This window comes from Medicago sativa, chromosome 3 (assembly GCF_051527215.1).
Source record: "Medicago sativa cultivar Bolivia chromosome 3, Bolivia_mono, whole genome shotgun sequence".
Taxonomy (NCBI): domain Eukaryota; kingdom Viridiplantae; phylum Streptophyta; class Magnoliopsida; order Fabales; family Fabaceae; genus Medicago; species Medicago sativa.
The window spans coordinates 94895953-94958727 of record NC_140751.1 but is presented as its reverse complement, the minus strand read 5'-3'; the positions used below and the strand labels follow the sequence as shown (position 1 = coordinate 94958727).

At 34.6% G+C, this 62775-nt stretch overlaps 5 protein-coding genes and 1 pseudogene across 5 annotated transcripts; 3 read left to right on the top strand and 3 right to left on the bottom strand.

Moving 5' to 3' along the window:
• Window positions 1–16690: 16690 nt before the first annotated feature.
• On the bottom strand, window positions 16691–21120 carry PM-ANT (Mitochondrial substrate carrier family protein). Its single transcript, XM_085756203.1, has 2 exons — window positions 20541–21120; window positions 16691–17640 (listed from the first exon to the last, which is right to left on the bottom strand). The coding sequence occupies exons 1-2, from the start codon at window positions 20883–20885 to the stop codon at window positions 17005–17007; spliced, it is 981 nt and encodes a 326-aa protein (XP_085612329.1). The 5' UTR covers window positions 20886–21120; the 3' UTR covers window positions 16691–17004.
• Window positions 21121–23462: 2342 nt separating this feature from the next.
• On the bottom strand, window positions 23463–28545 carry LOC146942261 (ATP-dependent zinc metalloprotease FTSH 4, mitochondrial-like). Its single transcript, XM_085756202.1, has 7 exons — window positions 28345–28545; window positions 27748–27835; window positions 27247–27477; window positions 26328–26492; window positions 26091–26215; window positions 24972–25448; window positions 23463–24669 (listed from the first exon to the last, which is right to left on the bottom strand). The coding sequence occupies exons 1-7, from the start codon at window positions 28405–28407 to the stop codon at window positions 23788–23790; spliced, it is 2031 nt and encodes a 676-aa protein (XP_085612328.1). The 5' UTR covers window positions 28408–28545; the 3' UTR covers window positions 23463–23787.
• Window positions 28546–31130: 2585 nt separating this feature from the next.
• LOC146942260 (ATP-dependent zinc metalloprotease FTSH 4, mitochondrial-like) lies at window positions 31131–37385 on the top strand. Its single transcript, XM_085756201.1, has 7 exons — window positions 31131–31384; window positions 31594–31681; window positions 31879–32142; window positions 33101–33340; window positions 33482–33606; window positions 35400–35876; window positions 36226–37385. The coding sequence occupies exons 1-7, from the start codon at window positions 31358–31360 to the stop codon at window positions 37120–37122; spliced, it is 2118 nt and encodes a 705-aa protein (XP_085612327.1). The 5' UTR covers window positions 31131–31357; the 3' UTR covers window positions 37123–37385.
• Window positions 37386–40882: 3497 nt separating this feature from the next.
• On the top strand, window positions 40883–42221 carry LOC146942259 (ATP-dependent zinc metalloprotease FTSH 4, mitochondrial pseudogene; annotated as a pseudogene).
• Window positions 42222–44871: 2650 nt separating this feature from the next.
• Window positions 44872–49469, top strand: LOC146942258 (ATP-dependent zinc metalloprotease FTSH 4, mitochondrial-like). Its single transcript, XM_085756199.1, has 7 exons — window positions 44872–45130; window positions 45516–45603; window positions 45692–45958; window positions 46682–46924; window positions 47051–47175; window positions 47483–47959; window positions 48308–49469. Exons 1-7 carry the CDS (start codon window positions 45104–45106, stop codon window positions 49208–49210), a joined length of 2130 nt encoding a protein of 709 aa, XP_085612325.1. The 5' UTR covers window positions 44872–45103; the 3' UTR covers window positions 49211–49469.
• Window positions 49470–56143: 6674 nt separating this feature from the next.
• On the bottom strand, window positions 56144–57380 carry LOC146942257 (NDR1/HIN1-like protein 6). The gene has a single exon (XM_085756198.1). The coding sequence runs from the start codon at window positions 57244–57246 to the stop codon at window positions 56464–56466; it is 783 nt and encodes a 260-aa protein (XP_085612324.1). The 5' UTR covers window positions 57247–57380; the 3' UTR covers window positions 56144–56463.
• Between the last annotated feature and the right edge of the window lie 5395 nt (window positions 57381–62775).

Genomic DNA, 62775 nt, shown 5'->3' with positions numbered 1-62775 from the left:
TTTGAACCAAAGGGTAAAATGGAATATCCAAACAATAAAATGAAATTCTTATTCTATTCCATTCCGTTCCGTTAGTTTCAGGTTATCCAGACAGAGCTTAAGAATTGAAGGGTTAATTTTTTTTTTTATCTTTTAATAACAAATTTAAAGCTAATAGTATCTTTTCAAACAATACTTTTTTTTAAAAAAAAATAAAGTTTTTTTTTGGGATATAAAGGAAATAAAGTGAATAATGAGTAAAGAGAATCACCGTAGCCGTATATTAATAAATAAGTATCGTTTCCTTGATTTTGTTTGAACTTTGAATAGACAAAAAACATATATTCTTTTGAAGACCGTCACGGAAATTTCAACATATAAATAGATGCAAATCTAGAAAATAAAATAAAATTGGGGTCAATGACAAGCTTACGTAGTTGCGGGCATCACGCCAAGAAATAAACTAGATGAACCGGTGCGTCATGTTATTCGCATTCAAGGCCATGAACGAGCTTGAGTCTAAAGTCTTCATAAATATTGACCGGGTGAAACTTTTATGTATCCCTTGAAACAAATCGTTTGAAAAAAAAAATCTGAATTCGATTCCTAATAAAAATAATTCTTCGTAAAATTTTACTCACCTTCTAATTGAACTTTTGATTACAAGGAGATATTTCTTCTAAAAACAGAAGAGTTAACGGTTAACACCAAAAAAATCAGCTAAATCCCTTAGTTTAACACGATGATAAATAAATAAAAGTATTAAAAACCAAAAAGTAATTTAAAAATACAAGGTACTTTTGGTTGAACCAACCATGTTTCAACCGGTTCAATCCAGTTGAATTCGGTTCAATTAGACTGACTATAGTAAAATCACAAGAGGTTTATGAAATTATCACATTAGATTACTAACAACAAACATATAAGTGTTATTTAAAAAAAACAATTAAGTGATTTTTTAATGTTGTGAAAGTGACTCAAAATTGGAGTTTGGAGGCCAAAATTGATGTTTGCTGAAAGTACAAATCGGTGGCCGATTTGGAAAATCGGTGGCCGATTTTGGCTGCCTTTTGGGAGGCTTTCTGTTCGGGAAAAATCGGTGGCCGATTTGGAAAATCGGTGGCCGATTTCGCGTGCTGTTATTTTTCAGAAACGTATTTTTGGGCCAGATTTGTTACAATTTTATGGGAGTTTCTTTTACTATAAATATAGGCCTTGTATCAGACTATTTTGAGAGAGATAGAGGGGGCTGAAACAAGGGTTTAGAAATCAAACTAGGGTTTGTATAGAGTTTGTCTCTTGGCAACAAACTAGGGTTTGAAGGTTGATTCACCTTGGGAAACACTATTAGGATTGAGTCTCTTGGTTACGGGAAGAGGCTGGGATTTGGGTAGAATTAGGCGGGAGACTTATTCTTGTAACCCATTGAAATCTCTTTTGTAACGTTACTCATCATATAGTGGAACGGAGGGCTGCTCTCTCCCCCAGACTAGGTCAATTTGGACCGAACTGGGTAAACAGATTCTTTTGTGTTCTCTTCTTTTTTTTTCTCTCGCTGTTTTTCTACTTTTGCTTGTTTAATTGCAATTCACTTTGATATTGGTTGCTTAATTATCCCTTGCTCCACACATCAAGTTGTTATTGGTGTGAGTTTTTCATCGAATTCGCAACAATTGGCGCCCACCGTGGGGCAAAGGTCAAAGGATAATCAAGTATCATGGGTTCAAAGTGGGATATTGAGAAGTTTACCGGCGATAACGATTTTGGGTTATGGAAGGTAAAGATGGAAGCGGTGTTAATACAACAGAAGTGTGAGAAAGCTTTGAAGGGTGAAGGTTCGTTACCGGTCACCATGACACGAGCGGAGAAGACCGAGATGGTGGACAAGGCCAGGAGTGCCATTGTCTTGTGCCTCAGTGATAAAGTTTTGAGAGAAGTAGCAAAGGAACCAACCGCGGCATCGATGTGGGCAAAGTTGGAATCTTTGTATATGACAAAGTCTTTGGCTCATCGGCAATTCCTAAAGCAACAACTCTACTCATTCAAGATGGTGGAGTCAAAGGCCATCATGGAGCAATGATGACATCCTGTCATTACGTAATATTAGGGACTTATTGTGACATTTTGATAGAGTTCTGATGCAATTTAAGCTGTTTTGGAGTGCAAAATGATGAAAAACTGGTGTGCTGCCAAGAAGAATCGCGCTGATCCAATTTACAGCCTTGCCGCGATTTTGGTTGAAAAATTCACTATGTTCTGTAAAGGCAAAATCGTGGCGCGGCTAAAAAGTGGCGCGGCGGGATTTTGTGCTGACAGTTTGTTATTTGCCTATAAATACTGCACTCTTTGGTGAGAACAAGGGTTACGATTTTGGAGAGCAAAGTGCGATTTTGAGACATCGGAGACGGCTAGAAGGGCGATTTCTTCATCCTTTTACCAATTCATGTATGTTTTAATTATTTCATTGATTATGCTATTTGTAAACTCGATTATGAGTAGCTAAATCTCTTAGAGATTAGATCCGAGATGAATCTTTGTAACCCTAATTGACACATGTTGCTGTGAAACTCTATTTTGTTTATGAATTCAATTCTAGTTTATTCAATTCAATTGTTCTTAATGCTTTTTATATCTTGATCACATATAACTTGATTTTGTGAGAATGAATGACCACTGACCATGGCTTTCAACTTAGACCTAATTGAATTGTTCTAATAAACAGGGTTAGTCTAGGAATAGATAATCGTTTGTTAGTGATAATAGGTTAACGTTCGGTAAAACCTTCAAGAATTATTAGACCACCTAAGGAATTAGGGGCTGTAGTTTAAGAAGAGGGTCCTAACTCAAGGGATTGATTAGGGCTATTTTGTTAATCATCGTAAATTAGAAAAGGATTCATAACAAATAGGTGCAGTAGACCAATTAGGGGAACTTAGAGGATTCGACGGATCTGATCTCATCTTTCTCTCGTATTATCTTAATCAAATCTATTCTCTTTTATTTGATTTCATAAAATCAAACCAAATCTACTGCCTAGTGGCAAAACAAAATAAACTTTACACATCCTAATTATATAACGAAATTGAATTATTGAAGTTAAAAACAGTCCTCGTGGGATCGATATTTTTACTACTTCGATAGTATTTGGTGCACTTGCCAGAGATCTATCAAGTTTTTGGCGCCGTTGCCGGGGACTGTTGAATTATTTCAACAAGGCAATTACGTTATAATTTAGGGTTTTTGCAATTTACTTTTCTGTTTTTTTTTATTTTTATTTTTCTGTTTTCATATTCACTTGATTATTTTGCGTTGTGCAGTGCTACTAAGGTATTTTGCTGTTTATGCGAGGTAAACAGAGCTCTGACGACCTAGAGTACGATCCGGAAATTGAAAGAACTGCTAGAGCACTTCGGAAAGCTGTCCGGTCGCAAAGGTTAGCTCAGTCCGTTCCACCGGGTGTTCGAGAACAAATACCGGAACAACTCTCAAGTGAATCTGAAACAGTCTCTTCTCCTAAATCTGCAACTATGGAAGGAGAAGGAGTTGTACCACCGAGACCTAAGCTAGGAGACTACGGGTTAGCCACTCATCGCGGTCAACTGACCCACACTTTTCAACCAGCTAACCCCGTAGCCTTCGACATCAAGACAACTGTCCTCAACGGTTTGAGGGACAAGCAATTCGATGGGACTGAAGCTATGAGTCCTCATGAACACTTGAGCCGCTTTGCTGAAACCTGCGAGTTTTGTGTGCAACCTGCCACCGTGACTGAAGCACAAAAGAAGCTAAGGCTATTTCCTTTCACCTTGACGGGAAGAGCAAAAGATTGGTTGCTAACAATACCAAACGGGACTGTCCAAACATGGGAAGAGTTAGAGCTGAAGTTTTTGGAGAAATATTTTCATGCAAAACAAAATCGCAATCGCGCCTTGTTATATGGCGCCTTGTTTGATGGGAGAGCTGACAGGATGTCACAATAAGTCCCTATCAAGTTTTTGATCAAAATCGCGCCGCGCCTTGTTATATGGCGTGCCGCGATTTTGCCTACCAGTCTATAAAAACCCAGCTTTTCCACCATTTTTCCCATTCCATTCTTCCTACCTTTCTCTACCAAAACTTCCCTAAACTTCCCATTCACGAATTTTTCTCATATTCATCTCCTTATTCACTTACTAAACATCATCAAATCACAATCCTATCACAAATTCATCAATCCAAACCACCATCAAACCACAATCATTCCCAACTTTCCCAAACTTCACAAAACTCCCCTTTCACCATCTTCCTAAACCACAAATGGCCTCTAACCAACGAAACACCCGCTCAAAGAAAGCCACCAACCCCAAGCCATCCACAAGCAAAGCCAAACGCCCTCGTACCGCATCCGAACCACCGGAAAACGCCATTCATTTTATCAATGACCAAGCCCAAGAGTTCCACAAAGCCATGAAAAGTTTTGAAATTGTGGGGGAGAGGAAGTTTGAATATTCACAAAGCTTGTGAATTATCCGTTCTTTGAGGCTGAGTTACGAAGGAGAGGGTGGACGAAGTTGAATGAGATGATCGATGAAGCGAATAACAAAACCGTGATCGTCGAATTCTTTGCAAATGCACGGGTTTCCGATACACCCTTTCAATCTTTTGTTCGAGGAAAGTACATTGATTTCAGCCCGGATGCTCTCAACGCATGGCTGAATGTTCAAGCACCGGAGGAGTGTTGGGTTGAAAAATTGAGGAGGGAGAGATTTGCTATTACGGAGGATACCTTTGATGAGATCATCACCACCATGTGTAGGCCTGGGTCGACTTGGAAAAAGTCCCGGATGCTTACTTATGCGGAGATGCTGCCGGTACCCAAGGCATGGGTGTCTTATGTGGTCCAGACTCTTGAGAGTGCATCTTGCACTTCTGAAATTCCTCTCAAGAGGGTGCTTGCTGCCTATGCCATCATCAAGGAGCACCCTATAGATATTGGCCGCCTCTTGGCCAATAGTCTTCATGATCTAGCAACCGGAAACACCACACAATTGGGGCATGGGAGTCTAATTAATTGGTTGTGTGAGCAAGAGTTGGTGCCGGCTTATGATAGTGATCTCAACACAAGCAATATGAAGCCAATCACCGACTCGGTAATGGATGGATTTATGAAGAAATATGAGGGCTATATGAAGGAGAGAGAGAGAGGGAGGCAGCGAGGCAACAACAAATGGAGCAAGGAGGGAGTAGTAGCCAAGGGGGTTATGCTCCCCTTCACCCAAAGCTTGAGGAATTCATGCATGTGCAAGCTAATTGGATGAATGAGACTTCGGACCAGCTGTGGGTGAACCGTCCTAGGTTCTCAGCTGCGTTTGCTGCGGAGGCTCAATTGCATATGGGTCCGATTAGTGGGTCTTATGAGAGGTTTGGAGGCTCCCGTGAGCGCATGGAGCAATATTTTACACATCAAGAAGAGTATGGGCTGCGCATGAGGAGGGAAATCACTGATGATTTCAATACCACCGAGCAAGATCAAGGGGATGGCATCTTTGAAGGATTGAGGACACCGGGGGCTGGACACTCGGATGATGATCAGAACATGGGCTGATCTACTGATGGATTAGCATTTTCTGCTTTGTATTTTATTTTCAGTCATTTTTCTTTTGATGTATTTTCTTTATTTTCTTTTTAATGTCGAAGTCCATTGAACTTATTTCCCTATTGTAATTGCTCCTGCACTTGTTTATTATTAATGAATTTGTTTTGTTTCATGTGACCTATTCCAGTTTAGTAACAGTTGTTTGATGAAACGGTATTCCAAAAGTTCTAAAGGAGGGGTGACTTGATTCAAAGGCGAAGTGTACGGCGTTGCTAGGTAGTCACATACTCCCAGAAATCTCAGCCATAAGGTTCATTGCCAAATTTGTTTTTCAATTTACTTATATTTAGATTAGTTTTCCATGCAACTACATTTCTAGAACTTGCATTGTTTCTCTATTATTGATTGGTCTTTGTCGATTACACACTGAGGCAAAAGTGCTTGGTCCTGTGAGCCTTTTTGAAGCCTACCCTGTTTTAATTTGTTGAATTTATCCTTTCTTAACCAATTGTGAGCCGGTAGGATTAGAACTTTTTGTTCGGTGACAAACTACATTACAAGCCTAGAGACTTTTAGGACTTGTCCCTTAATGTATTTTCTGAGTTAAGGCATTGTAGAATGTTGCTAAAGATTAAGTTTGGGGTTGCTATTGGAATTTTCAACCAACTAAGTTTGGGGTGGGGGTACTAGAGAATTAGAGAAGAAATATGAAATTGACATGAAAAATACACACAAAAATGGTGTATCAAAAAAAAAAAGAAGAAATTGAATGATGAAAAAGGGACAAAACAGCTAAAATCCGAGTAACTTCAAACTCGAGTGTCCCTAAATGTTAAAAATGTTCTCTAGTACCTTTGCATTGATTGTATTTCCACAAGGTGAATGAAGGAAGGAATGAATTTTGTGCTTTAACTTCCGTAGGAATGCCTAACTCAAATTTTTTGTAGCCTACTTATCCAAATATATCCCACCTTTCACCTAAGCCCCGTTATAACCCTAAGACCTCAAAAGTGTGTAATGATATTGACTTTGATTGATATTTAGAAACTTTTCAAGCGTATGGTAATATGTAGACCTGCATGTCGACTGGTAGAACCCTGTTTCAATTTAATGCGTGGAGTTGTGAATTGGTGGATGCGAACAAGTCAAACTAGCTCATCTTTAGCTAGAAGGAGAATGAACTTTTGGGTACTATCGTTTTGTCAGGTAACTGTTATTTTACTGTCATTTGTCACTGTTGCAAGCAAATTCCTTGAGGACAAGGAATGGTTTAAGTTTGGGGTTGTGATGACATCCTGTCATTACGTAATATTAGGGACTTATTGTGACATTTTGATAGAGTTCTGATGCAATTTAAGCTGTTTTGGAGTGCAAAATGATGAAAAACTGGTGTGCTGCCAAGAAGAATCGCGCTGATCCAATTTACAGCCTTGCCGCGATTTTGGTTGAAAAATTCACTATGTTCTGTAAAGGCAAAATCGTGGCGCGGCTAAAAAGTGGCGCGGCGCGATTTTGTGCTGACAGTTTGTTATTTGCCTATAAATACTGCACTCTTTGGTGAGAACAAGGGTTACGATTTTGGAGAGCAAAGTGCGATTTTGAGACATCGGAGACGGCTAGAAGGGCGATTTCTTCATCCTTTTACCAATTCATGTATGTTTTAATTATTTCATTGATTATGCTATTTGTAAACTCGATTATGAGTAGCTAAATCTCTTAGAGATTAGATCCGAGATGAATCTTTGTAACCCTAATTGACACATGTTGCTGTGAAACTCTATTTTGTTTATGAATTCAATTCTAGTTTATTCAATTCAATTGTTCTTAATGCTTTTTATATCTTGATCACATATAACTTGATTTTGTGAGAATGAATGACCACTGACCATGGCTTTCAACTTAGACCTAATTGAATTGTTCTAATAAACAGGGTTAGTCTAGGAATAGATAATCGTTTGTTAGTGATAATAGGTTAACGTTCGGTAAAACCTTCAAGAATTATTAGACCACCTAAGGAATTAGGGGCTGTAGTTTAAGAAGAGGGTCCTAACTCAAGGGATTGATTAGGGCTATTTTGTTAATCATCGTAAATTAGAAAAGGATTCATAACAAATAGGTGCAGTAGACCAATTAGGGGAACTTAGAGGATTCGACGGATCTGATCTCATCTTTCTCTCGTATTATCTTAATCAAATCTATTCTCTTTTATTTGATTTCATAAAATCAAACCAAATCTACTGCCTAGTGGCAAAACAAAATAAACTTTACACATCCTAATTATATAACGAAATTGAATTATTGAAGTTAAAAACAGTCCTCGTGGGATCGATATTTTTACTACTTCGATAGTATTTGGTGCACTTGCCAGAGATCTATCAAGCAACTTACGGAGTTCAACAAAATCCTTGATGACTTGGAGAATATTGAGGTGAATCTTGAGGATGAAGATAAAGCTATACTCTTGTTGTGTGCTCTACCTAGATCTTTTGAATCGTTTAAAGATACCATGCTCTATGGAAAAGAAGGCACTGTTACCTTGGAAGAAGTTCAAGCGGCTTTGAGAACCAAGGAGTTGACTAAGTCGAAGGACTTGAGAGTTGATGAAAACGGGGAAGGCCTAAGTGTTTCAAGAGGGAATGGTGGAGGTAGAGGTAACCGGGGAAAGAGTAGTAACAAGACAAAGTTTAAATGCTTTAAGTGTAACAAGATGGGTCACTTCAAGAAGGATTGTCCGGAGATTGGTAATTCCGTACAAATTGTCTCTGAGGGTTATGAGGATGCAGGTGCTTTGATGGTGTGCTGTTTAGAGGATGAAGGTGATGTTTCTCACCTTGGGGGTGATGCCTGGTAGAGCGGTGGTCGTCTGGAGAGACGTTAAACACTCAACATCAGCCTGGAGAGGCGGTGGTAAGAATACTCATGATCTACCGGTTGAGGTGGAGGTTCAAGGAAGACATAGTGGGATGTACTCATTTGCTAGTTGAGAGGTTGGAAGCTCAGCTTTAGGTGGAGTTGAACACACCGGGAGTGGTACGACTATGGAGGACCTTGGGTGCTATGCTCTAGTGGTGAGCAAGGGTTTTCTTCATGAAGACGGAAGGCATTCCGGAGGTTGAAGAATGTATAGCACGGCTTGTGGAATTACCCTAAAAGTCCAAGGGTGATTGGATGCAAGGTGATCTTCAAGGAAGCGGGAGATGTCTCGTATTGAAGAGGTATGGTGTAGTCTTGTAGAACTACCTGAAATCCCTAGTGTAGTTTGGATACAAGGATCTTCGAGAAGGCGGAAGACATTCCGATGGCTGAAGAGGTTAAGGTGTGTACTTGTGGAACTACCTAAAATTCCTTGAGTAGTTTGGACACAAGGATCTTCAAAGGGGCGGAAGGCATTCCGATGATTGAAGAGATTAAGGTGTAAACTTGTGGAGCTACTTGGTGTAGTGGGAAGCAAGGGAAAGAGCAGCAAGGTGTTGATGTTAAATGGGCATCATCACTAATTTGGAGTCAAGGTGGAGATTGTTGTGAAAGTGACTCAAAATTGGAGTTTGGAGGCCAAAATTGATGTTTGCTGAAAGTACAAATCGGTGGCCGATTTGGAAAATCGGTGGCCGATTTTGGCTGCCTTTTGGGAGGCTTTCTGTTCGGGAAAAATCGGTGGCCGATTTGGAAAATCGGTGGCCGATTTCGCGTGCTGTTATTTTTCAGAAACGTATTTTTGGGCCAGATTTGTTACAATTTTATGGGAGTTTCTTTTACTATAAATATAGGCCTTGTATCAGACTATTTTGAGAGAGATAGAGGGGGCTGAAACAAGGGTTTAGAAATCAAACTAGGGTTTGTATAGAGTTTGTCTCTTGGCAACAAACTAGGGTTTGAAGGTTGATTCACCTTGGGAAACACTATTAGGATTGAGTCTCTTGGTTACGGGAAGAGGCTGGGATTTGGGTAGAATTAGGCGGGAGACTTATTCTTGTAACCCATTGAAATCTCTTTTGTAACGTTACTCATCATATAGTGGAACGGAGGGCTGCTCTCTCCCCCAGACTAGGTCAATTTGGACCGAACTGGGTAAACAGATTCTTTTGTGTTCTCTTCTTTTTTTTTCTCTCGCTGTTTTTCTACTTTTGCTTGTTTAATTGCAATTCACTTTGATATTGGTTGCTTAATTATCCCTTGCTCCACACATCAAGTTGTTATTGGTGTGAGTTTTTCATCGAATTCGCAACATTTAAGATCAACTTTTCTATTCACGGGAGACTTTTACTCACATTTGAAATACCAACAGGTCTGAATTTCATTGGCAAATTAGCTTGAATGATCATCTTTGCACTAAACCAAATCAACTACAAACCGCAGGTCAAAGATAAACCAAAAACAGAAAAAGGTAAGCACTTGCATTGTGCTTTCTTCCTTTTTACACATTTCATAAACAGATAGCAATATGTTGATGCTTGCATTGATGCATGAGCATCTATGAACACGAGGGTGGGGTACTAAGATCATAATCTAGGGTATGAGTCTTAAAACTTAACCCCCACTTCCTTCACAGTACAGTTTGTGAGTTGTGACCCAATGCTTCTCCTTTGAGTTGGGAAAAGACAGAAGGTAATGACATCAACCACTAATACTACTACAATTACAGCGACAATTAATCCCAAAGTCAGTGAGTGCGTGTTTCACTTTCTACATTTTCTACTTTCTTTAATGCGTATTCAGAGGTGGCAACCATGCCATGGTTTCATTTTTAACATTGGTGTATCTATTAGAATCTTACATTCTCACGTAAGCTTGATGATTCTATTTCCACACAAGTATGCTTTTAAGGTTTAAAATGTACTAATAATCTATATACAATCAACAATTTTGAAATGATATAACAAGACATTTTTAGTCTATTTTTATTTTATTTTATAATATCTATAAGAATATGGATGGAGCTTAACTTAACCCCAAAATACCTGTTTGTAAGGTGATGACCGCCTCATTTATAAACCTATGTTTCATCCTTATCAAATTAAGGACAATTGGGATATCATTCATGCCGAAGACAAGACATCTTGAGTGTCCTAACTGATCATGATAGCGATGATTTAGTAGATATTGTCTAATGAATTTTGGATATACCCTTATACCATATTATGATGGGTTTACATAACTCAACTCTTACAAACCGATTTGTAAAGTGAGAATTACTCTATTTTTAAAGTTATGTTTAAGTTTTATTTCTTAATAATTCTATTTGTTATTGATTAAAAGTTTATATGAATCCCGCAAAATTTATAAAATTCTCATTTTTTTTTGAAGAAGTTAAAATGGAATATATTACCGAAAGCTTGAAGATTTCAGCACAAGGAGTGCCAAAACCCCAGTTGAAAGAGTATCAATTACATGAAAAAAAAATAAACGGAAAAACAAACAAGGAAGTATGATTAACGAGGAAGTATGCTCAAAAGTGTGTTACATAAAGCTATTAATCATAGTACAATGAATAAATAAACAAAGATTTTAATTATTATACACTGACAGTAAAACTATTTTACATACACTTTTACTTACGTATTTGTTGGAACTTGTGTTGGGGGTCTGCTGCAATAACTTGACCAAGAAGATGATGAAGATGAATACGATGAAGTGTGCACATAAATTCCAAAGATTGTTGTATATCTAGATTGTTGGGAAGATGCCGCTGCACTTGAAACCTGAAAAGTTTAATGGTTATGCATGTAAACTCAAAGCGTATGGGGTTGCCATACTAACCTTTAGGTTCGATTCGCCCCCACCAATAACTGTATATTGGATGCAATAAGGAATGACCGACGAATCCCCTTCAGGATACTATGAGTTCCTTGACGTGTATTGCACAACCACACCAAGCGTATCTCCTACCAGTATTTTACAGATTTATGGTTCCAGCAATTCACTCATGCATTAGAGAATTGATGGATGATTTAGAGTAAGAGAATGATGAAGAATTATGTTGTTAATGTAACAAAATTCTGTCCAAAATTGTGTGTTGTTGTGTTCTCTTGTGTATCCAACTAATGCCCAAATGCCAAGCATTTATAGTGCATTATATGACTCTTCATATGAGAGAAAACACCCTTTTGACTTGAATCAATGTTATGATTCATTAAGCACCCCTTTGCCAAAGGTTATGATCATATACACTTGAATCAATGTTATGGTTCATTAAGCACCCTTTTGCCAAATGTTATAACCATATACACTTGAATCAATGTCATGGTTCATTATCTATCAATAAATAATAATAATATTCCAATGTATATGAATGATTCTCATAAAGAGTTACAACTTTTGGTTCTAAAGTGATTCCATTATTTTGGAAATCACCAACAATCCCCCACCATTTTCAAAATACTAAATCACATAAATCTGGAAATTCCATGCCTTCAGATAATGGTATCTCGCGATTTGAACCATTACTTAGTAAGTTAAGTTTTCGCTCATTCCCAAATAGTATGGTAGGCAAGCTTTAAACCAACTATCCATTAGAACAAGTGTGCATAACTTACACATAGAATCTCGGTACCATTGATAAAGAGACTTGTAAGATGACACATTAAGAAGGTCTTGTGTCATATATCCCTTTTCATGAGAATTTAAGAGTCAAACCCTTGAACTCCGTGATGCGGCCAAACTTTATTCTCACATAGGTAGACTATATCGAAAATGCCCCATAAGTATGCATTCCAGCAAATATATGTTATATGTCCATTAAGAGGAAAACCTCATCCTACCCTTTTTCTTCTTATGGTCCAAGTACTTTTGCCCCTTGGGATGTATCTATTGTCAAGTACTTCAATTACTCTAATAGTGTACTTTCACCATTGAACCCAAGACTTGATGCTACTCAAGTGTGGGTTGAGTTTCCACTATTGGTAATCAATTAGATTTGGGTTTGTACCACATCCCTAATAATGTCTTCAATGTATTCAACATCATTTCCAAAGACATCATTCCTTGTCAATCATTTCGTCAAATAATTGCAAAATTTTCTTTTAACTTTTGTAAACTTTGAATATTCAATTCTTCACATAGATTTTGTATTCTCATAGCTATGTCTATGGATCAACTTATATACTCTTGATAATATTCACCAACTATCATCAAACCATGACACACTTTTGTCAATTGAGTATATTGTAATAATGCACAAACTTTTATGTCATTACACCTTTGCTATAACAATATTTAACATGCATTTCAATTTGAACTTCAACTTTTCTTTTATATCTAGCCAAGATATATCATACATTGAATGCATTAAACATACATAGCAAAATAAAAATTGATCATAAAAGAATGTCATAACCAAACTTCATAAGATGGGATTAAACATGTAAGTCATATACTCCACATAAAATTAAATATAACACAATCATTTTGATTTTAGTTATCATATAACTAATACATATATCAAAAATTCATTGTGTTAAATTCAAGTTTATGTTTAAATATGTTCAATACTAAATTTCAATAAACAATGACATAGAAGAATAAACAATGAACCAAAATCATTAATATTTTCTATGACTTTCTTCCATGAACATATATCAACTTACAATAATTCAAAACATACCGAAATTATTTTAATATCATGATAAACAAAAAATTAACCATTACTTTTCATATTATCATGTAAATATAATATCAACACAATATTAATGATAATAATTTCTTACACAAAGTAAATAATATCATTAAATCAACCACTTGATATTTTGACAATTTATCTACACTACTTTCATAAATAAAATAGTGTTTAAACATTCTTAACATATAACTATACTCATCAAAATTCATATACTTGAACAATTTCTAAATCATGTATATATATGTCACCACATGTTAAATCTAACATATTCATATTTACTTAGATACTATACACATGCATTTAGAACACCAAATATTTCATAATAGGTAATCACTTATATGCACATTATCTCATGTTCAAATTAACATCAAACAGATTTCAAACGATAAATTTCATACATATCAAAATTTATCATGCATATATTATCTACAACCACATGTAAATTTAACAAAACACATCACATATGTAATATTTATCCATAAATTTCAACAATATATGTTCATAAAAGGAATTTGTTTACCGTTCACCGTAGTCATGGATGAAAATATAAGCTTTCATCTCTCCCAAAATTGCAGCCATTAATCACAAATAAATCATAAATCGAACCTAAAGATTATTGGAACTTGTGTTGGGGGTCTGCTGCAATAACTTGACCAAGAAGATGATGAAGATGAATACGATGAAGTGTGCACATAAATTCCAAAGATTGTTGTATATCTAGATTGTTGGGAAGATGCCGCTGCACTTGAAACCTGAAAAGTTTAATGGTTATGCATGTAAACTCAAAGCTTATGGGGTTGCCATACTAACCTTTAGGTTCGATTCGCCCCCACCAATAACTGTATATTGGATGCAATAAGGAATGACCGGCGAATCCCCTTCAGGATACTATGAGTTCCTTGACGTGTATTGCACAACCACACCAAGCGTATCTCCTAACAGTATTTTACAGATTTATGGTTCCAGCAATTCACTCATGCATTAGAGAATTGATGGATGATTTAGAGTAAGAGAATGATGAAGAATTATGTTGTTAATGTAACAAAATTCTGTCCAAAATTGTGTGTTGTTGTGTTCTCTTGTGTATCCAACTAATGCCCAAATGCCAAGCATTTATAGTGCATTATATGACTCTTCATATGAGAGAAAACACCCCTTTGACTTGAATCAATGTTATGATTCATTAAGCACCCCTTTGCCAAAGGTTATGATCATATACACTTGAATCAATGTTATGGTTCATTAAGCACCCTTTTGCCAAATGTTATAATCATATACACTTGAATCAATGTCATGGTTCATTATCTATCAATAAATAATAATAATGTTCCAATGTATATGAATGATTCTCATAAAGAGTTACAACTTTTGGTTCTAAAGTGATTCCATTATTTTGGAAATCACTAACAGTATTGTCACATCAATTAATGAATATGACTACTCGGACATTTTCATATTCATTAATTGACAATACATAATTTGATAAAGGGAAAATTACAATCACCTCCCCTGAAGTCTCTTTAAATGACACAAACATCCCCTCTAATTTTACAATAGACACTAACCTCCCTTGAGTTTTATAAAAATAGATAAAAAAACTCCCTTACAAACTTAACACCGTTTATTAAACTGTTAAAACACACTTTTATATTTTTCTTTCTAAGATTCATTCTCTCTGCTTGGCAGCATCTTTCAGTCCAACTTTCCACACAAACACTTTCTCTTCTAGGTATTCATTCTTCGTACTTTCCCTCTCATATTTTGCAAATTCTTTCTCGTAACTCTCTGATTACAAGAACATCTATCTCCTTGAAGCGCAAGTATAACTCTGACCATAGTTCCCTGTTATTATAGCATGAAACGTGGATTCAATTCCTTTTCCTATAGATTAATTTCTACAACTAATAGGAGATATAGTCTTCAACGATCAGTGAAACAAAATTCCTATACGATAGGAACATATTAGTACATCTAATTAGAATTTGAATTTGGATTTGAATCAGAACTTCCTCATAATCTATTAGAAAGAACCAAAACAAAATTGTATATGCATATAATGAAAGCAATCACGGTAAGACAAAAGTGGAACATATATTAGAAATACTTTGATTGATTCAATATCGATGAATCTCTAAAAAAGAAGTGATGCTTGGAACGGGTGTATACCAATAATTCTAGGCATTTCTTTGGGGTTCTTGATTGGTGTTTAGGTAACTATAGCGCAAAGTCGTATAAAAGAAAACAAAGTAAACAAAAACGATGAGGAGAAGCAGAAAACGACTGCGAAACCAAAGCAACGGCGAGTAGTAAACAACTTTACTGAAAAAGCAATGAGAATGAAAGCAACGGTGATGAACAATACCCAATATAGCAATATTTCGTGTTGTTAAATGCTTTTTCCATGGCTATAATGTAAGCGACCCAAAGATGAAAGATGCCCAACGATGGAGAGAGAGGTGCGTGTGTTATTTTCTTGAAGGGAACTGTCCTATGAATTCTTAGAATCAGTGTTTAAACTTTAACAGGGAAGAAAGAAAAGGCCTGAATGAACAATGAAGGAAATGAAATAATAGGTTGTCTTTGACGGCAATGTAACGGTTCTAACAGCAAGGGAGGTTTGTGTCATTTAGGAAAATAGAGGGGGTGTGAGATACATATTGATAGAGTTGAGGGGAGGTGAGTGTATTTTTCCCTTTGATAAATGTATACAGTAATTCTACACTAACAATTTATCTAATTAAATTCGCAAAAATGGCAAAATAGATATTGGACTTTGGCTTTGGGCGGCCGATGTCAAAATCAAGTGCTCCATAATGCTCGGGTAAACTTTAGGTAATGCACTCTCATATCTCAAAACGTAGTCCAACTCCAACATGAAAAAAGCATCTTACTAATTAGTTTATGGTTGTGAACATAACACCAGTACATATAAACAGTAACAATAAAAAACAACTAAGTAAATTAAGGGGGTGTGAGCATCCCTTGTAACTTTATTTATAATATACACTCTTTATGGAGTTCCCACCACCCCTCTTCCACTTTTTCCTCTCATGTTGTCTATTTATTTAGGTATACAGTCATAACATGGTGAATTTTCTTTTTAAGTTTTATATACATCCCTTTTTCCTTTTTTCCTTTAAGGTGACGTTACTCTCTATATACAAATAAAAAGAGTGACGTTAGTCTCTTTTTTAAAGAAATAAAAGTAAGTATATATACAAAATCGTATACAAAAAGGAGAATGAGGATTGAGGTGGTTAAATAATAGTACACATATTACTTTTTTGTTTAAAACAATATTATTCTTATTTCTTTCTAGGCTTGTATGTACTTTTGCTTCCGTAACAAGTTTTAGCTGCTTATTCGTATTTTAAATTTTGATTCAAAGGCTACACTTGGGGAGATGCGATGCTGTGTAATGCAACCATAAAGGTATTATTTCTAAGTTCAGTTGTAACTTGACAAACATTTGTTAGTTGCTGATCTATTATAGTTATTCAAAAAATTATCAAATACAATAGTTTACAAGGAATGATGACAATTGTCAAATTTTTATATTCCAATCATAATCTTATTATTACACCCTCATCAATCATTGGCTTCTAATCTAGTCCCTCGGCCATGACAATATTTGCTTAATTAACCTTTTTAAATTGGTGACTATACTGCCTTTGAGTTGAAATGCCATTCAAGATGCATTTTCAAATGAACTATAATGGAGCTCACTTGTACTTTACAAAATTATCCTAAACCTCAATGTAATGTATAACAGGTTGTAATGAAAGTAACCGGTATCAAAATGAACTCAGTTAACTACGTTGGTTTGGTGCTTCTGTTACAATCTTCCCCAGTTCATAAATTTCTTGACCTCATCATACAAGACTAAGATAGCTGCAGCTCCAGTGCTCCTAAACACATTCGAAACTGCTCCGCGGTAAAACGAAATCAATCCCTCTGTTCGATAGATTTTCCTCCAGCAGTCGAGGGTGCTATTGTACACCGGATGTTCCATGCCAGACTGCATCATCATTCTCCGACGAACTGTGTCTAGCGGATACGATACCAGACCGGCTGAGGTTGTAACTGCTTGAGCTACCATCCATCGCTTCCACAACGCCAACTCAGGTTTAGATTCTTCAGACAACATCTCTTTTATGGTGTCAAACCCTCCGAAGTAAAGACCTCTGTGTATCACCATACCATGTAGTGATGCAGGAAGACCCCTGTAAATCCCCCGTACCCCGTCTTTCTGGAATATAGTGGCTAAGAAATGGTGAATGCCTCGGAATTGACGCACTTCCGTCCTTCCAATGTCAGCAGCAAGGCGGGTGTGTGCAATATCAAGGGGGTACACCAAGATGAGTGATGTACAACCTGCTGCAGCTCCAGCAACAAAATTAGCTGATGCTCCAGAGAAAATATTATCAGGATTAGAGTTTCCTCCACCCCTTAATATGCTTTTGTAAAGATCCTGTTGAAAAAACACGAGATAGTTCATCATTACTTTGCATTAAGTGCAACAATATAGATTTAGCTTCACTTATAATCAATTTACATCAATTATATCAGTGAGTAACAAGCAGAACAACATCAAGAAATAGGCATTGACATAGATCAGTTGCGGAAATGAAACTTCATAATTCATACATTATTTATAAAGCCCAAAGTTTTAGCCTATGTTGATATTCCATCATCTTCTGGACATAAAAATGCTACTAAAATGTGGTTTTGGCCACATTTCACAAACTTCCGTGCAGAAATTTGTTTTCCATCTGTCACAATATTACTAATGCATGGCCTTATGAGAATGATGCCAACATCCATATCTTGCTTTTTGTAGTAAAAAAATGTTGACATCAACTTCAACAGCAGCAGCAACTTTAAAGTGCAATTAGTCAGAAAACGTTCAGAAATTTTCTCAAATTCCGTTAGCCAGAAAAAATTCTGAAATTTTAACAAAGCCCACCTGACTGAAAAGTGCCCTGTTTCCTTTTACGTAAGCAAATTTCAAGTCCAAGATGCCTAGCCCACGATGCATCAGTTCCTTTTTCTCCCATTAAAAGGTGTAGATTAAGTTATAGTTTGACGCTCTTTTAATTTAAAAGAAGGTTCATTTCATTATAACATGGATGGATTAAATCAATTTGAGTGTTAAACTAAGGACTTATAACAAGTTATGCTGAAACATTCCATTTATTTTGTGATAGAAACTGGTACCAAAATTGGAATTAATACAAATAACTGACTTTTATTGATGATAGAATAGGATTACACCAAAAACAGTATGGTAAACTAACCAGAGAATGAGAAAAAGGAAAATGCATTTTTAAATGAAATAGGTTCCCAAGAAATTAGAGTCTTGGGTCTCTCCCTTCCAAAAATTAGAGAGCTTGGTCTCTCCCAATCAATAGTCAATCCTAAAATAAATGCCTAATGACTTTTCTTAATGAAGGAATTGCTCCATGATAGTTGCGACGACTGGTTCCCAAAATTGAGTTATGCCCTTATTACATCTTTGAGTTCATTCATAAAAATTCCCTAGTAAGAAGTTGATGTACATTTGAGAGGACCAGCACACAATTCAAATTGCCCCCAGTATTCTTCCTCCCTGCCCGTTTGTTTCAGGCTAAAAGGACTTTGCATCATGGAAGGTTGAAATCTTCTTATGACAGCAGCCTTGAAATCACTCCAAGTGGGATTATTTGCACAAAATTCGCACCATTATTACTTTTCCTATACTTCTTACTCTTCTGTTTACAGGGCAAAGGTCAGATTTCGGTATAGGGATGGAGAAGGATATACTAGCAAGTAGACACAGTCAGCATTGCAATTCTAACAGCAGGAAAATAGAAAAATGACTTACAAGTTACAAGAACATAACCAAAGAAAAGGAAGTCCCCCTATCAGTGAAAGGGCTAAAGGTGTACATGCTGGTGCTTTTCAGAGTCACTATAATAATAGTTATTGATTAAAATCCATCTTGTAAAATAAAATAAAAAAACTGCAGCCTGGATAATACTTGCAAATTACGATCTGAAAATTTGACTTTTTTCTTCTCGGACATAGGTACCAGGTAGAAGTAATAAGGGATGGAACACTACTAGGCAAGGACAGCGACAGAGATAACTAAAAAAAAAAAAACTATTAAGAGCTCGGAATGGTGAACTTGATGGATGAGAAAAATCTGTTTAGATAGAGAGAGAAAAGATAATCAGGAATTATAATGCGGTGAAGGACAAATAAAAGGCTCCCTTGAGTGAATTTAACAGCAAGTGAAATTTTGTATTGGAAGTAAAAATACTATGCTTATTAACTAATCCAAAATAATCCGATCAAAACACGGGTCAGGGCTTTAGTTCCCTCACTTCATGGCATCACAAGTATGGGATGGGCTAGACTGAGGATGAATCGCTAATAGGCCCCATAAGGTTCTTCTAGAATATTCGCTCAAGAAATCCCTCCATTATAATCCTCTGGATTCAGTTTCAGAGTATCTTCCCCGGTGATTGTCACACAATCACGGCCACGGCCACACATAAAGGCAAGAAGATAGACCACCATCCACAACCCTTTTAGATTCTGGGGGATGCATCCAGAAGAGTAATGAAGAACAAGTTCAATCAAACATATTCAGCCTATGCAATACTCCCTAAGGGCTTGATATATAAGGAGGGAGCTCACACTAAAGTTGCACGTGCACTGTTTATCTTTACTCACATATTATTCACCCTAATTGACTTGAGCGTCGGAGTACCTTTCCAAGTATCCACCTACTGTTTCTACCTTCTACGGTGCATTTTCCTATCGAGGAAGAGGAACCCTAAAGAAAATGGATGGGTAAACTGGTGCTGACCGTGGCGTATGCAAACAATATATAATCGTACCATGAGGATCTATTATGATAATAACACATCTTCCACATCCGTTGAAGGGTTCTTTCTGAGTAGCAAACAACTTTCTATTACTTCAAGACTATTTGAAATAAATTTGATTTGATCATATCGTTAAATGACTAACTGCCTAGTTGACAGCATACACAACCAGTTTTCAACATTGCCTGCATCCCAGTTTTCATGAGAATGAGATGACAAAACCAAATGTCTCCAAATAATGGTGCTTGTTACAGAATTTATAGCTCCAACTCTCGTCATCCCTCTTCTCAAGCCATGCTAGTTTCTTACAAATACGTAAACAATAAACAAACACTAAATGGCATTCTTAATTCAAGATATCAAGCCAGTCAAAAATGGATCAGCAATGTTGAAACTAGCATGCAAAACCATACAAAACCATCATAAAAGGGTGGGAAGAAAAAACATCATTGAACACAGGTTCCAAATGTTTTCATAATAAAGATTAAAGAAAACGAACCTTAAGAGAGAAATTGAGTGCAACAGAAGGATAATAACGAAGAACACTACTCCCATTACCACGCCACAAAGAGATAACACCTTCTTCCCTAACAGTACGAATAATACAATCAAACATCCCTTTGAATTTTCTTCTACCACTAGCAACAATAGCCAAATTACTTTCTTGTGTCTGCAACAATAACTTAGCCCTCTCAATTGGTGCCACAATTGTATGAACCGCACCACCCATCACCGCACCAGCCATAAGATCGCGTTGAAAATTGTTGAAACGTGAAGAAGAAAAAGAATTTCGCTTCAAATTCAAAGCTTTTTTTTCTTCTGGGTCTTCATCCTCTCCACTCATCCTTAAATTCGCCGCAAAATCTTTTCTTTTAAAACAATTCACAAACTTTGCTCAAAAGGGTACACGCTAATCATCTTTTTAATTTTGAAGAAGATGAATCAATAACCTAATCATGTGTGATTAAGCAAGCTTAATTCAAAAGGAATTGATAACATTGAAATGCGTGTTCTGTATGGTGGTGGCCGCGGACAAGGTAGGAATTGAAATTCGTTGTTATCTTATTCCATTTGACTTTGTTTTTCTTCCATTGACAAAGATAGTTTTGATAACTCTCAATTTTTATTTCTTCATTATATATCATCTTTATCTCGATTCACCCACGTGTTACATTAATCACCTGCAATTGAAATAAAAAATAAAATAAAACATCATATTATTTCCACCAATAATTTTTAGAAAGAAAAAAAATACAGTTGTATTTCTTTATAAGTTTTTTTTTTGAAAGGTTGTTAATTTAATACTATATTTTCTTAACAAAAAAAATACAAGAATTTTATACCATAAAGTTTTTGTGGTTATAACAATTTTTGAAAAAAAATCATGAATTTAAAAATACCATAAGTAGTTCTATTAAGAACGATCAAAGACTTGTACAACAATGATGAGAGTGGTGGTGTTGTCTCTTGTTGGAAAAAAAAAACAGTTATGTAGAGTAATATGTAATATTCAATTTACCTTTTCGTTTGTTAACGACGAATTAGAAATTGACATTTACACCACATATGAGAATGTAGCTCTTTATTTTAGCTAAAACAAATTGTTTTACTCTTAAGTGTGAGATTCTATCTGCAAAGTTCTTAGTTTCTTATTGATATTAAAATGGGCTCACGAGCTTAACTTAGATGCATTGGATTTCGAACTTGATTCAAAGTTGCTTGTGTATAGCTTTTGCTATGATAGGATTACTGATGTGACAAAATTTAATGATATTGCTCATAGCTGACAAACCAACGATCATATTTTGAGTTACAAATATCTTTTTAAATAAGAAACAAATTAACTAAGTATTAATTATATATTTTAAAGTTAAGTATTTTGCATTTTTGTTGAAATGGTCTAGCGTAGGGTCGACCATTTTGAAAGCGAGTGGTCTTGGGTTCAAATTCTAGTTTTTACTTGATAATTTTTTCAAAGCACTAATATAAATAATATAAGTTGAGGAATGTAGGAGTCAAACATGTGTGAAGGACTAATTGATTTACTAGAGTTATATTAAATGGAGAGACCTACATGAGACTTGTGTATTCAAAAGAGTTTGATATAGTATTTTGTATAGGAGTCTATTTTTAATATTTAAACGGAGATTTTAAATTGTATTGACCAATCTTAACTATTTAGTTACATTCAACATTTAGAAATATCACCCTTAAGAAACTCTCCTTAATTTTACTATAATGTTTGAATAGAGTCTTCAAATTGTATGAACCAACCCTAACTACTTAGTTACGTTTAACATTTAGAAATATCACATTTAAGAAATTCTCCTTAATTTTACGATTGAAGTTCCACATTAAAAAATATATTCTCTTACACTCCATAAGCAGGACTATGTGGTTCGATAGTTCAATTTTGTTTTACCGAATGTACATATTTGATTATGCATTTCTTTATTTATTTCCTTATATGACATCTTTGAAAGACGACATTCATGATTAAAACAGATTAGTTGGAACTTAACATATGCTGGAAAAAACTAATAAATAAGTAGCTTTCGTGCAGTGCCAGTATGGGCACAAACTGTGTTCAACATGTAAAACAAACACTACTCTCTTGTGTTCAAATTGCAGATAAGAGCTTGGAGATATTAGGTGTCTAGCACCAGAAATGGTTGTTGAATCGCTCCATTCCATGCAAATACTACTCTCTTGGTTCTCTTGAAATCTTTCCATACGCAGCAAGCTGAAGCATGAGACAGTATAAAATTTAAGAAAACTCTCCTCAATTGTATATTTCAAAAATCCAATGTCGTAAAGACGTTAATATCGGAATAAAACCTTCAAAAATTAAATCTCTCAAACTACGTAGCTCTAAAATCATGATTCATAAAATATCTAAACTTATGTCAAAATACATACAATCAAATCTCAATATGGGACTTCTGTAATAAGTTTCATTAATCTTTCTTTATGTTTATCTCTTTTGTAAATGGATGACAGATGAAAGGTAAATAAATGGAACTAATCCGGGTGTTGTTTGTTAGTAAAACCTCAGCCATGTCATTTAAGAGTCAAGGTCCTTCCCATTTTTTATCCCTCTTTGTTCCATTATCAAAGTTTTAGTGTGTTGTAACCAAAAAAAAAAAGTTTTAGTGTGTAAATGTTCATTTAATGTCTTCAATTGTGAAAATATGTGCATTTACCTTGTAGGAAATGCATTTACCATAGTAGTGGACCTTTCCATTTTATTTAGGAAATGGAGAGGACTCTGACCCGTCATGTAATGGTTGGCGAGAAGCTTTGGATGTGAAAAATAATTATGCTGATCGATGGATCTCAAATGAAGGGAATGGGGATATATAAAGTCATATGGACTATGGAGTATGGAGAATTTGAATACAAAACGCATATGAAATCAAAATTGAAAAGGGAACATATGTTTATTTTAAGTTACTCTGATAAATTATGTAGAATTTGGTTCCCGTGATTTTAGTTTTTTCTGTGATTTCAAGAAAAAAAGAAAAATGATTTAGACAAGTGATTTCAAGTAAAAAATTATCTTGAATCACTTATCTTTATTGGATGAATACACGAAAGAGAAGAAACTAGGCTTGTAAAAAAAGGGGTGATGGCTCAAGAGAGTATCGATGTGAACACGCCCAATTCCCTCGTGATTAACATAGAAACTATATGAACACACCCAAAATCATATGCAAGTGTTCCTCTACAAATTGTAGTCTTCCACGTTAAGATCCTACTTGGGCAACTCCTTGAGCCTTAGCAGCAGCAGCGGCTGCGGAGACCGCAGCAACTGCTGGTATGGACTGTGAACTTCCTTGATCTTCGACTACACATGACTGCGGCTGTTGCTGCTGGGATTTGACCTTTGCAAGTAATTCCTTTATCTGACTTCCTGTAAGTGTCTCATGCTCCAGAAGAGCATTCGTAATCGCATGAAGCTCCTTTTCATGGGTGGTTAGAATAGTTTTTGCATTCTTATAAGCTCTGTCAAGCAATTTCTTCACTTCTTTCTCAATAAGAAGCCTAGTTTCTGAGCTCATACTCCTCCCATCATCATAGTAATTGTGAGTGACGCGTCCAACTTCAGTACTCATACCATATTTAGTAACCATTTGCCTGGCCAGCTTAGTGGCCTGCGAAAGATCTGAGGATGAACCAGAAGTAAGTTCATTTTCTCCGAAAATTAGCTCTTCAGCAACCAGACCTCCCATACAAACATCAAGATTGGCAAGCATCTGTTTGCGGGAGTTGCTGGTCATATCCTTATCAGGCAGTTGAGTAACCATGCCAAGAGTATTCCCACGAGGAACTATAGTTGCCTTGTAAACAGGAAGCGCACCATCAGTATGAATTGCCACTAAGGCATGGCCACCCTCATGGAAAGCAGTATTCTTTCTTGACTCCTCAGATATAACCGCTGATCTGCGTTCACTTCCCATTATAATCTTGTCCCGCGCAAAGTCAAAATCATGCATGCTCACGGCTTTAGCACCATCCATTGTTGCCCTCAGGACAGCAGTGTTAACCAAGTTTGCAAGCTCAGCACCGGAGAACCCAGGTGTACGCCGAGCAATGATTTCTACATCAACATCATCTGCCTTCAGAACCTGAATCGTATTTCCAAAGAAACACACACAAACACACAGATTACAAATTTACTTCTAAGTTCTAGTAAGCCATACTCTACAACATTAATATATCTCACAATTGAGCACATTCACAATTAAATTACAAAACTCGGAATAAAAGTTGACATAATAAAAAAAGTATCATGGCATGGAAATTATACTACAGAATGCTTTGCAGCAATATAGTAGTGCACGCACTACACGTGCCTCAAAAAATTCTTAAGCCATCCAACCTCAGGATACAAGATAAAATACATTCTTCGAGAATAGTAAAAGAATACCTTTGACATGTGAGATTCCAAAATCTGTCGCCATCCTTCTAAATCTGGATTGGGAACAACAACATGGCGATCAAATCGCCCTGGTCTTAACAAAGCATTATCTAGTAACTCGGGATGATTAGTAGCACCGATCACAATTATGCCATCATTTTGTTTGAATCCATCAAGCTCAGAGAGCATTTGATTTAAAGTCTGCCTCATGTGCATTTTATCCTCATTACCTCGTTTTCCACCAACAGAATCAATCTCATCAATAAAGATTATACAAGGTGACTTCTTTTTTGCAGCGGCAAAAAGATCTCTCACCCTTCGTGCACCAACACCCACTATCATCTCTTCAAATTCACTTCCACTGATTTGGAAGAAAGGAACATCAGCCTCTCCAGCAATAGCTCTTGCTAACATTGTTTTGCCAGTGCCAGGCGGGCCAGAAAGCAAAACACCTTTAGGGAGTTTGCCACCAAGACGACTAAAGTACTGTGACAAGGGAAAAGAGTTATCTAAAGTTAGTACAGACTACAGAGTAATACATGCCAGAGTGTGGTAATGGAAAAAGTATATATAATATAGGAGGAGTGCTAGCAACACCCTCTTTCACAGGGAAGTTTAGTGAACATGGAACGTTTTTCCATTTACAACTACAATATGCATATCTTCAAGGGTCTGCACAATTCCCAACCAAAGGCCCCCTTAATTCTCTAAGACAGTAAATGGCATTGCGACTCAGACGAAAGCATGTAGATAGAATAAATAAATGTACCCAAGTAACCAATTGGATACACACACCCTCCCACGCACAGACATACATACCCACGCGCGCGCGCACACACAATTGGTTTAGAAATTATCATCTAGAGTAATAGAACTGACTACTCAACAACTTATACTATTTTATGCTTGTATTAAAAAGGCATTTTTATCAATAGAAGAATAATCACTATTTGATAACTTTGGTTCAACATCTCCACGCCCAAAGAGTAACAAACTTCCTGTAGCATCATACAAGTAATCAACGAGATTGGAATAGCACAGTACACATGTCAATCAAATAACTATTTCATGCTCGAGTGCGAGAAATGCATGTAAGAGAGACCATAGATTTATGCCAGAAAAGTCAACCTCGGGATCTTTTAGGAAATGAACAATTTCTTCAAGTTCGGCCTTTGCCTCATCCACACCTTTCACATCGCTAAATTTAACATTTGTCTCCACAGTGGGCTGAATTTTTTTAGACATACCAAGTCCTAATATAGGTGAAAAAAGGGTGAAAAACAAAACAGAGAATGTGTCCATCAAATTCAGATTGAATATTGAATTAAACTCAGCGATCTGTAAGTAAAGATGACACAATAATACCTTCATGCATAAATAAATACAAAAAGAGGATGAGTGCTCCAACAGACAGAATTATATCCCACATTCGCTCTATGAAATTTCTACCAAAAATTTTAGTGGCCATACTAATAGGAGCCCTTTCAGTTCCAAGGCTATCATCTTCCTCTCTCGCTGAGTTAGAAATACCTGAAAAGCAAGGGAAGAAATGTTTAAAGAGCTGATTGAAAAAGAAGAATAATAACAAATTTCGGCAAGTTCACTATTGCTATTCCAAGTTTTGAATTCTGCAGACTCCAACATAGATATATATAAGATCTTGGATTTCGTACATCCACCATTTATTTATCCCATCCACGAAATGCAAGTTTTATGAAATTATACTTGTTCATATCCCTAAACAAAAGGTCAAAAGAGGTATCGAAATTGTGATTGAAAGCATGCAACATTACAACAAAGATAAAAGTATGCCTCTCTTGTTCAAAATGATTAAAAGTTTAAGATATTAATCAAACTACATAATCCCCAACAAACCATTATGATCAAACTTCATACACCAATTTGTTTACCATTTTAAAAAAAAAAAAACATTGATGTCATCATTTTATCCAAATTATTGTGCTAAAATGACTCTGTTTAAATATAAATCTTTAAAAAGTTAGCAGTAAATGAGAGAAGATAACAAAATATTAATATTCAAATCATTAAAATGAAGACAATATCAAGTGCATTTTGTAGCAATGTTTAACCCCAAATTATAACATTAAGCAAATTAAGATTCTAAATGCAATGCAAATAGATCTGTGCCTTCAACTTTCTAATCAAATTATAAACACTTCAAGTATATATCTAGTTTCCTAGTCAAACAATAATGGTCAAACCGAGCAAACAACAATCACATGCACAATCAAGAGAAAATGAGCAATTATGGCCAAATAGTCACCTCTTAGAAAAGTCTTCAGAAATTTGCTTTCATCCAGCCTATCAACTTTTACTAGTGCTTTAACATATTCAGAAAATGCGAAAGAATCTGTATGGAGAGATGGCTGACTTTCAAATGCTCTAATCACGGCTTCAGGATCATAAGAGGCCTCCTCGGCAGCTTCAGATGAATCACATTGTGGTCTGGCCAGATTTCCTTTATATCTAGACTGGGAGAAGAAAAGCCTATTCCCTGCATAAATTTGAAAGTAAGTGCAGCAAGGAATTCTAAAGCCAATAATAGTTTCCTAAGTACTTCAAACACAAATGTAGAAAACAGGCTTACTTAATTCAATAAAAAGTATATCTTTATAGAATTCCACATTGAAATGCAGTTTGAGGTTAAACAGCAAAGTGAAACAATTCAGAAACAAATTGTTTGCAAACAAGAGAAACAAAAACAAAAATTTATATTTGAAACATAACATGAACTAAATGTGGTAAGGGGACAAAATATCTGTACTTGTACAGCCTTCAAACTTATTACGAGATGAATAGTTTGTAGTCAATAAATCTTTGACCTTTCCAAATTCGGATTGACGACTTTCAATCTGCAAAATTAACTTACAAATCATAGGGCAAATAAAAGTAATACAAGATACAACGCAGAGATGGAAATTGGCTATATAATATAACAGATAATTTGGCATTCCGATTATAATAAATAGAACCAACAAATTTAGCACTCTTTCAAATGAAAACATATTCTATAAATAATTTTACTTGTTAACATGGAAATAGTGAACAATTGTGCGTATTTTTACATCTCTAGTTCCATGACAAATACATTTATTTCAAGAGTCTCACAAATTCTTACCAACAAGTTAAAACGAATAAACATTTTAGTAAATGACAATAGAAAATATGCCAATGTTGCATTGCATCCATTAGTATGTCTCTAATTAATCATGTGATACACGGACAGACACCAGACAGACACGACACTGACAAGTGGACATGGTTAATAATTTGAGAAAATGATGCAAGTGAATGTGATGATCAAATGTAATGTGTAAGTGAAAATTGTATAAAGGAAATGAATAATATAATAATAACTAACCTGCCATGGAGGTTGATGGGTTGAATAACGGAGGTGCGTTATGAATCGCCTCCAACAAGCCATGCTACTAGTAAAACAAGATGCAAATAACCAATTTCTAACTAGAGTGAGTGAGTACTGAACAAGCTTAGTCTTCAATTTCAATTCAATGAGAGAATACGTATCTATTCTACCAACTTCTCTCCATCAACTAACTAACTACTCTCCCTCTCGCTCTGCCACCTCAAAATAAAAAGGTTTGTCATTATTTTATTTATTGATGATTTAAAAATTAGGCATCGTATTCTTGTGACTCCTTTAATTCATTGGTGATTGTTAGAAGATGATTTTATTATTATTTTATAATATAATTTAGGGTCTTGCTAACTAGTGCTTTTAAGATATTGATTAAAAAATCCAATAAATAGAAATTTTGTTTGTAAATATGAAATGTTATTTTTTATCAAGTAATGATTTTACCACTTTTTCTATGAAAAATTGTGTTTTGAATGCTTAACCTTCTCCTATAATTTATACTAAGCAATTGATCTCGATCTCAGGTGATTAAAAAGCTCCACATATTAGGAAGTGCAATAACAATATTATCCACTTTAACTGCTAAGCCATAATCACTAGTATATCTAGCAATTTCCACATGTGGTCGCATGGGCTTCTGATAATTTTCTTGGTGAACTTCCTTATTTCGCCATTTCCAAAAGGAATGATATGCAGTAGCCCAAAATGCCTGCGAGTTAGAAATACCAATCCCTTCAATCTTTCCTCTTAGGTTCAACATGTCAATCCATTGTTGCAATTTCGAGTTAAAAAATAACTCCCTCAACTGGTATCTAACAACACGCAACCACAAGGCCATGCATTAAGAGCAATCCTGCAATACACATAGCTTCGTCTAGAATACATCACTACATAAAGGACAACAGGGAAGGCCAAGGTCCATTATGCTTTTACGATAATTCGTCATGATCGCCTTTTGTGTCTAAGCAGTGGCACAAAGTACCTCACGCGCTCTGGAGTATTGAGACGCCAAATCTTGTTCCACTAACTATCATCATCTATATATGAATAATTACACATCATGTTATACGTCAATGTCACAAAGAAAAGGTCATGTTTACCAATAGGCCACATTCTAGTGTCCTCATCATCCCCACCATCAGGAGTGGTAATGGCTAACATCTTTTGCAACAAAACATTAAAAAGTCAACCCTCCATCATATCTGCCAATTCCAACTTCCTTCATCATCCAACAAATCTACCACTCTAGCATTAACTAATGAACTTGGAATATTAATATCCATGTCTACTACTTTAAGGCCTGGCTCAATCCAACACATATTCCATGCATTAATATTATGCCCGTTATCAATTGCCCAAAATGAGTGCTTATCAAGAAGAGGCCATAAACTGACCGAGAAATGATATTTTGACAACCACTTTTTAACAACTGTTGGACAACTTTCTCTCTCATACTCACATGATGTTGTTATCCTCTCTCTTCCTTTTTTTCTCTCCATTGTTTTTGACCAATAAGAAGTGAGAAAAACAAGGTTGTCAATAAAGTTGTCATCAAATGGATGTCAAAATATCATTACTCAAACTGACCAACACTTTCCACAGGCTCGAGTCAGCTGACTTAGTAGTAGTAGTAGTAGTATTTATCGAATTCAAAACTCCACGGCCATGTTTCCCTCTCAAAACTAAACACCACAAATTTGTTCCATCATTTTGCAACTCCCACCCCAACTTCATTAAATAAGCTTCGTTCATGATATCCAAACAATGTTGACCAAGACCTCCCATATGCTTTGGTTGAGTAACAACATCCCAACTAAAACCTCTCTACAACCTCGGAATCTCTTGAATGATTGATTTAGGTATGAATGTGGTCATCATAGGATAAATGGGAATAGATTAAATCACACTTTTCGTCAAAGTTACCCTTCATTCAAAGCAGAGATTCTTGGCTTTTCAGGTTGTAAACTTATTATGAAGCTGTGTAATACTACCTCCGTCCCTAATTATAAGACTCTTTTGAGATTTTTTTTTGTCCCTTTTTATAAGACCTCTTTGCTATTTCCAACTACATTAATTATTTTTTTACTTACATATCCCTATTTATTAGTACTTTTTTTTTCTTCAATAAAAAATAAACAATATGTTGAAAACATAAACTAACTCTCTTAAAGGATAAAATTGTAAAAACAATACTGATTACAAACATTTTTTTTTGTGATGTCCGGGATTCGAACCGCATAGTGGTGTCCGGGATTCGAACCGCATACCTTGCATATAAGCTAAGCTCACGGAGACAATTACAAACAACTTTAATATGAATATCAACTTTCTTAATTCTCGCAAAAATATCTTATAAGGACGGAGATAAATAATATATATTGAAAATCCAATTTCTTACGAGCTCTCCCAAGAAGTGGAACTCCCCAGATTTTACCCAAAGAGTTGGTCGATCTATACCCTGATATATTTCCCCAAATAAATTAAACTTAGCAGGACTATACTTTCATGCTAAAAATTTCTATGGGAACGCAATATACCAAATATTTTGAGGATTAAAAACAAAATTATATTATATATTTATAAAAATAAAAAATTTATTTAACCTCATATGTTATCACACTCTTTTATTTTACCGAACGACATTCCCATACTTCAATTCCGTAGCTTGACGATGACTACACCAGTGCGAAAAGAGAGAAGAAACGTTTGGGATACAGAAAGAGAATTAATGGGTTCAATAAAAGAAAGTGTAATAATAAGTCCCTTTTTTTGTGTTTTGCTTTTGCTTATGTGGCAGAGGATTTGAAGTCTGTTTCTAACTGATTCACCGGTTATACCGGGAAATGAGTAGTAGAATCATCACTTCAATTCCTCAACAAAAAAAAAAAAACTCCCTCTCCCTTTCCACTCTTTGCATTTTGCATATAGTCTCTTTTATTTATGCAAAACCATCACATTAATCACATCTGTTTTGTTCTATTATTATTACCGCGTCGACATGGCTTGGAGGCATTTGATTACAAAGGTCACTTATTCAATCCATTTATTTTCATTTCATACAATCTATTGGGGAGACATAATATTGGATGCAATATAATATAAGATTGTTTAGGATCGATAATTGCATTGTTCGTTTTGAATTGAAAGAGTGATAAACTTGTTGGCTTTGTTTATGAACCTCTGTCATAATTCGACTTTTTAGTGTCTTGTGATTTTATAGTTTATTTTTTGCAGGTTGAAAGCCGTCAATTAGAATTCGGAAAGGTCAAAGATTTATTGAGTGGAAACCATTTCTCTCCTAATAAGTTTCAAGGCTTTAAAAGTACGAAACCCTTTTTTTCTTTTTTACCACATTTAGTTCATGCTATGTTTTGTTTGCAAACGTTTTTGTTTTTCTGAATTATTTCACTTTGTACTTTAACTTCAAATGTGCAATGATATAGATGTGCTTTTTATTGAATTAATTATGTCTGTTCTTTTACATTTGTGTTTAAAGTATTCACTTTCGAATTTATGTAGGGAACAGGCTTTTCTTCTCCCAAGGGAGATCCCAGTCCAGCTATCTAGAAAATTTGTCCCAACGACTACGTGATTCATCTGAAGCTGCGGAAGTCTCTTATCTCAAAGAACTTAACCTTCAAAATGATCCTGAAGCCGTGATTAGGGCATTTGAGAATCATCCATCCCTGCATACAAATTCTTCGGCACTTTCTCAATATGTTAAAGCATTAGTAAAAGTTGATAAGCTGGATGAAAGTGAATTACTAGAGACTTTGCACAGAGGTGACTATTTGGCTGGAATTTTACTCCTTTTCTCTTGACTGTATTTACATGCGATCGTGCTTTGCTATGTTTGACCAATAATTTGTGGACCTTCTAACCTTGTTGAAGGAATTAAGATTTCCCCTATTGAAATGGAAACTATACATATGCTCGAAGTGTTTACAATTTGACTAGAGAGCTGAGTGTGGCTATTACTCGGTCTTATCATGGTTGTGCCCTAAGTAAAAAGACTAAAGGCACGATTTTATTTGCATTGCATTTAGAATCTTAACTTGCTGAGTGTTATGATTTGAGCTTAAACATCGCTACATAATTCACTTGATGTAGTCGTCTTCTTTTTAATGACTTGAATATTAATACTTCGCTATCTTCACTTGTTTACAGCCAACTTTTTGATGATTTATTTTTTGCAGGAGTCATTTTAGCACATTTTTTGGATAAAATTATGACATCAATATTTTCTTTAAATAGTAAAGTAATTGGTATATATTTTGGTCCTGGATCTTGCTTTCCAAAAACCACTTCAACTCTCTTTGTATATGGTAAATTATGTCATTTGTTTATTGCCAAATGGCAACAGTGCATTTATATGGTAGCAGTGATCATAATCTTTGTTGGGGATTATGAAGTTTGATTAATATCTAATCATTGTGAACAAGAGAGTCACACTTTTATCTTTGTTCTAATGCTGCAGGCCTTCAATCACAATTGTAATACTTCATTTGACCTTTCATTTGGTGATAGGAACAAGTCAAATTTCATAAAACCTACATTTCATGGATGGTATAAATAAATGATGGATGGACGAAATTCAAAATCTTATATTGTCTTAAAATCTTATATAGATCTATGCTGGAGTCTGCAGAATTCAAGGCATTGCAATCGCACACTTGTCGAGATTTGCTATTCTTCGTCTTTACAGACCATAAGTTATGACTTGAGGCATCTGAATTTTCAGGTATTTCTAATTCAGCGAGAAAGGAAGAAAATATTATGGGTGGCCTCGCCTCTCTTAGAAGTGCAGGAAAACCTACAAAAGATGGAATTCTTGGAACTGAAAAAACTCCTATTCATATGGTCGCTGCATCATGTGGAAATTTCAAAGAGCAGCTATGGCGAACAATTAGGTGTCTTGCAGTGGGCTTCATCTTGATTTCTGGTGTCGGTGCTCTTATTGAGGATAAAGGAATTAGTAAAGGTATTGCTGTGTCATCGTAACTTATAAACTTCTCAGTTTAATTCATTGTTCAATCTAAATTTGATGGGCACATTCACATTCTCTGTTTTGCTTTTCACTTTTTTTTTTCTTCTTCCTATAATATTATTCAGCTTTTTTTAGGACTTGGTATGAATGAAGAAGTGCGGCCCGTTTTGGAGACAAATACTAAACTTAGCGATGTGAAAGGTGTGGATGAGGCCAAAGCTGATCTTGAAGAAATTGTTCATTACCTAAGAGATCCTAAGGTAGACTTTTCTGGCATAAATCAATGCTTTCTCTTGCACACATTTCTCGCACTCGAGCATGAAAGAGTTTTTTGATTGACATCATGTGTCCTAAGAAGTTCCAATATTTTTTATTACTTATATGATTCCACGGGAAGTTTTGTTATTCTTTGTGCATGGAGATGTTGGTACAAAGTAATGAAATTATTACTGATCTATTGTTGACGAGAAACATGTCATTTTAATACAAGCTGAGAAATCAGTTCTATTTCTCTGGAATCTGGACAAAAATTTCTGAACAAATCACACACACACACACACACAAATTCACAGAACATGGTATTAGCCTTAAACTTTCAAATATGCGTGCTTGTCATTCCTCATTAGTAACTAGGTTTGTATCTTTCAATATGCTAACTCAATATCCAAATATGCCTGGCTTGTTCAAAAAAAAAAAAAATCCAAATATGCCTAATATAGTCAGATAGCTGTATATTGATAACTGCTAGATTAGTTGGGCTGAGTTAGCAACCAGTTATAAGTTTGTTGCCAATAAATGTGAGAAAAAAAGAGAAAGGGGTTGAGTTATGCTTCCTGAACCAAAAACCCAGGCCCAGTGGTTAAAACTCAAAACCCCAAACAAATTCTGCCAGATTCTCATTTATGTTTCTCAGTTCTGTTTCTTAAAACATATGTTGTTGCTAAATATATTTCTTTCTCCTTTGTCAAAAAAAAAAAATAATAAATTCTTTCTCCTTATTTTTTTCTGCTCTTTTTTCTCTTAATTCTTTTGTTTATATCTTTATTTCACATTTTTTCTCTCTGTTCTCTGTTATTTTCTTTCTCTACTGCTAATTCTGTTTGCTAAGCACCTTCAAAATCCATTTTGTTTTATCCTCTTTCATTCTTATGTTTTACTTAGTTTTCATTTTTCTCTACCTATTCCAGCACGTTCCTTAGCTTTTTTTTTTTTTATTGCATTTTTTTGTCTAGACTTTTGGGTACATATATTTATTAGTTCTATCTACACTTTTTGCCATGGGTCGCGATTCCATTTACCTTGTTTATAATCATAATCTTCTATTTGCTATAAGTAGCACCCGTTGTTAGAGAATTGGGGCCTTTGACAGGGAGGTGTGCAGAGCCTTGAAGATCTGCATATTTTTAGTTGTAAATGGAGAATTCTTTCCTGCTTTCTCCAACACTATAATGTGAATAGTAACTATGTGACAGTCTCCCTATTTATTGTACTTACCAGTTGCGTTTTTAATCAAGGGAAATGCTAACTTGTGCCCTTAAGGCACAAGTTAAAAAGCCAAATGTAGAAACTTAATTTTGGAAATTGCGCATTCAACGTCTTGAAAGATTAAAAACTTATATTTTCAATACAAAACTTATGTTTTAATTCTTTTTTTTAGATCCTTAACTTGTGCCCTTAGAGCACAAGTTAGCATGACCCTTTAAACAACTACTTAGCACAGTTTGTGCCGGAACAAACCGGAACAGTATTTTGAGATTTACTTCAGCATGAAACTTATTGTTACATAATGTTTCTCATAAGGCTCAGTTACTATTTCCATTGGTGGCCAATATTTTTCTTATTAGAATCTGACAGTTTATGTGACATGTTGATTAACATCAATGCTTGAAATGGTCAGCGCTCTATGTAGAACCTAAATTTTGTGTGACTCTATTGATGTGACCTCCAATTTTCTTATCTTTTAAGTTGTGTGTATGTAGATATATATTCATGATCACATTCTTGCCTGTATTATTCTGCACTATTTCTAGATAACTCTTTTCCCTTGTCACAGCGCTTTACTCGTCTTGGTGGCAAACTCCCAAAAGGTGTTTTGCTTGTTGGCCCGCCTGGCACTGGTAAAACAATGCTGGCAAGAGCTATTGCTGGAGAGGCTGGGGTTCCTTTCTTCTCATGCAGTGGAAGTGAATTTGAAGAGATGTTTGTTGGTGTTGGTGCACGGAGGGTGAGAGATCTTTTTGCTGCTGCAAAAAAGCGGTCTCCTTGTATAATATTTATTGATGAGATTGATGCTATTGGTGGAAAACGAAACGCAAAAGACCAAATGTACATGAAGATGACTTTAAATCAAATGCTTGTTGAGTTAGATGGATTCAAACAAAATGAAGGCATAATTGTGCTTGCTGCTACTAACTTTCCTCAGTCACTAGATAAAGCTTTGGTGAGACCTGGGCGATTTGATCGCCATGTTGTTGTTCCCAATCCAGATGTAGAAGGACGGCGACAAATTTTGGAATCTCACATGTCCAAGGTATGCTTTTACTCTTCTCGAAGAATGTATTTTAACTTATATCTTGGGTTATGTGGCTTAAGATTTTTTTTTTTAAGATTGTGTGCAGTGCTTTCACTTTATTGGTGCAAAGCATTGGGTGAATGATTTCTGTAAGCTATGATTGGGTGTTTGCTGGATACTTCGCATTAGCTAACAGCCTAACACCTGTGATTACCCGTGTTACTTTTAGGATTATGTCTATTTTATTCGAGTTTTTAATTTAATTGTCAATGGGCACAATTGTGAGATATAGTAAGGTTGTGGAATACAGAATTGTTAGAACTTAGAAAGTAACTTTTAACATGTGTGAATGTTCCTTAATATTCAGGTTCTGAAGGCGGATGATGTTGATCTGATGATCATTGCTCGGGGTACACCTGGTTTCTCCGGTGCTGACCTTGCAAACTTGGTTAATGTTGCTGCCCTGAGGGCTGCAATGGATGGTGCCAAAGCCGTAAATATGCATGATTTAGAGTTTGCACGAGACAAGATTATGATGGGAAGTGAACGCAAGTCGGCTGTTATATCTGAGGAATCAAGAAAGATTGCTGCTTTCCATGAGGGCGGCCATGCCTTAGTGGCAATTCATACTGATGGTGCATTTCCTGTTCACAAGGCAACTATTGTTCCTCGTGGGATGGCTCTTGGCATGGTTTCTTATCTGCCTGACATGGATCAGAACACTCATTCCCGTAAACAGATGCTTGCCGAGCTTGATGTATGCATGGGAGGTCGGGTTGCTGAAGAGTTAATTTTTGGAGAAAGTGAAGTTACTTCAGGTGCATACTCAGATCTTTCAAAGGCTACTTCTTTGGCTAGGGAAATGGTTGCTGAATACGGTATGAGTACTGAAGTTGGACCCGTCACTCACAATTACTACGATGATGGGAGAAGTATGAGCTCAGAAACTAGACTGCTTATTGAGAAAGAAGTGAAGAACTTGCTTGAGAGTGCATACAACAATGCAAAATTTATTCTAACCACCCATGAAAAGGAGCTTCATGCACTTGCAAATGCTCTTCTGGAGCATGAGACACTTACAGGAAGTCAGATAAAGGATTTACTTGCAAAGGTCAAATCCCAGCAGCAACAGCCGCAGTCACATGTAGTCGAAGCTCAGGGAAGTTCACGCTCCAACCCTGCATCTTCTGCGGCTGCCGTGGCCGCTGCAGCTGCCGCTTCTGCTGCTACAAAGGCTCAAGGAGTTTCCCCAGTAGGATCTTAATTAGCGCAGAAGACTGGCGACACATGCTGCCAATTAATCACTACCAATTAGTATGTGAAAAGAGTAATTTATTCGGTGTTTTTGTAGTTCCAATTCAATCCATGGAACTTAACTCGTGTATTGAAGGTCAAGTTGACTCCGTATTTTAGTGAGTTGAAATATCTTGTAGGAGTTTCCATTGATTTGTTTTAATAACTATCTTGTTACTATTATATAGGATTTTCATTCGTCAAAACTGTAATCCATATATTATCTTCAAATTATTCCCTTACCTTCTTTATCCTTATTTTTTTTCGTGTTTGAGAAATGAGGAGGCGGTGGATGAGCTGATGGTGAAGGAAACTAGCAAGGAGTTCGATGAGTCTAGACTTGTCCGTGTGTGCGTGATTCCTCTTTATCTTCACTGCTGCTATGTGTTTTTTCTTCTTTTGAATATTATAATTTATAATAGACTTGTTATAGTTACTGTGTTTCGTTTCATGTATGCTTAATTAACTGTTGTTATTGATTAAACTTGCAAGTGCAACAACAATTGCATGTTGGAAGAAGATGAAGAATGTGATGATTTGTTATTGGAATTTCACCAGATCCCTTGACATATACTTTATTCTTCAAGCTCCATATTTACTCCATAGACTTGTTGGTGCAAACAAACTGTAACAGCTAAAGTGGTTGGTACATGTGTAAGACTACTAATATGAATAAAACTGTTGCAGAAAACTCCTCCGATCACAGTCTTCTTTTCGTTGAATTTTTATTTGGATTTGATGTCAGCTTTATTACAAAATTTCCGTGCCATGTTCTATTGATCCTAATTTCACTGCTTGTGCTAAGCTTTATTCACTGCACCTTACCAATAATCATTTTAATGGACCCCTTTCTTAATACTTATGCTATTGCCATGAATTAACAACCTCTTTTATTTGTGTCCTTGTCTCTACAAGGATCCAAAATTACAAATCTGGGTACTACTTTAATAAATTGTGTAGAACCAAAGAAAAAGCAATAGTCATCAGCCTTCAACATCAGCAGCTACCTCGATCTTCTGTCACAAAAAATACAAGCTGCAGTTCCATATTTGAGTGTTTCTACTTTCTTCTATCTTAGCTGCCTCTAACTTGCAACTAAGTGAGCCAGCATCCAACAAAAAATCACTAGACCATGTTACAAAAGTATACAGTTATAGCCAAGCATAGTTGTGAAATTGAAGTCAATTGTACCTCAATATCTTCCCTCTACTCAAACTTTAATAAATACAATTTATAAATATTCTATCTACATTACATTTTCAATATAAAATTTTCCCGATATCTATTTTTCATTATAAATATATCATGCATAGTGCATATGATCGATATTTTATATAAACATTTTTTCACAGACTATATTACTGTTAGAAATCAAATGTGAGTGATTGTGTCACACATCAACTATAAATGGAGGAAACGTTTGATATATAAGAGAGGAGACCCATAAACTCATTGCCTTAAAGTTTTGGGTAAAAGTGTGGTGTCTCTCTCTTAGAGGGTCCTAGACGTTTAGCCCATTGTCGCTCTCATCGCTCTCTGGACTCCCCAACAAACTGGTATCAGAGCCTTGATTAGGCGAGTCACACTTGAGGGGGAGATTGTTGGATGTGAGGGATTATGTCTCACGTCGACTACACATGTGCATCTTTTAACAAAATTAATAATGAGAAATATTTGGAGGACCATTTTTTAAGAGTTGTGTTATTTGAACATCCATTTATTTGACAACCTAATGGACAACCTTATTTTTACAAAGAAATGTATGTATTGACACGAAAATCAAAGCAATTGAGAGAGAGAAAGTAAAAATATGATGTGAGTATGAGAGAGAAAGTTGTCACAAAAATTGTTATAAAATGGATGTACAAATATCATTTCTCATTCTTTTAAAGGACTAAAAATTAGCAAAACAATATATTTATACAGGGAACAAAAACTTTTTTATTCTTATACCTAAAAATCTATATACTTTCTAGCCTCAAATTCTATTTTTACGAGCATAAATTATAGGCTTAAATGTTCAATTGGTCCCTTAACTTGATTTCAAGTATCAGTTTGGTCCTGTAAGTAATAAAAGATCTGTTTAGGTTCCTTAACTTTATTTAAAGTATTGGTTTGGTCCTTTCTATTAATTTAATTCAAAAAAAATGTTAAGTTTAGGGACCAAACTAATACTAATTAAATAAGTTAAGGGACCAAAACTAAGGAACCAAAATTGAACGTTTTTTTGAATTAAATTAACAGACCAAACCATTATTTTCAATAAAGTTAAGGTATCCAAACGGACATTTTATTACCAAATCCTTAAGGAACCAAAAGAGCATTTAATTAGTACTGGTACATCAGGCTTGATGTTTACATGGGAGGTCTGGCTGCTGAAACTCTAATTTTTGGAGAAAATGAATTATTTACTACTGGTACATCCCCAGATTTTGATTTTTCACAGGCATTTGCTCTGGCCATGGAAATATTTGGATATAGTACTGAAGTTGGATCTGTTGGTCACAATAAATGGATAAATATGGGCTCAGAAACTATGCAGCTTATTGCGAAAGAAGCAACGGACTTATTGATTAGTGCTTTAAAAAATGCTTGTACTATTCTAACCACCCATGAAAAGGAGCTTCATGCGCTTGCAAATGCTCTTCTGGAGCATGAGACACTTACAGGAAGTCAGATAAAGGATTTACTTGCAAATGACAAATCCCAGCAGCAGCAGCAGCCGCAGTCAGGTGCAGTCGAAGTTTAGGGAAGTTCGCGGTCCAATCCATATGGGAGCCAGCATATCCTACAAAAAATTGCTAGACCATGTTACAAATGTATACAGTTATAGCAAAGCATAGTTGTGAAATTGAAGTCAATGGTACCTAAAGTGCCATAAAGTACATATATCCAAGCTCTTTCCTAAATCTTCATATTTAGTCTTTTAGTGAAAGAAAAGAAGGACTACATTTTTCGATATACATTAGATTATATAACATAGCCAATGTTTGTACAATCAACACGCAAGTAGTCCCCATATCAAAATCTTATGTCCATTTTTTTCCAACAGGACAATCAACACAAAACATACTTTTCTTTTTCTTTTTTGACCAAAGAACATAACGGTTTTTAACTTCTTTCAATTGTACGTGTTTCAATAATCATCGAATGGTTATTAACAAAATTAGCCACAATTTTTATCATGTTTATTAGATGTAAATATGTTAATTATACTATTTAGTTAAGAGCTATGATATACATAGCGAAACAATGTCTCACGAAATCTCACCAGCGCTTGTTACACTTCTTTAATTTTCATTGCTTTCTAAATGGAAAATGTTAGATGTCGCGATAAATACTTTCACGACATTTTCACGAAATGAGCTGGCACTTGGTTGTTCGTTGATTATTACACATGTCAACCATGATGTCCCTTGGTCAAAAGGTAAAGCAATTTTTGGAACAAACTCTCACTCTCGTCTTCATCTCTCTCACTCACACACATCAAACCATTCTCTGTTCCACCTTCTATCAATTTTCATCTTCTTCAAACTTACTTTTTTTCTTACTTTCCCCTAAATTTGTAAAAAGGTATATTTCACTAAAAAGCTCACACTTTTCTCATCTGGGCAACTCTCAATCTCCATCACTTCAATTTGAAAACTTAATGGTCACAAAAGGAAATGTTTTTTCTTCAAAGGAGAAATATAAATCCACTTTAGAGTTGCAGATCCAAAGAGTTTGAAAGATTTGTATACTTTTATCAAATCAAAAGGTTTATCTAATTTTTCACTTCTTTTATTAGAAGTTTTGAACATCGTTAATGGTTATCTGAGATGTTTATGGCTTTGTTGGTCTGCGTTGGTAAGAGTAATGTTGGCAAGAGTTATTTCCGGAGAGGCTGGGGTTCCTTTGTTCTCATGCAGTGGAAGTGAATTTGAGGAGATGATCGATGGTGTTGGTGCACAAAGGGTGAGAGATCTTTATGCTGCTGCAAGAAAGCATTCGCCTTGTATAATCTTTATTGATGAGATTGATGTTATTGGTGGAAAAACGAAATCCAAATGACCAAATGTACATGAAGATGAAGTTGACTTTACATCAAATGCTTGTTGAGTTAGATAAATTCGAACAAAACGAAGGCATTATTGTAATTGCTGCTACTAACTCTCCTGAGTCACTAAATAAGGCTTTATTTACACCAGGGCGATTTGATCACCATGTTGTTATTCGCAATCTAAATGTTATTCGCAATCTAAATGTAAAAGTTGGTTAATGTTGCTGCCCTGAGGGCTGCAAAGGACTGTGCCAAAGTCGTGAGCATGCATGATTTAGAGTTTGCACTGGACAAAATTTTGATGGGAAGTGAACGCAAGTCAACTGTTATATCTAAGGAATCAAGAAAGATTACTGCTTTCCATGAGAGTGGCCATGCCTTAGTGGCAATCCATACTGATGGTGCGCTACTTGTTCACAAGGCAACTATAGTTCCTCGTGGGACGGCTCTTGGCTTTGTTTCACAACTGCCTGACAAGGATCAGACCAGTCATTCCCGTAAACAGATGCTTGCCGAGCTTGATGTTTGCATGGGAGGTCGGGTTGCTGAAGAGCTAATTTTCGGAGAAAATGGAGTTACTTCTGGTGCGTCCTCAGATATATCTAGGGCAACTATTCTGGCCAGGGAAATGGTTGCTAAATATGGTATGAGTACTGAAGTTGGACCCGTCACTCATCATTACTATGATCAATGGAGAGGTATGAGCTCAGAAACTAGGCTTCTTATTGAGAAAGAAGTGATGAACATGCTTGATTCCGACCAAGGTTATATCCCAGCAGCAACAGCCGCAGCCACATGTAGTCGAAGCTTGGAGAAGTTCACGGTCCGACCCAACAGTTGATTCCGCTACTGCGGCCACTGCAGCTGCAAAGGCTCAAGGAGTTGACCCGGTAGAATCTTAGCGCGGAAGACTAGAGCACATGCTGCAAATTAATCGGTACTGGATTAATATGTTCTGATAGTAATCTATTTGGTGTTTTTGTGGTTCCACTTCTGTCCGTTGAACTCAACTCGTGTCTTCAGGGTGAAGTTGACTCCATACTGTGTTCAAATATCCTTTATGAGTTCCCATTATTTGTTTTTAAGAATTATTTTGTTCCCATTATATAGGATTTTCATTTGTCAAAAGTAATCATATATTATCTTCAAATTTTTCGCTACTTTCTTTCTCCTTATTTATTATCCTGATTGAGATCAAAGGTGAATGCTAGGTTGTCGTCGGAAGCAATGCGCTATATAGCTCGAGTATAGCGTCAAATTAGCTTAGTGTCAAATTTGCAATGACTGCTACATTGCCCATACATTCGAAAATAAGCAAAGTTTTGCACATTTTTGTGAATGGGAGTGGGTGAAGAAGTTAATTTACGAGAGGATGATTCGTTTTGGAACATGGAACATAGGCACTTTTACAGGAAAATGTATGGAAATAGTGGACACTATGGTAGAATGATCAATTTTATGCACCTACAAGAATCTAAGTTGGTGAAGAGGCAAAATAATTAAACAGATTAGGATTTTAGCAGATTGGTAAAGTTATATCGAGAAATAGGGTAGATGTTATTGTTTACAAGGAGTGAAAAAAAGAAGGGTAAAATATGTTTTTCGTCCCTGTAATTATAGGTCATTTGAATTTTCGTCCCTGAGCTTACTAATCCTCCCATTTCGTCCCTGTAAAAGTTAATCACTTGAAATTTCGTCCCTCGCCCCTTTTAATCACTGCCACGTCAGCAAATTACCAAAATGGCATGAGAAATGACGAAAATACCCCTGACTTATTTTTTTTTCCTTAAAAAAAATTTCAAAATTTTGAAAATTCTTTTTTTAAATTAAAAAAAATCTGAAAAAATAATTAAAATTCATAAAAAAGTTTCGGAAAAAAAATGTTAAAATTAAAACTGAAAAAACTGAAATTTTTCGGAGAAAAAATCGTAAAAAAAAATTCGGGAAAAAACTGGGAAATTTTTTTTTGTGAAAATTATTTTTTTAAATTAAAATATCTGAAAAGATAATTAAAAAACATAAAAAATTTCGGAAAAAAAATGTTAAAATTAAAACTGAAAAAACTGAAATTTTTCGGAGAAAAAATCGTAAAAAAAAATTCGGGAAAAAGCTGGGAAAAAAAATTTTGAAGGAAAAAAAAACAAAAAAAAAAATAAGCCAGGGGTATTTTCGTCATTTCCCATGCCATTTTGGTAATTTGCTGACGTGGCAGTGATTAAAAGGGGCGAGGGACGAAATTTCAAGTGATTAACTTTTACAGGGACGAAATGGGAGGATTAGTAAGCTCAGGGACGAAAATTCAAATGGCCTATAATTACAGGGACGAAAATCATATTTTACCCAAAAAAGAATATTGTAGATATAAAAATGGAAATGTTAACAAGTGCTCTTAAGACGCTAGTTTAGAACTTTAAAATAGAAATTTTATGTTGGAAATTGTGCATTCAAGACATTGAAACAACAAAAAGTAACTTTTTCTATATAAAATTTATCAATTATTTTTATTATTATTTTTTTTTTTTGGTACAACAATTATTTTTTTTTTTAAATCTTTAACAAGTGCCCTAGCATAACCCATATAAAAATGAAAGGAGATCGGACCGTGATCCTAAAATATGTAGTAGAACAAGTTCAAAAATTTAATTATGATAAATGTAAGAGCAAGACCAAAAAGTAGGTATATAGTCTATAGCTTGTAAATTCACATGATTAAAAACTGTGTTTGGTAACTAACATTTTATCTTGAGCTTCTATAAATATATAAAAAAAAATAAAAAATTATCACAAGCTTATATATTATTTTATAGCTTATTTTTAAATAAAACTCGTTTTTACTTTATATATTAGGTTTAATTAAGTAAATGGTCCCTATAAATATTCAAAATTTTGTTTTTAGTCCCTACAAAATAAAATCACATTTTTTAGTCTCTATGACATTTTCCTTTAGCATTTTAGAGACCAAAAATATTGACGGAAAATTTTACAGGAACTAAAAAGTACGATTTTAAATAGATTCAAAAATATTGACGGAAAATTTACAGGAACTAAATATTGAAGGTCCAAAATCAAAGAATCTTCAAATTACAGGGTTGGAATAAAAAAAAATTACAGGGGGTAAAACGGAAATCGCTAATATTACAAGGGTAAACATAAGAAGAACTTGTAAATTACGATAAAATTTTATTTATTTGCATAAACTCAAGATAAAATGTTAGTTACCAAACACGGTTTTTGCATAAACTTTTTGTTTCTAATTAACTGACTGTCATTTTCAAAGTCCAAGACATCATTAAATATTGTTTTACTTATATTACCCTTAGAAATTTATTGCAGAATGAAAAATATATAAGATAACATATTAAATTATTAAGGTTATTATGAGAAAAAGATAAATTATTGTATAAAAGTAGTAAAAGTATTTTATTTTTTTTTTACACAGAAAGTATTTATTGTTTTGGTTTGTGCAACAAATCAAAATGTGATAATTCAAAAAAATAAAAAAATAAACAAATGGAGTATTTTATAAGTTCAAAATAAGTCAAGGAGGTTTTTATTTTTTTTATTTAATTAAAATAAAGAGGTGTGACGTGGCAGGTTGTGAATTGTGAGATTGATCCAACGAAGTAGAATGGTTGAAAACTTGTGCAGCTTAAAACAATCCGTTTCCGTATAGGTCTCTCTGTTTTCACTTCCTTCACAAGCCTAAGGTACGAAAACGAGCGTGTGCAGAAAAGAAGAAGAAGAAGAGAAGCACGCTGCATAAATACATACACAAAGATTGATTAACCAGTAATGTTATAAACGAAGAGACAGAGTTTCTCTGTTGTTTTTTCCTCATCTTTCATCTCCAATACGTTTTTCTCTGCAACTTCACAGATTTAACAGACTCGGTTGTTCTATTGATTACGGTGACATGGCTTGGAGGCGTTTGATTACGCAGGTTAGTTTTTCAATTCATCAATTTTCATTTCATACAATCTATTTCTCTTAATTCTTCTTATCATTTCCCAAACCCTAACCTAATTTTACGGATACCGATGCCATTGTGTTCCTCAGATTTCTTGTTAATTGACATCAAGGCTCTTTTATTTGTGGAGATTCATTTAGGATAGGATTAAATAAGTTGTTGAAACCAGCTTATGAAAATCATAAGTGCTTATGCCATTAGATAAGCTTAATTAAATAAGTCATTCCAAATAGGCCCTATATATATAGAGAGAGAGAGAGAGACACGATTGTTTTGGGTCCAAGATTACATGTTATGTATAATTATCTGGCGATTTGGTTGTTTATTTGTCATATAATTTTATAACTTATTGTTGCAGGTTGAACGGCATCAATCAGAATTTGGAAAAGTCAAAGGTTTATTGACTAGAAACTATTTATCTCCTAATAAGTTTCAAGGCTATACAAGTACGAATCTGTTGTTCCTTTATTGTATTCAGTTTATATTATGTTCTCAACATGTGTGTTTAAAGTACTTACGCTCAAATTTATGTAGGGAATAGGCTTCTCTTCTCCCAGGAGAGATCCCAATCCAGCTATCTAGGAAATCTGGCCCGACGACTACGTGATTCATCTGAAGCTGAGGAGGAAGTCTCTTATCTCAAAGAACTTTACCGTCGAAATGATCCGGAAGCTGTGATTAGAGCATTTGAAAGTCAGCCATCTCTGCATACAAATTCTGCGGCACTTTCTGAATATGTTAAAGCATTAGTGAAAGTTGATAGGCTGGATGAAAGTGAATTACTTCAGACATTGAGAAGAGGTGACTATTTTGCTAGAACTGCTCATTTTCTCTTGACTGTGTTTGCATTTGATCATGCATTGCCTTTTCTCTGTTTGACCAATATTAACCTTTTCAAGGAATTAAGGTTTCCCCCCGGCTAGAAAACCAGACATATGCTTGAAGCTTGAAATGATCATAATTTGATTAGAAAGCCGAGTTAAGCATGATTGTGCCTTAAGTAAAAAGATAAAAGCCATGAATTTATTTGTATTGAATTTAGAATCTAAACTTGCTGAGTGTTATGATTTGAGGTTGAACATTGCTACAAAATTCACTTGACATAGTCTTCTATTTATTTTTTTTGAACAAGGACATAGTCTTTTATTTATTGATTTAAATATTAATACTTAGCTATTTTCTCTTATTCACTGCTAAGTTTTTTATGATTTATATTAGGAGGGAATCATTTTAGCATAATTTTTTGGATAAAATCATTACATCAATATTTTCTTGAAATAGTAAACTTATTGGTGTATATTTTGGTCCTGTATCCATTTTAGTATATATTTACTGCTAACCAGTGAAAGTCTGTCTATATGGTATATAATTTCATTTACTTGAAAATTTGGAATTGCAATTGCAATTGCACACTTGTCGAAATTTGTTATTTTCTTCTTTTCAAACTGCTCTTTGCATTGAACATTCCTTTGTTTTGCACATTTTACAGACCACAATTATAACCCAAAGTATCTGAATTTTCAGGTATTTCTAATTCAGTGAGAGAAGAAGAAAGTGGTATTGGTGGCCTTGCTGTTCTTAGAAATGTGGGAAAATCTACAAAGGATGGAATTCTTGGAACTGCAGGTGCTCCTATTCATATGGTTGCCACATCAGAAGGTGGAAGTTTCAAAGAGCAAATATGGCGTACAATTAGGTCTGTTGCAATTACCTTCCTTGTGATATCTGGTGTAGGAGCTCTCATTGAGGATAAAGGAATTAGTAAAGGTATTACTGTGTTATTGTAACTTGCAAACGACTTAGCTTAATTCAATGTTCAATTTGAATTTGGTGGGCACATTCTCTGTTTTGCTTTTCATTTTTTTCCCTGATAACACTTTCCACCTTTCTTAGGACTTGGTATGAATGAAGAAGTGCAGCCCAGTGTAGAGACCAGTACTAAATTTAGCGATGTGAAAGGTGTAGATGAGGCAAAGGCTGAACTTGAAGAAATTGTTCATTACCTAAGAGATCCTAAGGTAGACATGTGTCATAAGCTATTCGAATTTGGTTAATCACTTACATGTGTCATGGCTCAGTTACTGTTTCCATCGGTGGCCAATATTTTTCTTATTAGAATCTGACAAAAAGTTTGTTTGACATTCTTAACATAAATGCTTATAACGGTCCGTGCTCAGTGCTCTATGATGAACCTAAATTTTGTGTGACTCTCTTGACATCATATCTCATTTTCGTGCTTAAGTTATGTTATGAAAACTTTATCATGACCACGCTCTAGCCTGTATTATTGTGCACTATCTTTAGATAACACTTCCCTTATCACAGCGCTTTACTCGTCTTGGTGGCAAACTCCCAAAAGGTGTTTTGCTTGTTGGCCCGCCTGGCACTGGTAAAACAATGTTGGCAAGAGCTATTGCTGGAGAGGCTGGGGTTCCTTTCTTCTCATGTAGTGGAAGTGAATTTGAAGAGATGTTTGTTGGTGTTGGTGCACGAAGGGTGAGAGATCTTTTTGCTGCTGCAAAAAAGCGGTCGCCTTGTATAATCTTTATTGACGAGATTGATGCTATTGGTGGAAAACGAAATGCGAAGGACCAAATGTACATGAAGATGACTTTGAATCAAATGCTTGTTGAGTTAGATGGTTTCAAACAAAACGATGGCATAATTGTGATTGGTGCTACTAATTTTCCTGAGTCACTAGATAAGGCTCTGGTTAGACCTGGGCGATTTGATCGCCACGTTGTTGTTCCCAATCCAGATGTAGAAGGACGCCGGCAGATTTTGGAATCTCACATGTCAAAGGTGCGTTTTACTCTTCTGGAATAATGTTTTTGTCTTGTATGTTGGGTTGGATGGCTTAAGAATGTTTTGAGGCACAGTGCTTGCACTATATTGGTGCAAAGCATTGTGTAGTATGATTTCCTTAAGCTATGATTGGGTTACTGCTAGATACTTCACATGAGTTAACAGCCTAACACCCATGATGCTTTTTGAATTATGTTTATTTTTGTTCGAGTTTTATAATTTAATTGTTAATGTGCACCAATTGTGTGATATAGTAAAGGTTGTGTGAGAATATGGATTGGTTAGAACTTAGAAGTAAACTGTAACGTCTGCTCTGGTGTGTGTTTCATTGGCAATACAATACAGATTCTGAAGGCGGACGATGTTGACCTGATGATCACTGCTCGGTGTACACCTGGTTTCTCTGGTGCTGACCTTGCAAACTTGGTTAATGTGGCTGCCCTCAAGGCTGCAATGGACGGTTCCAAATCCGTGAGCATGCATGATTTAGAGTTTGCACGGGACAAGATTTTGATGGGAAGTGAACGCAAGTCAGCCGTTATATCCGAGGAAACAAGAAAGATGACTGCTTTCCATGAGGGTGGCCATGCCTTAGTGGCAATTCATTCTGATGGTGCGCTACCTGTTCACAAGGCAACTATAGTTCCTCGTGGGATGGCTCTTGGCATGGTTTCTCAACTGCCTGACAAGGACCAGACCAGTCATTCCCGTAAACAGATGCTTGCCGAGCTTGATGTTTGCATGGGAGGTCGGGTTGCTGAAGAGTTAATTTTTGGAGAAAGTGAAGTTACTTCTGGTGCATCCTCAGATCTTTCAAAGGCAACTAAGCTGGCCAGGCAAATGGTTACTAAATATGGTATGAGTACTGAAGTTGGACCTGTCACTCACAATTACTATGATGATGGGAGAAGTATGAGCTCAGAAACCAGGCTGCTTATTGAGAAAGAAGTGAAGAACTTACTGGATAGAGCTTACAACAATGCTAAAACTATTTTAACCACCCATGAAAAGGAGCTTCATGCGCTTGCAAATGCTCTTCTGGAGCATGAGACACTTACTGGAAGTCAAATAAAGGATTTAGTTGCGAAGGTCAGATCCCAGCAGCCCCAAGCGCAGTCAAGTGTAGTCGAATCTCAGGGAAATTCTCGGCCCAATCCAGCTGCTGCCGCTGCTGCTGCTGCCGCGGCCGCTGCAGCGGCAGCTTCTGCTGCTGCAAAGGCTCAAGGAGTTGCACCGGTAGGATCTTAGCGTGAAATATCAACGACACATTATTCTAAATAATCACTACCGGATTAATATGTGCAGATAGTAATTTATTCGGTGTTTTTGTGGTTCCACTTCAGGCTATGGAACTCAACTCGTGTATTCTGGGTCAAGCTGACTCCATATTTTAGTGAGTTGAAATATCTTGTAGGAGTTCCCATTAATATTTTAATAATTGTCTTGTTACTTTTATATGGGATTTTCATTCGCAAAAACTATAATCATATATTTATTTTATCCATAATTTTCCCTTTCCTTTTTTGTCTTTATCTACCTGTGTGTGAGAGATAATGATTTTCTTTGTTACCATGATATTGGTAATAAGTTTCCACAGCTTTACAATGGCTAATATTCGCTGAGAAACCTACGGGATACACAAGGTGGATTCTTCCTTTCGATCATATTTTTTTCATACGCATGATATAAGGAGTTCAAATCCTGCATAACTTGGATCAATCCATTGTTGGTGGAGAGATATAATCATTTTGGACACAAGATGATATAATCATTTTGGACACAAGATTTTACGGAACTAATTTGCAATCAGTGATACAAAATAAATGATTTAGAGAAGAGAAAATTTTAGAACTAATTATTTTATTGAGTGAAAGCAATTCGAAAAATGAGCAACAAGTTTTAGAAATACTTGCACTCTTCAAAACCAACGAAGATTGTTCAGTTTGTAAGGAGTACCAATTGTTGCCAATGTGATATCTCTTTTGTGAGTGATTCAAAAGTAACTCCGTAAACTTTTTTTGGTCTTGAAGTATGCCATTCATGATAAGTTGTCATTGTTTTTTCTTCAATACTATATTTGTGTCAATACATTTGTGTCAATACATAGGAGTCTCTTGTAAACAAAATTTGTCTTCATATTCAATCATTTACTATTAATTTAGTCTTTATATTCATTCACTTACTATCAATTTAGTCTTTCTTTGCTAACAAATTCGATCCCCATGAGTATAGCCTAACAAAAGACAAGATGTCTTCTGAATCTTAAAGACCTATTTGAGAGTTGGCGACAAAGTCTAGGGCCAATGGTTTACTCCTAATCTTCTTGGATGTGGTAAATTTTCTTTAGTATTTAATGTACGGGATTCAACTCGGTCATATTTCTAAATGGAAAAATAGGACGCAGCCTTGAGAGAAGATATCTTATTATCTACTCATGAAACAAAAACTGGACTAGATATAACAAAATTCTAACTTAATCCATGAGTGGATGGTAGGATTGAACCTCTCTAATTCATCAATCATTTGATGAATACCAAGTTTTCGAAGGAAAAAAAAAGATAAAGAAAAAAAGAAAAAGATAATTATTTCTCTTTTCCATCGTGTGAATTTAATTTGACTGCCGTCAGTTTTTTTTTTTTTTTTGAGGGAATTGACTGCCGTCAGTAATTAGTACTAATTGCGGAAATCAAATTTATCATTTCCTTACTTTCGTGTGACACCCGCAGTCAAGTTTTTTTTTTCTTTTCTTTCATAGCTCTCGATATTTAACATTTTCAATTCATTAGCATAACCAATCACATATCTAAACTTTCAGATAATTGTTTCTTTGATAGTAAGCTAGATGTTCAATAATTAATGCAGCACAAACAAATGTTATTGCAATCATTTTTTTTTTGTGTAATGCCAATTCCAAATCATTTGCATGGACCATTATACCAAAACACAAGCAACAGTTGTTGATGTTTACTTTTCTCCGCGGGTCTGTTCTGGAGTCACAATCATAAAAATCGACAACTCATATAAGTCATAACTTTTTTTCTCTGTTCTTCAAAAACAGTGTTTGTCACCAAACTACAAACACTAACCACCGCAACAACTAGTATGAATATAATTTGTGCTTGACATTGTGGTTTAAAATTTTGCAATCGTAATTACTGTTGCTTAACAGTTTTAGAGGTCTCTTTTTTATATACAAACCAACGGGTACTCAAAACGTGAAAAAATTTAAACGCTTTGGATATAGGAAAGTTAGTTATAACTTAATACACCAAGAGTTCTACCTTGCTTATTACATAAAACTAGACCCTAACCCGTGCGATGCACGGGTTTGTTTCGATTTTCATATATAAGAATCAGGTTTCCTATATTATTAGTTGTCGACATGTTTAAATATATTATGTATAACATTTCAATAAAGACTACAATGAATAAAATGCACCGAAGTTGGAACTCGTCATACAAAATCTAAACAATGAGCAAAATTTAAACAATGAGCTAATTAAATAGTTCAAAATACACATCAAAGGAAAAAAAGTTACTGTATAAAGTTAGTATGAGAAACATATCAAGTGATTCAACCATATAAGCCTATAAGGTCACCTACATTTTCATTTTTCAAGACATATGTCGTAGGAAAAATGAGGAAGAAATGGTTGAAAACCGCAGACTTTTGGGTTTAGTTTGCGAAGGAGAAAGGAGAAAAAAGGGTTCGAAACTGTTTGGAAAAAAAGAAAAGGAATTAATTGGTTTTTTGAAAAGGGAGTTTAATATTGGATATCATGTAGTGGAAGCCAAATGCTAACACAAAATCAGCAAGTGGCTTGGTGGTTAAAATGCTTTGAAGCAACCAACATGGCATGGGTTCGAATCTCTGAAGGGATTTTTTTCATAAATATTTTTCAGAACCCTAAAAAAAGGGCGGGATTAGGGTTAATCAGGGTTGCTTGCAACACTGTTTGACATTTATATATATTAAGATAAGATTGTTTTTATGTGCTCCAATACCTTTGAAACATTGGCTACTTTTTGTTGAATAGATTTTTTTTTATACAATCGTTGAATAGAAAGTTATTACGCTCCAATTGGTAATTATGGCTACATTCAATCGCTAAACAAATCAAGTGAACACCTCTATGTATTCCAATACCTTTGAAACGTTGGCTAGTTTTAGAGTTCCCTACAACCCGTTAAAATTGTAATTATGGCTACATTTGCAATGACATGTGAAGCCCCGATACTTCAAAATGGATGACGTATCGTATCCCCTGCGTATCCTGCACCGACACCTGTCTGATACTTCCCGATACGTATTAGAAGAGTATCCAAAGATTAAATTTTATTTTTTAAAAAATAATTATCCGATACTTCCCGATACGTATCAGGAGGGTATCCGATAATTATCTTGCACTTATATCTGCCCCAATATTTCCCAATTAATGTTAACTAAAATAACTTAACTCCTGAGTACGGATGTGTTCTTTTTTGGATATAGTGTTTATTTTTTGGATAGATTTAGTATAACACTAACAATGTTCCTTTTGGATATAATATAGCAGTGATGGTGCTCTTTTTGGGATATATTGTTTATGTAATTAACTAATCATCACTCTCTTAATCGTCAATATTATTTATATTTATGTTGATGTGCTACGAGTCTATGACTGGTTTCTTTTGTTTGTTAATATATTTGCATATTAAAAAAATGGTTATAATTATATTGTTCATTTAATTATATAAGTTTTTTTATTAATGTATCCTAGCCGTATCGTATCTTGATTTTTAAAATTTTTCCGTATCGACGTATCGGAGCGGTATCGTATCCGTATCGTATCTCGTATCCGGGCTCATAGGCAATGACTAATATTTGTCGGAGAGCATGTCTGATAAATAAGGTGGGTTCTCCATACACATGAGTCAAGAATCGAACCTTTGACAATATCTTTAAGGGTCCAAGTCTCGTACAACTTGGACAAATCCCTTGTTGGACCAATCCATTGTCTTGTACAACTTGGATCCGAAAGTAACTTTGTAAACATTCTTTGAGTCTTGAAGTTTGCTCTGACCTTAATAAGTAGTCATCGTTTTTTCTTCAATACTATATTTTTGTCAATATGTAAGAGTCTTTTGTAAATAAAATTTGTCAAACAAATCAAGTTACCACCTCTATGTACTCCAATACCTTTGAAACGTTGTCTAGTTTTAGAGGTCTCTACAACATATTAAAACTGTAATTATGGCTCCATTTGCCGTATTTGGCCACATTTTAATGTAATATTGAAGTTCTCATTCTACAGCTAGAGCTGTAACCACAATTTAGAATCATGTTTGAGACTTGAGAACACTCAACTTCCCACAAGAATCTAGTGAGACTTATAATATAGTAGGACATAATTAAGATACATAATCATATTATTTGTATCTAAAGTAACACGAGATAGGAGAAAAAGAAAAGTACGGGGTAAAGTCAAGAGTGGGACACAAACTGAAAAAAGAATTGGAGGATAGATCCAAAACCCAATTGCTTGCCGACCAAACTCAGAAGAACCATAGTAACCACGTGCACCCAAATTAAGGCACCTATCACAATCACGTACTTCATTTGATGATAATAAATGAAAAATCACTTAAACAGTAAAGAATTATAGATGTTATTTATGAGAGAAGAAATTTTGAGTACTAACAAGAAGTAGTTATTTTTCTCCCCATTTATTTGTCGCTTCCATTTTTATTCTATCCTTCTTAAATTTTTTTGCTATCACTATATCTAAATTTCTATACATGAAACAGGGTAGGCCCGTAGAATCTAATCCGATATGAGTGTTTCGTCTTCACATATGTGGTATTGTGGTTTCGGAGGAAATAGTGATTTTCATGGCTGAGATAGGTACCCATGGGAAGGGTAGAAAATAGAAAGCATTTAAAGATTGTACAGAACCCACTACCCACTGCCTTCAGATCTACGGACACAATTTTTTTGGGATCTATGCTTTGGCCATGAATTGAAATTTTGACCATACCACTTGAAAAAATAAAAAATAAAAGGCATATTTGTGTCCCACCCCATGACTCCATGAGTATACAAGAGTATACTATATTTTAAAGGGTCTTGTTAACGAGTGCCCCCGAGGCACTCTTTAAGCATCCCAAATTTAGTAATTATTCTTTTAAAAAGTCAACTGTTACAATTTTCAATGCATTCAATACATCACTTTTCATTAAATACTTACTATTTAAAGGGCTTAAAGAGTGCACCGGGGGCACTCGTTAACATTTCCCTATTTTAAAATAAATTATGAACGGCGGTGATTAAACAATTTTACTCCCTCCGTTTCAAAATGAGTGTCGCTTTAGTCAATTGCACACAAATTAAGGAATAGAATAAAGTAGTTAAATGTCATAGCAATTTTACCAAATTATCCTAATCAACTATTGGTTTGTTTTTTATTAAAGAAATAATAATACTTTGGAAGTAGTGTAACATAGTATTAATTGAAAGGTACGATTGAAAAGAAAATGTTATTATTGCATTGGAAACTGAAAGTGACATTCATTTTGAAACAATTTTGTAACATAGTAATAATAAAGCAACACTCATTTTAAAACGGGGAGTACTTATTTAGGATAATTTAAATTGATAATCAACAACTTTTAAGAAAATTAAACCAATCCTCTTAGAAAAATTTGGACTATTATTATTATTATTATTATTATTATTATTATTATTATTATTATTATTATTATTAATTAAAGAAGTAATATCAGCTGTGTTTCTTAGAAATGAATGGCACAAATATAGATGCCACCATACATAATAAAAGTTCTCAGTTATGCTAAATGGCACATGCACCACTTTGTATAATTATTTTACAAGCTTTGTGGAAATATTTTTTGTCGATAATATAATTGGAAATCGATTTCTTAAAAAGAATAAATCAATAAAAATTACTCCCTCCGTCCCATAATACTTGACACAGTTGACCTTATTACGCATGTCAATGCATAATTTTGAGCTTAAATATCTTGAATAATATATTAGAAAAAATTATGAAAATTTGATATTTTGAAAATACTCATCAAGACAAATCTAACGACATCTTATATGATATTATTTATCTTTGTATATTGGTAGAAAAATAAGGTCAAAGAAATGTCAAAATTACACATTTTCAAATGGTCATCTATTGCAGGACGGAGGGAGTAGTTTTTAGCCGAATAATAGTATTAAGTTATGGATTTATGGTAGCTCAATTGAAAGTGACAATACTTAGTAATATGTATGGATTGAAGTTCAAAACCTAAATACCATATTTATTCGAGATGAATTTCTATTAACTATTCGAAAAAAAATAATATATGTTTATAAATCAAGGTTTAGTACACTCACTTGCACTAGACGGTGGTTCCAAATTCGAATCAATATAGCCTTCGTTTGTTTTATATGAAAAAAAATGTTCGATGAAAAGAAAATAAGAATCAAACTACGTAGGGAGAGACTTTTTTTATTTTTTTTACTCACTGCCGTTGCTAATTTTATATTTTTGTGAACCAATCCTAAGATAAGAAGATAGATAATGAATTTCATAGCAACTTAAGGAAACTTTTCCGTTTTATAGTGCCAAGGTTAACTTTAATTTAATTGAAAATTATATAAGTCTATGATATAAATAAACTTTCAAACAACATTTTCCTATTCAATAACATAGATAAGATAGGATAGGATGAGAACTGTCAACAAAAAATAACATGGGATGAGAACTTTTTTCAACATGTGTTTTATTTATTCACTTTCATTTCGATTTTTCATTTATTAAATTTTGAAGCAAGACAAAATACAGTTCCCTCGTTAACTTATTTTCTCTCAGTAAATAATCGATCATTAACTTTTTCTTCATTTTTATTAAGATTATATTTATTTTATTTTAAAACTAAAATTATTATCTTATCTTTTACTTTAATTTTTTTTAATGAACAAACTATTGTAAAGAAGAAAAAAAAATAATGACAATATTTTCATAATAAAAACAAATAAACATAATTTTTTCCTCACTTTCTTTTTCAAACATTTTTCAACCACGTTTCATAGGATTAGCGATTAATCAGACAGAAATCTAATGAAAAAGCGAAATTAAAACTTTTTTTTTTTTGACCGACAAAACATATTTAGATATAGATGAGTGGTAATTAAAATTTCAAACCAGATATATTTGCAGTTGCATTGCATTGCATTACTATTAAAACAAATTACAATGATCCAAATCAAAAACAAAAAAACTCAAATCAATTTTTAATTTCCCCTTACAAATTTGACCTTCTCAACACATTTTCATCATAACCATAATCAATCCAGTCCAAAAAAATAAAATAAAATAAAAAAGGTAATTATGAAACCAAAAAAGAATGAAATATAAAATTCAAAATTAAAAGAGTTTGATGATTGGATTGATTATTAGTACTGATTAACAAAGAATCATCAATAATAATAGTAATTATCACTCACAAAACTAAAATGAGAATTTCCAGATCTTGATTCGAAGATCCACCTTACATTCTGAGTCGATAACAGAAGCCACCGACGGCGACTTACCGGCGGGCACAGTTCCTCGAATTCCTTCACACGTCACTCTAATTCCAACTTTCTTACTCTTCAACCATTCCATCTTCATCTTCACCTTCGTATCCATCTGAATTGTCACCGGAAAACCTCTCTTCTTCTTCAAACCCGATCTCAAACTAGCCAATGATTCTGTATCCAGATCTTGAGAATTCGACAGCACTGATCGGAGACTCGTTTGATTATTCTTACCGGAATCAAACGCCGGCAACGAACCGTTCCCGATTTGAACGGAATCGGAGAAGGCAGTAACAGTGAAAGGCTCGTAGAAGAAAACGAGGTGGTTGTTAGGGTTTTTAGCGATGAGTGTGAGGTTGAAGAGTGTGGTGAGATGTGAAGGTGAATCAGTTGGAGTTTTGAGATTCATCTTAGCAATGCGGAGGTTAGTGATGGAGAATTGTGGTTGGTGAGGATGGTAGAGTACATAGAATACAGCACCGACAATCGCAACAAGAAATGCGGCGCCGAGAACGGTGAGGATTGTCCAGAAACAGCAGCAACAGCAGAGGCTACGGTTAGATCGACGGCGACGATTGTATTGTCGAGGACGATAAACTTGACGGTTTGGATTGTAAAGCTGAGATTTAACTGGAGCTGGATTTCCGTTACCGTTGGTTGCGGCGACGCCGTTAATTGCGCCGTTACCGTTGGGTTTGGAAGGTGGTTCGGTCATTTTGTGAGTTGAAGAGAGTAAGGAAGAGATGAGAGGAAAATGTTGAGAAATGAAGAAGTTTTGTAGTGGAGTGAAGAGAAGATATTGGAATTGGATTTGGAACAAAAAGTGGATGCTTCCTCTACACCAATATTGGTTTGGTCTTTTTATCTTATTCTATATATTTTGTTATCTTCTTCTATGTGTAAAATTTTGCACCGGTGATTAATTTTTGAGTAGAACTATAGATTAACATGAGATAAATGATAGAGAATCTTAACCAATATCTCAGACACATTGATTAAGCAACCAAAACAGATAGATTTTTATAAAATTAAAAAAAAAAAAAAGTAGTATAATTATGTCTTCGTTAAAGTTAAAATTTATATTTTTAAAATAAAATTTTTATTTAAGGATTCTTTAATCAATCCATCAAGGAGACTGTTTAGCAATATTCTAAATGATATAATCATTTCCTTTGTTTGGTTGAAGAGAAATAGGTGGGAGAGAAATTGAGAAGAGAGAAATACAAGAGATATTGTCTATTTCTCTTGTTTGGATAGGAGAGAAGTTGGGAAGAGAGACACAAAATTGGTGGGACCCACCACTTTTTACAATCTCCCCTATCCAGCGAAGAAAGTGAGAAGAAAGGGCATTTTTCATTCAATTTCCATTAGTACCCCCTTGTCTTTTTCCATTTTTCACATTTGTACCCTTTCTATGATTTTTATATTAAACATTCTTCTTTTTCCGTTGAATAAGTTTCTTCCTTTTCTTTTATATATTTTTTTTTAAGTTTTATATAATTTGTTGATTAGTAAGAATAAATATTACCTTTTTTATGTATTTTCTTGTCAAGTTGGTGAAAGTTGAATAAATTTCATGAGAAATCAAATTCAAAATAAAAAATATATTGAGCTTTTCATTTAAGGGTATTTTTGTCATTATAAAAAACAAACACACTTCTCTCTCTTCCATTTCTCTTATCTTTCTCTTCAACCAAACCATACATCAAATCTACTCTATTTCTCATCTATTTCTCTCTTTTCACACTCTCTCTTACCTATTTTTCTCTTTACAACTTCTCTTCCAAACCAAACACACCCTTAGGGTCTCTTTGGTAGAGGAGAAAAAGGGGAGAGAGAGGTTGAAGAGAGAGAAGTTGAAGAGAAATCCAACACTTCTCTTGTTTGGTAGGGGTGAGAAAGAGAGAAGAGAGAGTTCGAACATGTGGGCCCCTCACTTTTTAGAGTCTCCCCACATGTGAGAAGAAAGAGGCGAGAGATGCTACTTGTTGTTGCTTTTCCAATTATACCCTCTCATTGTGTCATAAAAGACAAGAAAATGGTTTTGCAGGTTATACTATTGTTGGTTATGTTCTTTCCATTGTTGCTATTTCCATTGTTGAGCTAATATAAAAATAATAGTATTTTTTGAGCTAATATAATTTGAAAATGAATTTAGGAGAAACTATTTTTTTGCATCAAGGGTAAGCTAGTTGTGGTATTTGTAACTTTTTTTTTGTTGGACATGTATTCGTATTATATAACGTTAAATACCGGTATTTTGCTATTTGGCAATTATATGTTCCTACTGATTTAAAAAAAAATGTATACATTTCGTTATTTCTTTATAAGAAAATATATAAATTTTGTTGAATTAATTAATTAATTTGGTTGGAAATGTTATATAATGTTGGGGTATTATAGTACTTTTCAAAATAAGCAATACTTCTATCTTCTCTATTTCTTCTCCCTTTCTCTTATACCAAACAACCACTCAAATCTACTCTATTTCTCACATACTTCTCTCTTCTCAATCTCTCTCTCTCACCTATTTCTCTCTTCAGAAATTCTCTTCTACACCAAACACATCATTAATCAAATATTTTTCATATGCAATCGTAATTGATCTAATCTTCAACCACTGGTTCAAATTTCTTACTACTTGGATCAATTCTATATTTTATTTTTTCACAATTGAATCAATTATTTGTTAATGGGTAGTGTTAACTTGTGCCTTTAGAGCACATGTTAAGAAAACCTAAAAGAAGAAACTTCTTATAAAATTTTGTGCATTTAAATGATTAAAAAGTTAAATATTAAATGCAATGCACACATTCCAATAAATTTTTTCTATATTTGAATTATTAACTTGTGGCTTGAGGGCACAAGTTAACATTTTCATATGTTAATTGGTTTTCTATTTTTTATTTTTGCAAGTAAATTGGGTTTTTGTGGGTCTTTTTAGCTTTAGTTAGTACTTTGTTTGAATTTCAGAGTTTATATTCTGTCTGTCTAATCTAGTTGTGCAATCCTAGTCTAACCTATGGTTATTTTGGTATTGAGTGATACTTGCATTTACTAATGTCAATTGACTTGAATTCCAAGTCATAGTTAAATTGATTTTTGTGCCGTGTTATATAATTCTGCTTATATCCAGCTCACACGTCACTCGCAGCTTTTTGTACTAGTGGATTTGTTGGCTTGTTAACATGTGATTGAGTGAACACTCGGGAAACATTATTGGGTCCCGTCCACTCATTTTCAATCTTTTATACTTCCTTCGTCCCTATATCTAACCACCCATTTGACTTTATTTTTGTCCCTAAATCTAAACCCCTTTTCAAATTACTAGATGCATTTATTATTTTTTCCTAAACATACCCCTAATTAATACTACTAACTTATCTTGAAATTTAAAAAGTCAAATTTAATACATATACAAACAAGGGACAATATGGTAATATTAACACACAAAACAGACATAATAATTACACTGACAACTTTTCTTAAGAAATGTGAAAAAAGCAAAGGGGGGTTACATTAAGGGACGGAGGGAGTATTTTGAGAGGCACTCATTTTCAATCTATTTTTAGTAGGGTCAGCAAAAATACCCATATTCATGGATACCGGGTAAAATACATCATGGATACGGGACGAGTAGTTAATGGGTATATTTGATTACCCAATATTATATGGATATTGACACGGATTTGATTATATTCATACGCATGGGTATACATACCTGATAATAAATTAAATAAATTATTAAAATATCTTTATATATTTTATTATTTAAAGTTGTTACCTTATTTAAAGAAATTTTACCGTCCACCTAAGATTTCTCATTAATAACCTATTTATATTTTTAAATATTTTTAATTCATCTTATTAAGTTCACCGTTTCCTATTTCATTCACATCATAAAAGAGATTCTTTCCCCAACAACCCTGCCTTACCCTGCCTTTATTTTTCTTCAATTCCCATTGCAACCATCCTTCTTCTTCATTAAAACATAAGTCTTCTTTAAAACATAAGTCTTCACATACAAAATTTAGATGTTTATTTGCTTTTGATTTACTTTAAGAATTTGTTTAGATTATGTAAGAATCATGAATTTTGAATGATTTATGAAATTTTGAATGAATTATGTAAGGATATTTAAAAGTTGAAGTTTAAAAAAAAAGTTATTCTTTGAACCAAAAACTAAATGAATTCAAAAATCCATGGGTATCCATGAATACCCATGGATACCTCAATACCGGTGGGTACTCGCATAATGGGTACCCATGAGGGTACGAGACGGACACATGTATCATATTATCCGTAACCATAGGTATCCATTGACAACAACGTATGCATACAAAGGTGTTAACCAACGTTCTATTTTCAATATTATCTCAACATTTGCTCTTTTGTTGTATGAAATCGACGAAAGTCATACCACTTTGCGATAGTCCTATTTTAAATTGTAGAATTCATATTTATTTGACTTATTAAATATGTGAGTATTAGAGAGTATTAAAAATAAAGTGTGTATGCACACTTTTTTCCTCATTATTTTTCATTCATTAATTTACCTTTAATTGATTATTTTTCGACCCCAAATTTACATCACTACGTTTTTTACACATTGTCCACTTTGAATTCTACCTTTACAATTTTATCATTTGCAAAAGGTGTTTGGTTGAAATAAGGTTTGTGGATGTTATATATAAACTACTGTTAATTTCAATTAAACAATTAATTTTGATTACCAAGCAATGTAGGTCTTTTTTCCTTAAAAAAAATAATGTAGAATTTTTTGGTGTTTTGGAGCATGTTACAGATAGAAAAAAAAAATATGCATTGTCGTTGCAAATTAGTTTTAGATTGACGTCCAATATCAAATCACCTCTTTGGATCTTTTAAATTTGACAAAAATAACAGAGTAGTCTTTTAAGTTTGTTAAGTTTTAAATAAGTCCTTTAAGTTTTTTCAAATTTTCAATAGAACCTTTAAGTTTTTTTAAGTTTTAAATAAGTCCTTTTAACTTTAATTTAAGACACCTATTTGAAGTTTTTTTAAGTTCTTAAGTTTCATACAGGGGTCTTTAAAGGGGTAATAAGAATCTATTTGAAATTTATAAAACTTAAAAGACCAACCTAATATTTTTGTTAAACTTGAAGATCAAAAGAGGTATTGGCCTAAATAAAATAATTAATAATTTTATTAAAAAATTGTCACAAAATACAAAATAAGTAGGTTCTCACTGAATGATAGAAATATGTTAGATGTTGTAGGATAGCCATTAAGATCCTTTATATACAGAGAGTGGGGCTACAATTATTCCAAGAGTAACTCTAAGATGAGTTATTAAGATGAGTTAACACTTAATAACCCGTTATAATTAATGAACTCTACTAATTTAACTGTCAAAATAAAGTTCTTATTTAGCAGGTTCATTCCACAAAATTTATAAATTTTAAAACTAGGCTAAAATCCACTTTTTGCCCCCTAAGTTTGCAAAAGTTGCGATTTTGGCCCCCTATTAAAAAAAATAGCATTAGTGACCCCCTATGTTTAGGGAAATATGCTCTTTTGACCCTCTAACATAAGGGAAATATGCTTTTTAAACCCCTTATCTTTAGAAAAAGTTGCAATTATGCCCCTATTTTGGGACACGTGGCCTCTTCTCAGTAATTTTTGGACGAAGGGGGCCAAAAATGCTATTTTTTTTAATAGGGGGCCAAAATCGCAACTTTTGCAAACTTAGGGGGCAAAAAGTGGGTTTTAGCCTTAAAACTAATAGATACATCAATAAATAATTTCAAATGAACGTATAATAATGTAGAGAAAAAGAAACTAAATAAATGTTAATAGTTAGATTACACAGCTTGAAACTTGAAAACAAATATTCTAAGGAGACTAATTTGAGACTGAGGGACATTTACCATCACGGCCGCTGGAATTTCTCTCATCTCACAACTCATATACCTCTCAATAGTCAACTCCAAATTCAAATATCTTTATCGACGAGTCTTCCAAAGACATCAAGATTTGGACTCATTTTCCAACAGGTGTGTACTCTGTTAAGAGTGGTTGACGTCAAACTCTCTTTCTTTTGCAGGTTAGACTCAGCATGAAACATGGCAATGGATTTGGAAGCTTAACCTCCCATAGAATCTGAAGCATTTTATTTGGTTGGCTATGCATAGTAACCTTCCAACGAATGCATTTCGGGCTGGTAGATGTTTAACCTCAGATTCATCATGCAAGAGATGTGGAG

Bases quoted from the DNA above. Each gene is read 5' to 3' on its own strand.
- LOC146942260 (XM_085756201.1), top strand. From the start codon at position 31,358: ATGGCTTGGAGGCATTTGATTACAAAG. The intron at 32,143-33,100 runs GTGACTATTTGG...CTGAATTTTCAG, and splicing joins ACTAGAGACTTTGCACAGAG to GTATTTCTAATTCAGCGAGA. The intron at 33,607-35,399 runs GTAGACTTTTCT...CCCTTGTCACAG, and splicing joins ATTACCTAAGAGATCCTAAG to CGCTTTACTCGTCTTGGTGG.
- LOC146942258 (XM_085756199.1), top strand. From the start codon at position 45,104: ATGGCTTGGAGGCGTTTGATTACGCAG. The intron at 45,959-46,681 runs GTGACTATTTTG...CTGAATTTTCAG, and splicing joins ACTTCAGACATTGAGAAGAG to GTATTTCTAATTCAGTGAGA. The intron at 47,960-48,307 runs GTGCGTTTTACT...AATACAATACAG, and splicing joins TGGAATCTCACATGTCAAAG to ATTCTGAAGGCGGACGATGT.
- LOC146942257 (XM_085756198.1), bottom strand. From the start codon at position 57,246: ATGACCGAACCACCTTCCAAACCCAACGGTAACGGCGCAATTAACGGC.
- PM-ANT (XM_085756203.1), bottom strand. From the start codon at position 20,885: ATGAGTGGAGAGGATGAAGACCCAGAAGAAAAAAAAGCTTTGAATTTG. The intron at 17,641-20,540 runs GTTCGTTTTCTT...TTTTTTCAACAG, and splicing joins CACTCAATTTCTCTCTTAAG to GATCTTTACAAAAGCATATT.
- LOC146942261 (XM_085756202.1), bottom strand. From the start codon at position 28,407: ATGGCTTGTTGGAGGCGATTCATAACGCACCTCCGTTATTCAACCCAT. The intron at 26,493-27,246 runs GTGACTATTTGG...CTTGCTTTTCAG, and splicing joins TCTGAAGACTTTTCTAAGAG to GTATTTCTAACTCAGCGAGA. The intron at 25,449-26,090 runs GTTGACTTTTCT...CCCTTGTCACAG, and splicing joins ATTTCCTAAAAGATCCCGAG to TACTTTAGTCGTCTTGGTGG.